Source organism: Oncorhynchus keta, unplaced genomic scaffold, assembly GCF_023373465.1.
Source record: "Oncorhynchus keta strain PuntledgeMale-10-30-2019 unplaced genomic scaffold, Oket_V2 Un_contig_24147_pilon_pilon, whole genome shotgun sequence".
Classification (NCBI taxonomy): Eukaryota; Metazoa; Chordata; class Actinopteri; order Salmoniformes; family Salmonidae; genus Oncorhynchus; species Oncorhynchus keta.
This window is the reverse complement of record NW_026283748.1, coordinates 1-53746: the sequence shown is the minus strand read 5'-3', so window position 1 is coordinate 53746 and position 53746 is coordinate 1. Positions and strand designations below refer to the sequence as shown.

The 53746-nt window shown below is 42.1% G+C and overlaps 1 long non-coding RNA gene and 1 pseudogene across 3 annotated transcripts; both read right to left on the bottom strand.

The window, feature by feature from the left end:
• Positions 1 to 19055: 19055 nt before the first annotated feature.
• On the bottom strand, positions 19056 to 52728 carry LOC127921958 (GPI transamidase component PIG-S-like; annotated as a pseudogene).
• LOC127921959 (uncharacterized) lies at positions 49204 to 50403 on the bottom strand. Of its 3 annotated transcripts, XR_008110083.1 has the most exons (4): positions 50136 to 50403; positions 50004 to 50102; positions 49770 to 49970; positions 49204 to 49680 (listed from the first exon to the last, which is right to left on the bottom strand). It is a non-coding gene; the product is annotated as an uncharacterized LOC127921959 (long non-coding RNA). The 3 variants fall into 3 exon arrangements; XR_008110081.1 differs by having other exon boundaries at positions 49204 to 49970; XR_008110082.1 differs by having other exon boundaries at positions 49204 to 49970; positions 50169 to 50403.
• Positions 52729 to 53746: the final 1018 nt, after the last annotated feature.

The following is a 53746-nucleotide window of genomic DNA, read 5'->3' as shown; positions in this document are numbered from 1 at the left end:
GAGGCTGCCTGGTAGAGGGGCAACACAGTAAAGACAGGAGGAGACCTGGAGAGGGAGGAGGAGGTGGTAGAGGGCAACACAGTAAAGACAGGAGGAGACCTGGAGAGGGAGGAGGAGGGGGTAGAGGGCAACACAGTAAAGACAGGAGGAGACCTGGAGAGAGAGGAGGTGGTGGTAGAGGGGCAACACAGTAAAGACAGGAGGAGACCTGGAGAGGGGGAGGGAGGAGGTGGTAGAGGGGCAACACAGTAAAGACAGGAGGAGACCTGGAGAGGGAAGAGGGGGTAGAGGGCAACACAGTAAAGACAGGAGGAGACCTGGAGAGAGAGGAGGTGGTGGTAGAGGGGCAACACAGTAAAGACAGGAGGAGACCTGGAGAGGGAGGAGGAGGTGGTAGAGGGGCAACACAGTAAAGACAGGAGGAGACCTGGAGAGGAAGAGGGGTAGAGGGGCAACACAGTAAAGACAGGAGGAGACCTGGAGAGAGAGGAGGTGGTGGTAGAGGGGCAACACAGTAAAGACAGGAGGAGACCTGGAGAGGGAAGAGGGGTAGAGGGGCAACACAGTAAAGACAGGAGGAGACCTGGAGAGAGAGGAGGTGGTGGTAGAGGGGCAACACAGTAAAGACAGGAGGAGACCTGGAGAGGGAGGAGGAGGTGGTAGAGGGGCAACACAGTAAAGACAGGAGGAGACCTGGAGAGGGAGGAGGAGGTGGTAGAGGGGCAACACAGTAAAGACAGGAGGAGACCTGGAGAGGGAAGAGGGGGTAGAGGGGCAACACAGTAAAGACAGGAGGAGACCTGGAGAGAGAGGAGGTGGTGGTAGAGGGGCAACACAGTAAAGACAGGAGGAGACCTGGAGAGGACAGAAGAGGTGGTAGAGGGGCAACACAGTAAAGACAGGAGGAGACCTGGAGAGGGAGGAGGAGGTGGTAGAGGGCAACACAGTAAAGACAGGAGGAGACCTGGAGAGGGAAGAGGTGGTAGAGGGCAACACAGTAAAGACAGGAGGAGACCTGGAGAGGGAGGAGGAGGTGGTAGAGGGGCAACACAGTAAAGACAGGAGGAGACCTGGAGAGGGAGGAGGAGGAGGTAGAGGGGCAACACAGTAAAGACAGGAGGAGACCTGGAGAGAGAGAGGAGGTGGTGGTAGAGGGGCAACACAGTAAAGACAGGAGGAGACCTGGAGAGGAAGAGGGTGGTAGAGGGGCAACACAGTAAAGACAGGAGGAGACCTGGAGAGAGAGGAGGTGGTGGTAGAGGGGGCAACACAGTAAAGACAGGAGGAGACCTGGAGAGGGAGGAGGAGGAGGTAGAGGGGCAACACAGTAAAGACAGGAGGAGACCTGGAGAGGGAGGAGGAGGTAGAGGGCAACACAGTAAAGACAGGAGGAGACCTGGAGAGGGGAGGAGGTGGTAGAGGGGCAACACAGTAAAGACAGGAGGAGACCTGGAGAGGGAGGAGGAGGTGGGTAGAGGGGCAACACAGTAAAGACAGGAGGAGACCTGGAGAGGGAGGAGGAGGTAGAGGGGGCAACACAGTAAAGACAGGAGGAGACCTGGAGAGGGAGGAGGAGGGGAGGTGGTAGAGGGGCAACACAGTAAAGACAGGAGGAGACCTGGAGAGAGAGGAGGTGGTGGTAGAGGGGCAACACAGTAAAGACAGGAGGAGACCTGGAGAGAGGGAGGTGGTGGTAGAGGGCAACACAGTAAAGACAGGAGGAGACCTGGAGAGGGAGGAGGAGGTGGTAGAGGGGCAACACAGTAAAGACAGGAGGAGACCTGGAGAGGGAGGAGGGGAGGAGGTGGTAGAGGGGCAACACAGTAAAGACAGGAGGAGACCTGGAGAGGGAAGAGGGAGTAGAGGGGGCAACACAGTAAAGACAGGAGGAGACCTGGAGAGGGAGGAGAAGGTGGTAGAGGGGCAACACAGTAAAGACAGGAGGAGACCTGGAGAGGAGGGAGGGAGGTGGTAGAGGGCAACACAGTAAAGACAGGAGGAGACCTGGAGAGGGAGGAGGAGGAGCAACAGTGTAAAGACAGGAGGAGACTTGGAGAGGGAGGAGGAGGTGGTAGAGGGGCAACACAGTAAAGACAGGAGGAGACTGGAGAGGGAGGAGGAGGTGGTAGAGGGGCAACACAGTAAAGACAGGAGGAGACCTGGAGAGGGAGGAGGAGGTAGAGGGGCAACACAGTAAAGACAGGAGGAGACCTGGAGAGGGAGGAGGAGGTGGTAGAGGGGCAACACAGTAAAGACAGGAGGAGACCTGGAGAGGGAGGAGGAGGTGGTAGAGGGGCAACACAGTAAAGACAGGAGGAGACCTGGAGAGGGAGGAGGAGGTAGAGGGGCAACACAGTAAAGACAGGAGGAGACCTGGAGAGGGAGGAGGAGGTAGAGGGGCAACACAGTAAAGACAGGAGGAGACCTGGAGAGGGAGGAGGAGGTGGTAGAGGGGCAACACAGTAAAGACAGGAGGAGACCTGGAGAGGGAGGAGGAGGGGGGTGGTAGAGGGGCAACACAGTAAAGACAGGAGGAGACCTGGAGAGAGAGGAGGTGGTGGTAGAGGGGCAACACAGTAAAGACAGGAGGAGACCTGGAGAGAGAGGAGGTGGTGGTAGAGGGGCAACACAGTAAAGACAGGAGGAGACCTGGAGAGGGAGGAGGAGGTGGTAGAGGGGCAACACAGTAAAGACAGGAGGAGACCTGGAGAGAGAGGAGGTGGTGGTAGAGGGGCAACACAGTAAAGACAGGAGGAGACCTGGAGAGGGAGGAGGAGGTGGTAGAGGGGCAACACAGTAAAGACAGGAGGAGACCTGGAGAGGGAAGAGGGGGGTAGAGGGGCAACACAGTAAAGACAGGAGGAGACCTGGAGAGGGAGGAGAAGGTGGTAGAGGGGCAACACAGTAAAGACAGGAGGAGACCTGGAGAGGAGGGAGGAGGTGGTAGAGGGGCAACACAGTAAAGACAGGAGGAGACCTGGAGAGGGAGGAGGAGGAGCAACAGTGTAAAGACAGGAGGAGACTTGGAGAGGGAGGAGGAGGTGGTAGAGGGCAACACAGTAAAGACAGGAGGAGACCCGGAGAGGGAGGAGGAGGGGGTAGAGGGGCAACACAGTAAAGACAGGAGGAGACCTGGAGAGGGAGGAGGAGGTGGTAGAGGGGCAACACAGTAAAGACAGGAGGAGACCTGGAGAGGGAGGAGGAGGTGGAGACCTGGAGAGGGAGGAGGAGGTGGTAGAGGGCACACAGTAAAGACAGGAGGAGACCTGGAGAGGGAGGAGGAGGTGGTAGAGGGCAACACAGTAAAGACAGGAGGAGACCTGGAGAGGGAGGAGGTGGTAGTAGAGGGCAACACAGTAAAGACAGGAGGAGACCTGGAGAGGGAGGAGGTGGTAGAGGGGCAACACAGTAAAGACAGGAGGAGACCTGGAGAGGGAGGAGGAGGTGGTAGAGGGGCAACACAGTAAAGACAGGAGGAGACCTGGAGAGGGAGGAGGTGGTAGTAGAGGGCAACACAGTAAAGACAGGAGGAGACCTGGAGAGGGAGGAGGAGCAACAGTGTAAAGACAGGAGGGGAGGGGTAAAGACAGACCTGAGACGATGACTCTGTACTCTGAGCGCCGTGAGGGGAGGTCCGTATCGACCTCTTGGGGCTCCTCCTCCATCGCCGCCACCCCTGCCGCCGCCACCACCCCCTCTCCCTCCCCCACGCCCACTACGGGGGAACTCCACCCGGAGACGGTAACCATCATAGTCGTAACCATCACGACCGTGCACCGCATCATCAGCATCCCTGGGAGACAGACACCAAGAGAGCGAGAGAGAAAGATGTAACACAGACAGAGTTTGAGAGGGTCAATTGCTAATTAGCTAGCTACTTCACTCTGCTGCCTATGCATCAGTTTGTGAAAAGCACATTCTGCAGCCTACCTGTTTTCACTGAGTTGTTTCATGTCTGCACAGTTGCCATGAAACCAACCAGACCAAGTACATAAAATGTAACAGTCTGATTGGCTGTTCCGTGAAAAATGTGTGAAAAGACCCCCCAGTGAACCCGAGCAGCACATTTTATTTAACCTTCATTTAACTAGGCAACTCAGTTATAATGACGGCCTAGGAACAGTGGGTTAACTGCCTTGTTCAGGGGCAGAACGACAGATGTTTACCTTGTCAGCTCTGGGATTCGATCTTACAACCTTTCGGTCACAAGATGGCGGCGCAGTAGGACATGTATATCGGTGTCAATAGCCGGTCTTTTTTCATTACATCTTAATCTCACTTCGATCTTCGAACTAAATATACTTTCCTGCAACTGTGGTACAGATATTTTTTGCCATTTTATTACTTATAACTGGAACGTCCATCAGGAGCTAGCCAGCTAACTAGCTACTAGTCTTTGTTAGCCACGGCTAGCGGTCCTCTAGCCAGCTAACTAGCTACTAGTCTTTGTTAGCCACGGCTAGCGGTCCTCTAGCCAGCTAACTAGCTCCATCCAAATCGCTGCCTCCAACCGTCTACTCAGCAAATTAGATGCAGTCTATCACAGTGCAATCTGTTTTGTAACCAAAGCCCCATATATTACCCACCACTACAACCTGTACGCTCTCGTTGGCTGGCCCTCACTTCATAATCGTCACCAAACCAACTGGCTCCAAGTCATCTATAAGTCTTTGCTAGGTAAAGCACCACCTTATCTCAGCTCACTGGTCACCATAGCAGCAGCCACCCGTAGCCGAGCTCAAGCAGGTATATTTCGCTGGTCACCATAGCAGCAGCCACCCGTAGCACGAGCTCAAGCAGGTATATTTCACTGGTCACCATAGCAGCAGCCACCCATAGCACGAGCTCAAGCAGGTATATTTCACTGGTCACCATAGCAGCAGCCACCCATAGCACGAGCTCAAGCAGGTATATTTCGCTGGTCACCATAGCAGCAGCCACCCATAGCACACGCTCAAGCAGGTATATTTCGCTGGTCACCATAGCAGCAGCCACCCATAGCACACGCTCAAGCAGGTATATTTCACTGGTCACCATAGCAGCAGCCACCCATAGCACACGCTCAAGCAGGTATATTTCACTGGTCACCAAAGCAGCCACCCATAGCACACGCTCAAGCAGGTATATTTCGGGTCACCATCAGCAGCCACCCATCAAGCAGGTATATTTCTGGTCACCATAGCAGCAGCCACCCGTCACACGCTCAAGCAGGTATATTTCGCTGGTCACCATAGCAGCAGCCACCCATAGCACAGCTCAAGCAGGTATATTTCACTGGTCACCATAGCAGCACCCACCCGTAGCACACGCTCAAGCAGGTATATTTCACTGGTCACCATAGCAGCATAGCACACGCTCAAGCAGGTATATTTCACTGGTCACCATAGCAGCATAGCACACGCTCAAGCAGGTATATTTCACTGGTCACCATAGCAGCATAGCACACGCTCAAGCAGGTATATTTCGCGGTCACCACCAAAGCCAATGCCTCCTTTGGTCGTCTTTCCTTCCAGTTCTCTGCTGCCAATGACTAACAAATGGCAAAAATCACTTTAGATCGGGACTCATATCGCCCTCACTAACTTTAAGCATCAGCTGTCAGAGCAGCTCACAGATCACTGCACCTGTACATTACCCATCTGTAAACAGCCCATCCAACTACCTCATCCCCATATTGTTCTTTTTTTTCTCCTTTGCACCCCAGTACCTCTACTTCCACCCAATGGTGGAACAAACTCCCTCACGACGCCAGGACAGCGGAGTCAATCACCACCTTCCGGAGACACCTGAAACCCCACCTCTTTAAGGAATACCTAGGATAGGATAAGTAATCCTTCACCCCCCCTTTAAGATTTAGATGCACTATTGTAAAGTGGCTGTTCCACTGGATGTCATAAGGTGAATGCACCAATTTGTAAGTCGCTCTGGATAAGAGCATCTGCTAAATGACTTAGATGTAAAATGTAAATGTATATATCACTCCAGTGTTTATTTGCTATATTGTCATTATTTTGCCACTATGGCCTATTTATTGCCTTACCTCCCTGATCTCACCTCATTTGCACACACTGTATATAGACTTTTCTATTGACTGTACTTTTGTTTATTCTTTGTAACTGTTGTTTTTGTCACACTGAATTATCTTGGCCAGGTCGCAGTTGTAAATGAGAACTTGTTCTCAACTGACCTACCTGGTTAAATAAAGGAGAAAAAGAAAGAAAAAAACAGGTCCAACACTAACCACTAGGCTGCCCACTAACAGATAGCCATGATTGCTTCGTCCTCATGTTGGCGCTACCAATCAGGCCAGGTGGTGATAGGTATTAACAGCCAATCCAGTAGGGGCTGGAAACTACAGTGAGCTTGGATTGGTAAATAACAATGCTATGTCTCGGATTATTTGCATGAAGTTCAGCTTTACCCAACTTTGGTCCCGCCCCTCGCCCACTTTGCTTCCTTCATTCAAAATGAATGGGCTTCCATTTTAAATCTCCCCAACATGTTCAAATGTGTCTCTCGTGTTACAGATGTTAACGCAAATAAAATTACCCCGTAGCCAGTTAGAAACAATGATTCCTTATAAAAATGTAAAATAAAATAAAACGTTTTTCCTCAAATAAAAAAAAAGTGCTTTAAAATTAGCCACATCTTGAAAAAGACTGGGACAATTGTTAGTTCTTACACCCTGAATGATTGTTAACCACGAGAAGAATATAATGTTTCACTTTTGATTTACACACGCCAGCAACCTGTCACCGTAGGCCATCAAGGTGGACCCATGCGAACAGCGGACGCTCTCACATAGTAGTAACCTTATTAATATCTTCGGTAAACAAACGGTTTTTGGGTTAACAGGCAGAATAATGGGACTGAGCATAGAAAGTTAAAAGGCGAGTTGGTGCATCGGTGCTCAATAAAACAAGTAGAAGCTGGCAGGGTGAAGAAAGAATAATATATAATAATATATGCCATTTAGCAGACGCTTTTATCCAAAGCGACTTACAGTCATGTGTGCATACATTCTACGTATGGGTGGTCCCGGGGATCGAACCCACTACCCTGGCGTTACAAGCGCCATGCTCTACCAACTGAGCTACAGAAAAAAAAAACCCAGTTAAATATGTTTCCGCGATTACTTCTAAAAGTACGGCAAGCAGTTGGGCCAAACTAATGGCCTCCATGACAGATGCGTTTAACTCATTTAAAAAGGGAAGCGTTAAATAAAGTCACGTGGCCCATCGCCATCTTGCGCAGCTCTCCGTTTAGCCAGAATTATGGACTGTGGAAACGAGTGACAACCACCTCAATAACTTGGCTCTTAACCATAGTAGAAAAAGCAAAATAACCTATATATATATAGTATATATTTTTAAACTCTGATTTAAAAAAAAAACTGTCTGGCAACAAAACACCAACCAATATCTCCGCCTCAACACGAGGTAGCTAAGGGGTTGCTAGTCGCTCCCTTTCCGCGGTTTAGCGACTTTAGCTATCGGTTTTGTTCTGAAAGCGGATTATTAATTGTGTTTTTAGTCAACTTACCTGGGATCCTCGAATTCCACAAAAGCGAACGGAGGTCCTCCTCTCCGGTTCTTCAGATCGATATCTCGGATCGCCCCGTACTTATAAAACACATCCTCCACGTCTTTAGTGCGAATATCAGGCGGCAGGTTACCGACGTAGATCCGACAGTCGTTGTTCCCCGCTGGGCCACGAACCACGCTCCCGCCGCCCGACATATTATCTCCAGACATCCGTAGACTGATAACTCACTTTCGTGTTTTAAAAGTTAGGAGACCACTTTTAACGTTAATTTAGCTAATTGCTATTGGAAAAATATATATATAAAAAAATAGCAAGCTATGTTTGGTCAGTCGTTAACAGTTCACACCAAGTTTTGCTAGCTCACTAGCAACAAAATACAAATATTCCCACCACAACTCTCGCAGGCTTGAGTGGCTTCACAAAATGGTGCCGAGATCTCGACACAGAGTTTTTAAACCCAGAGGCGCAACATCGCAAGACTTCCGGGAACAACTTGCGAAGCAGGCCGTGGTTTGGTGTTAAGAGAAGCGAAACGTTCTTCCTTTGTTTTTTTTTATCTAAAAGGCACAAGCTAGATACTAAACAATGTTTTAAGTATTTTAACATGTTATTACTCCAACCTCGAGAAGGTGACACGTTTTCATTTGACAAAAACGACTATATCGAAGGCATGCGTTTTGATTTTTGACGGACTGCACCTGCGCAGTTCGGCGCGAGACGACTGTTAGAGCCGATGACGTGTTTCTACGCAAGCGCTTAGCCAGCCAACGTCGCCATGACACCTACACGCATGATCGGGGATCTGCGTATCTTCATACTGCAATGTCTTTGGTCTCGCGTTCATTTGGTCGTCACCAGCTACCACAGCCACAAATTCAGAAGGCCCGCCTACTTAACCAATCAGAGGGAGTGTGAAGTCGCATAGGGTTAGGCTCGTGCGAAACGACCAATCAGACGAGGGAGATGTAAGACGCGAATGCCAGTGGTCCTGTTCAGTGCAGAGGAGAAACAAGCACTTACCTAGATTTGAGTTATAGAAAGGAATTAGGCAAGGTTGTCCTCTCACCGTATCCATTTTTTTTAATCACTCAACTTCTTACAAATTCTTTAAATAATAGTCCTGTACAAGGTCTTTCCATAGCTGGTAAATAAATTATTATATGCCAACTGGCTGACAATACTACACTTTTTCTGAAAGACGCTGGTCAGATTCCCGTATCGATCAATGTGATATAGAATCCATTTTCAAAGCATCGGGTCTATATCTTAACATTAATAAATGTGAAATCATGGCTGTCAAAGATTGTGTGACACCTTCATATTATGGTATTCCAGTATCAAATCAAATCAAAAAAAATTGTCACATACACATGGTTAGCAGATGTTAAATGCGAGTGTAGCGAAATACTTGTGCTTCTAGTTCCGACAATGCAGTGATAACCAACAAGTAATCTAACTAACAATTCCAAAACTACTGTCTTATACACAGTGTAAGGGGATAAAGAATATGTACATAAGGATATATGAATGAGTGATGGTACAGAGCAGCATACAGTAGATGGTATCGAGTACAGTATATACATATGAGATGAGTGTGTAGACAAAGTAAACAAAGTGGCATAGTTAAAGTGGCTAGTGATACATGTGTTACATAAGGATGCAGTCGATGATGTAGAGTACAGTATATACATATGCATATGAGATGAATAATGTAGGGTAAGTAACATTATATAAGGTAGCATTGTTTAAAGTGGCTAGTGATATATTTACATAATTCCCATCAATTCCCATTATTAAAATGGCTGGAGTTGGGTCAGTGTCAATGACAGTGTGTTGGCAGCAGCCACTCACTGTTAGTGGTGGCTGTTTAACAGTCTGATGGCCTTGAGATAGAAGCTGTTTTTCAGTCTCTCGGTCCCAGCTTTGATGCACCTGTACTGACCTCGCCTTCTGGATGATAGCGGGGTGAACAGGCAGTGGTTCGGGTGGTTGATGTCCTTGATGATCTTTATGGCCTTCCTGTAACAACGGGTGGTGTAGGTGTCCTGGAGGGCAGGTAGTTTGCCCCCGGTGATGCGTTGTGCAGTCCTCACTACCCTCTGGAGAGCCTTACGGTTGAGGGCGGAGCAGTTGCCGTACCAGGCGGTGATACAGCCCGCCAGGATGCTCTCGATTGTGCATCTGTAGAAGTTTGTGAGTGCTTTTGAATAGGCGCTGCTGCGCCTTCTTCACGACGCTGTCAGTGTGAGTGGACCAATTCAGTTTGTCTGTGATGTGTATGCCGAGGAACTTAAAACTTACTACCCTCTCCACTACTGTTCCATCGATGTGGATAGGGGGTGTTCCCTCTGCTGTTTCCTGAAGTCCACAATCATCTCCTTAGTTTTGTTGACGTTGAGTGTGAGGTTATTTTCCTGACACCACACTCCGAGGGCCCTCACCTCCTCCCTGTAGGCCGTCTCGTCGTTGTTGGTAATCAAGCCTACCACTGTTGTGTCGTCCGCAAACTTGATGATTGAGTAAGAAGAACTTACATATTTAGGCATAACCATGACAAAGGATCAGAAGTCTATAGGCTTACTACATTTTAACCCTCTTATTAAAACAAAAACAGAAGACACTAAATCAATGGCTGCAGAGGATGTATCTGTAAAAGGAAGAGTCCTAATTACCAAGGCTAAAGGTATCTCTAGACTAACATATGGCGCTCTGTTTATATCTTGACAGTAAAATAAGCAAGGAGATAGACCAGATGCTTTTCAACTTTCTGTGGAGAAACAGTACCCATTACATTATAGGAAAACTGTTGTAATGAACACTTGTGAGAATGGTGGGCTGAATTTTTTAGACTTTACTACCATAAAATACGATTTAAGATCAATTGGATAAAACAATTCCTAAGAAGACCCACTTCTATGTGGAACTTTATTCCTCGGTCCTCTCTACTTTCGGTTAACTTAACTTCATGTTGGTTTGCAATTTTAATATTGACAGTTCAAGTGAAACTTTCTTGTCATGGTCCTAAATTTATAATAATTTTTCTCCACACAGATATTATATATGGAATAATCAGGACATGTTGAATAAAAATACTCATTTGTTTTTAAAATATTGGTTCCGAAGTAATATCCTATTGGTGAGACAACTGGTAAGTAATATCCTATTGGTGAGACAACTGGTAAGTAATATCCTATTGGTGAGACAACTGGTAAGTAATATCCTATTGGTGAGACAACTGGTAAGTAATATCCTATTGGTGAGACAACTGGTAAGTAATATCCTATTGGTGAGACAACTGGTAAGTAATATCCTATTGGTGAGACAACTGGTAAGTAATATCCTATTGGTGAGACAACTGGTAAGTAATATCCTATTGGTGAGACAACTGGTAAGTAATATCCTATTGGTGAGACAACTGGTAAGTAATATCCTATTGGTGAGACAACTGGTAAGTAATATCCTATTGGTGAGACAACTAGTAAGTAATATCCTATTGGTGAGACAACTGGTAAGTAATATCCTATTGGTGAGACAACTGGTAAGTAATATCCTATTGGTGAGACAACTGGTAAGTAATATCCTATTGGTGAGACAACTGGTAAGTAATATCCTATTTGTGAGACAACTGGTACATGCAGAGGGTTATAAGGATCATTTTACAAGGTCCCAGTAACACTTAAACATGTTGAAATTGTTTTAGACGCCATTGTTACAGACCCTCAGAGCCGACCTTCTGTTGACCCTGTTGACTCATCAGTAGGGAAGACCTGACCCTCAGAGCCGACCTCCGATTGACCCTGTTGACTCATCAGTAGGAAAGACCTGACCCTCAGAGCCGACCTTCTATTGACCCTGTTGACTCATCAGTAGGGAAGACCTGACCCTCAGAGCCGACCTCCGATTGACCCTGTTGACTCATCAGTAGGAAAGACCTGACCCTCAGAGCCGACCTTCTTCTGTTGACCCTGTTGACTCATCAGTAGGAAAGACCTGACCCTCAGAGCCTACCTTCTATTGACCCATCACTAGGAAAGACCTGACCCTCAGAGCTGACCTTCTATTGACCCATCACTAGGAAAGACCTGACCCTCAGAGCCTACCTTCTATTGACCCTGTTGACTCATCAGTAGGGAAGACCTGACCCTCAGAGCCGACCTTCCATTAACCCTGTTGACTCATCAGTAGGGAAGACCTGACCCTCAGAGCCTACCTTCCATTAACCCTGTTGACTCATCAGTAGGGAAGACCTGACCCTCAGACCTACGCTTAACCCTGTTGACTCATCAGTAGGAAAGACCTGACCCTCAGACCTACGATTAACCCTTGTTTCAACAGGATGTTGTATCTATTCCTCATGTTGGTCCATTCAACAACAATAGAACTATAGGAACCTTGTTTCAACAGGATGTTGATTCTATACCTCATGTTGGTCCATTCAACAACAATAGAACTATAGGAACCTTGTTTCAACAGGATGTTGATTCTATACCTCATGTTGGTCCATTCAACAACAATAGAACTATAGGAACCTTGTTTCAACAGGATGTTGATTCTATACCTCATGTTGGTCCATTCAACAACAATAGAACTATAGGAACCTTGTTTCAACAGGATGTTGATTCTATACCTCATGTTGGTCCATTCAACAACAATAGAACTATAGGAACCTTGTTTCAACAGGATGTTGATTCTATACCTCATGTTGGTCCATTCAACAACAATAGAACTATAGGAACCTTGTTTCAACAGGATGTTGATTCTATTCCTCATGTTGGTCCATTCAACAACAATAGAACTATAGGAACCTTGTTTCAACAGGATGTTGATTCTATACCTCATGTTGGTCTGTTCAACAACAATAGAACTATAGGAACCTTGTTTCAACAGGATGTTGATTCTATACCTCATGTTGGTCCATTCAACAACAATAGAACTATAGGAACCTTGTTTCAACAGGATGTTGATTCTATACCTCATGTTGGTCCATTCAACAACAATAGAACTATAGGAACCTTGTTTCAACAGGATGTTGATTCTATACCTCATGTTGGTCCATTCAACAACAATAGAACTATAGGAACCTTGTTTCAACAGGATGTTGATTCTATACCTCATGTTGGTCCATTCAACAACAATAGAACTATAGGAACCTTGTTTCAACAGGATGTTGATTCTATACCTCATGTCATGTTGGTTCATTCAACAACAATAGAACTATAGGAACCTTGTTTCAACAGGATGTTGATTCTATACCTCATGTTGGTCCATTCAACAACAATAGAACTATAGGAACCTTGTTTCAACAGGATGTTGATTCTATACCTCATGTTGGTCCATTCAACAACAATAGAACTATAGGAGCCTTGTTTCAACAGGATGTTGATTCTATACCTCATGTCATGTTGGTCCATTCAACAACAATAGAACTATAGGAACCTTGTTTCAACAGGATGTTGATTCTATACCTCATGTTGGTCCATTCAACAACAATAGAACTATAGGAACCTTGTTTCAACAGGATGTTGATTCTATACCTCATGTTGGTCTGTTCAACAACAATAGAACTATAGGAACCTTGTTTCAACAGGATGTTGATTCTATACCTCATGTTGGTCTGTTCAACAACAATAGAACTATAGGAACCTTGTTTCAACAGGATGTTGATTCTATACCTCATGTTGGTCCATTCAACGACAATAGAACTATAGGAACCTTGTTTCAACAGGATGTTGATTCTATACCTCATGTTGGTTCATTCAACAACAATAGAACTATAGGAACCTTGTTTCAACAGGATGTTGATTCTATACCTCATGTTGGTCCATTCAACAACAATAGAACTATAGGAACCTTGTTTCAACAGGATGTTGATTCTATTCCTCATGTCATGTTGGTCCATTCAACAACAATAGAACTATATGAACCTTGTTTCAACAGGATGTTGATTCTATACCTCATGTCATGTTGGTTCATTCAACAACAATAGAACTATAGGAACCTTGTTTCAACAGGATGTTGATTCTATACCTCATGTTGGTTCATTCAACAACAATAGAACTATAGGAACCTTGTTTCAACAGGATGTTGATTCTATACCTCATGTCATGTTGGTTCATTCAACAACAATAGAACTATAGGAACCTTGTTTCAACAGGATGTTGATTCTATACCTCATGTTGGTTCATTCAACAACAAGTCTAGGGGTCTGAATACTTTCCTAAGGCACTGTATACAAAAGTATATTTAACGGACTAATCTGGGTTTGGCGGATGCCATGAGAACGCTACCTGCCCCAATGCATAGTGCCAACTGTAAAGTTTGGTGGAGGAGGAATAATGGTCTGGGGCTGTTTTTCATGGTTCGGGCCCCTTAGTTCCAGTGAAGGGAAATCTTAACGCTACAGCATACAATGACATTCTAGACGATTCTGTGCTTCCAACTTTGTTGCAACAGTTTGGCTTAGGCCCTTTCCTGTTTCATCATGACAATGCCCCCATGCACAAAGCGAGGTACATGCAGAAATGGTTTGTCAAGATCTGTGTGGAAGAACTTGACTGGTCTGCACAGAACCCTGACCTCAACCCCATCAAACACCTTTGGAATGAATTGGAACACGACTACGAGCCAGGCCTTATCACCCAGCATCAGTGCCCGACCTCACTAATGCTCTTGTGGCTGAATGGAATCAAGTCCCTGCAGCAATGTTCCAACATCTAGTGGAAAGCCTTCCCAGAAGAGTGGAGGCTGTTACAGCAGCAATGTTCCAACATCTAGTGGAAAGCCTTCCCAGAAGAGTGGAGGCTGTTACAGCAGCAATGTTCCAACATCTAGTGGAAAGCCTTCCCAGAAGAGTGGAGGCTGTTACAGCAGCAATGTTCCAACATCTAGTGGAAAGCCTTCCCAGAAGAGTGGAGGCTGTTATAGCAGCAATGTTCCAACATCTAGTGGAAAGCCTTCCCAGAAGAGTGGAGGCTGTTATAGCAGCAATGTTCCAACATCTACTGGAAAGCCTTCCCAGAAGAGTGGAGGCTGTTATAGCAGCAATGTTCCAACATCCAGTGGAAAGCCTTCCCAGAAGAGTGGAGGCTGTTATAGCAGCAATGTTCCAACATCTAGTGGAAAGCCTTCCCAGAAGAGTGGAGGCTGTTATAGCAGCAATGTTCCAACATCTAGTGGAAGCCTTCCCAGAAGAGTGGAGGCTGTTATAGCAGCAATGTTCCAACATCTAGTGGAAAGCCTTCCCAGAAGAGTGGAGGCTGTTATAGCAGCAATGTTCCAACATCTAGTGGAAAGCCTTCCCAGAAGACTGGAGGCTGTTATAGCAGCAATGTTCCAACATCTAGTGGAAAGCCTTCCCAGAAGAGTGGAGGCTGTTATAGCAGCAATGTTCCAACATCTAGTGGAAAGCCTTCCCAGAAGAGTGGAGGCTGTTACAGCAGCAATGTTCCAACATCTAGTGGAAAGCCTTCCCAGAAGAGTGGAGGCTGTTACAGCAGCAATGTTCCAACATCTAGTGGAAAGCCTTCCCAGAAGAGTGGAGGCTGTTATAGCAGCAATGTTCCAACATCTAGTGGAAAGCCTTCCCAGAAGAGTGGAGGCTGTTACAGCAGCAATGTTCCAACATCTAGTGGAAAGCCTTCCCAGAAGAGTGGAGGCTGTTACAGCAGCAATGTTCCAACATCTAGTGGAAAGCCTTCCCAGAAGAGTGGAGGCTGTTATAGCAGCAATGTTCCAACATCTAGTGGAAAGCCTTCCCAGAAGAGTGGAGGCTGTTATAGCAGCAATGTTCCAACATCTACTGGAAAGCCTTCCCAGAAGAGTGGAGGCTGTTATAGCAGCAATGTTCCAACATCTAGTGGAAAGCCTTCCCAGAAGAGTGGAGGCTGTTATAGCAGCAATGTTCCAACATCTAGTGGAAAACCTTCCCAGAAGAGTGGAGGCTGTTATAGCAGCAATGTTCCAACATCTAGTGGAAAGCCTTCCCAGAAGAGTGGAGGCTGTTATAGCAGCAATGTTCCAACATCTAGTGGAAAGCCTTCCCAGAAGAGTGGAGGCTGTTATAGCAGCAATGTTCCAACATCTAGTGGAAAGCCTTCCCAGAAGACTGGAGGCTGTTATAGCAGCAATGTTCCAACATCTAGTGGAAAGCCTTCCCAGAAGAGTGGAGGCTGTTATAGCAGCAATGTTCCAACATCTAGTGGAAAGCCTTTCCAGAAGAGTGGAGGCTGTTATAGCAGCAATGTTCCTACATCTAGTGGAAAGCCTTCCCAGAAGAGTGGAGGATGTTATAGCAGCAATGTTCCAACATCTAGTGGAAAGCCTTTCCAGAAGAGTGGAGGCTGTTATTGCAGCAATGTTCCTACATCTAGTGGAAAGCCTTCCCAGAAGAGTGGAGGATGTTATAGCAGCAATGTTCCAACATCTAGTGGAAAGCCTTCCCAGAAGAGTGGAGGCTGTTATAGCAGCAATGTTCCAACATCTAGTGGAAAGCCTTCCCAGAAGAGTGGAGGCTGTTATAGCAGCAATGTTCCAACATCTAGTGGAAAGCCTTCCCAGAAGAGTGGAGGCTGTTATAGCAGCAATGTTCCAACATCTAGTGGAAAGCCTTCCCAGAAGAGTGGAGGCTGTTATAGCAGCAATGTTCCAACATCTAGTGGAAAGCCTTCCCAGAAGAGTGGAGGCTGTTATAGCAGCAATGTTCCAACATCTAGTGGAAAGCCTTCCCAGAAGAGTGGAGGCTGTTATAGCAGCAATGTTCCAACATCTAGTGGAAAGCCTTCCCAGAAGAGTGGAGGCTGTTATAGCAGCAATGTTCCAACATCTAGTGGAAAGCCTTCCCAGAAGAGTGGAGGCTGTTATAGCAGCAATGTTCCAACATCTAGTGGAAAGCCTTCCCAGAAGAGTGGAGGCTGTTATAGCAGCAATGTTCCAACATCTAGTGGAAAGCCTTCCCACAAATTGCCACGAATGTCTCAAGTTGAGGGAGCGTGCAATTGGCACACTGACTGCAGGAATGTCGACCAGAGCTGTTGCCAAATCATTTCATGTTCATTTCTCTACCATAAGCCGCCTTCAATATCGTTCTAGAGCATTTGCCAGAACGTCCAGCTGGGATCACAACCGCAGACGACGTGCAACCACCCCAGGACCTCCAAATCCAGCTCCTTCACTTTTTTGGAAGCGTCTGATACCAGCCACCCGGACAGTTGATGAAACAGGAGTATTTCTGTCTGTAATTAAGTCCTTTTGTGGGGAAGAACTCACTCTGATTGGCTGAGCCTGGCTCCCCATTGGGTGGGCCTATGACCTCCAAAGCCCACCCATGGCTGCGCCCTGCCCAGTCATGTGAAATCCATAGATTAGGGCCTAATATATTTATTAAAATTGTAACTCAGAAAACTCATTTAAATTGTTGCATTTATATCTTTGTTTAGTATATTTATCAACAAACATAAGACCGGCTTTAGATTTTTTTTATATTGTCATAAACATGCACAAAGCATAAAACAAACAAAAAGATAGACAAAGTCCTTCCCCAAATCAATGAATTCCCAGTTGATCGCATACGAGTCCCTCTCGTACAATAATCGACAGAGCGTAAGTAAAGCATCATTCCCAACATAAATAAAACAAACAAACTGAACTTTGTTGCTACAGTGAAAGACAGACCTGTTGCTTCCAGATCAGACATCAGGCAAATAAAAGACAACTAAAAACATTTCCACATCGCCACGGTGATGGCATCAACCCCCTGCCACCAGTGGTTTCAGACTACAGCAAACGCCTGGTTTTCAGGGGCCGCATATGTATCAAGTATCTCAGTCAGAGGTTGGAACCGGTTCAGGGAACAGAACTCAAAAACATTTTCCGAGGAACGAAATCAGAACCGGGAACGAAAGGGATCTCTAGTGTTCCGGGAACAGAACCGTTATTTTCAAATCTTGATTACCGGTTAATAACTTTTTTCCCCCAAAATATCCCTTATGTCTAGTATACAATTCTGTAATTAGGTGAAGTTATAATGCTAGTAATAGCCTAAACACATTGGTGCTAATTGGGGGAATACATTTATTTAACTCTAAATGTTAAAACGATATTGATTTCAGTTTTTTAAATAACGAAAAGCCACTATATAAAACAGTAACTTTCTTCTGCTCGGAACACCGGAATGGGTTCTGCTCGGAACGGAACGATTGGAAAATAATTCAGGTCCCCCTGTCTATATAATCAGAGGAGTGTTGATCTAGGATCAGGTCCCCCTGTCTATATAATCAGAGGAGTGTTGATCTAGGATCAGGTCCCCCTGTCCATGTAATCAGAGGAGTGTTGATCTAGGATCAGGTCCCCCTGTCTATATAATCAGAGGAGTGTTGATCTAGGATCAGGTCCCCCTGTCTATATAATCAGAGGAGTGTTGATCTAGGATCAGGTCCCCCTGTCTATATAATCAGAAGAGCGTTGATCTTGGATCAGGTCCCCCTGTCCATGTAATTTTTTATTTATTTTACCTTTATTTAACTAGGCAAATCAGTTAAGAACAAATTCTTATTTTCAATGACGGCCTAGGAACAGTGGGTTAACTGCCTGTTCAGGGGCAGAACGACAGATTTGTACCTTGTCAGCTCAAGGGTTTGAACTTGCAACCTTCCGGTTGCTAGTCCAATGCTCGAACCATTAGGCTACCCTGCCGCCCCGTAATCAGAGGAGTGTTGATCTAGGATCAGGTCCCCCTGTCTATATAGTCAGAAGAGTGTTGATCTTGGATCAGGTCCCCCTGTCCATGTAATCAGAGGAGTGTTGATCTAGGATCAGGTCCCCCTGTCTATATAATCAGAAGATTGTTGATCTAGGATCAGGTCCCCCTGTCTATGTAATCAGAGGAGTGTTGATCTAGGATCAGGTTCCCCTGTCCATGTAATCAGAGGAGTGTTGATCTAGGATCAGGTCCCCCTGTCTATATAATCAGAAGATTGTTGATCTTGGATCAGGTCCCCCTGTCCATGTAATCAGAGGAGTGTTGATCTAGGATCAGGTCCCCTGTCTATATAGTCAGAAGAGTGTTGATCTTGGATCAGGTCCCCCTGTCCATGTAATCAGAGGAGTGTTGATCTAGGATCAGGTCCCCTGTCTATATAATCAGAAGAGTGTTGATCTAGGATCAGGTCCCCTGTCCATGTAATCAGAGGAGTGTTGATCTAGGATCAGGTCCCCCTGTCTATATAATCAGAAGAGTGTTGATCTAGGATCAGGTCCCCCTGTCCATGTAATCAGAGGAGTGTTGATCTAGGATCAGGTCCCCTGTCTATATAATCAGAAGATTGTTGATCTAGGATCAGGTCCCCCTGTCCATGTAATCAGAGGAGTGTTGATCTAGGATCAGGTCCCCTGTCTATATAATCAGAAGATTGTTGATCTAGGATCAGGTCCCCCTGTCTATGTAATCAGAGGAGTGTTGATCTAGGATCAGGTCCCCTGTCTATATAATCAGAAGAGTGTTGATCTAGGATCAGGTCCCCCTGTCCATGTAATCTTATTCATTGTGTTCTGAAAGGCAAAACTGATCCTAAATAAACACTCCTATTGTGAGAAGTTTGATCAATACGGCCCCATGTATTTCTAATGGTCTTAACATAATTTCTGAGTCCAGACAGTTTCCTTTAAACACTTTGTTGATCAGTGAACCAACTGTGCGTGTGCCCGTTCATCGGTCGATCTCTCCATCTTAATAACTTCCATCTCACTCCTTCTTGTCCTGTCTCTCCCTTCGCCTCTGGCGAGCCTCGCGGCCATCTTGAGCAGTGAGAGCAGGATGGGGACACACATGGGCAGGAAGAGAGGGATGTAGATGGCAAACTTCTGATCGTCAGGGAAATAGAGGAGGTGGAGGAGGGAGGGGTCAAGAAGGCTCGTTCTGAATGGAGGATAGCTTCCTTACTGTACTGCAGGGCCAGGCCCAGGTTCCCCGCCTCCAACTGACCCACAGCCAACTGGAGAGAGGCAACTGCTGCTGACACCTGACGGACAGGAACAACAGCCAATCACCAGTTAGAGACCATGACGATAGCACGACAAGACTACTATTTCACACACACACACACACACACACACACACACACACACACACACACACACACACACACACCTGTTCTGCGATGTTGTCGTTGATGACGATGTTTCCTATCTGGTCCAGCAGCTGGGCCAATGAGGTGATAGTTGTCGTTGCCGTGGCAACGTTCTCGACACTGCGACTCCACAGGAGGCGATCCAACTCCCAGTCAGCCAATCCCGCTGGGCCACACGGGCCAACCAGGAAGCCAGGGGGAGGGGTTGACGACTGGACACTCAGCATCAGCCTGAGGGAGAGACAGAGGGGACAATGGACACCAAGTTGGAACGGATTCATTTTGGTCCATCTGAACGTGTCGTCAGTGGATGGAAACTGTATGGGTGCGTCATCTCCACTGACCGCCAACGTCCGTCTCCCAATGAAGACTGGAAAACACGGATCAAAATCAACACGCCACTTGGACGTGGCCTTACTCAAACACGCCAGTACTGACCGTAGCTGTGCCAGGAAGACTCCCATCACTCTGGTCATGTCTATGTTGATGTGAACAGGAAGCTCTGTCCCATTGACATTATACACCTAGAGAGAGGGAGAATGACACACCTTCACAGGACATTGTGTGTTGAGTACATGATGTACACTCCCTTCACAAAGTATTCACACCCTTCCACATGTTGTTGTGTTACAGCCTGAATGTAACATGGATTAAATACCCCATAATGAATTGAACATGGATTAAATACCCCATAATGAATGTAACACGGATTACATACCCCATAATGAATGTAACATGGATTACATACCCCATAATGAATGTAACATGGATTAAATACCCCATAATGAATGTAACATGGATTAAATACCCCATAATGAATGTAACATGGATTAAATACCCCATAATGAATGTAACATGGATTAAATACCCCATAATGAATGTAACATGGATTACATACCCCCATAATGAATGTAACATGGATTAAATACCCCATAATGAATGTAACATGGATTAAATACCCCATAATGAATGTAACATGGATTAAATACCCCATAATGAATGTAACATGGATTACATACCCCATAATGAATGTAACATGGATTAAATACCCCATAATGAATGTAACATGGATTAAATACCCCATAATGAATGTAACATGGATTAAATACCCCATAATGAATGTAACATGGATTAAATACCCCATAATGAATGTAACATGGATTAAATACCCCATAATGAATGTAACATGGATTAAATACCCCATAATGAATGTAACATGGATTACATACCCCATAATGAATGTAACACGGATTACATACCCCATAATGAATGTAACATGGATTAAATACCCCATAATGAATGTAACATGGATTAAATACCCCATAATGAATGTAACATGGATTAAATACCCCATAATGAATGTAACATGGATTAAATACCCCATAATGAATGTAACATGGATTAAATACCCCATAATGAATGTAACATGGATTACATACCCCATAATGAATGTAACATGGATTAAATACCCCATAATGAATGTAACATGGATTAAATACCCCATAATGAATGTAACATGGATTAAATACCCCCATAATGAATGTAACATGGATTACATACCCCATAATGAATGTAACATGGATTAAATACCCATAATGAATGTAACATGGATTAAATACCCCATAATGAATGTAACATGGATTAAATACCCCATAATGAATGTAACATGGATTAAATACCCCATAATGAATGTAACATGGATTAAATACCCCATAATGAATGTAACATGGATTAAATACCCCATAATGAATGTAACATGGATTACATACCCCATAATGAATGTAACACGGATTACATACCCCATAATGAATGTAACATGGATTAAATACCCCATAATGAATGTAACATGGATTAAATACCCCATAATGAATGTAACATGGATTAAATACCCCATAATGAATGTAACATGGATTAAATACCCCATAATGAATGTAACATGGATTAAATACCCCATAATGAATGTAACACTTGATTAAATACCCCATAATGAATGTAACACGGATTAAATACCCCATAATGAATGTAACACGGATTACATACCCCATAATGAATTGAACATGGATTAAATACCCCATAATGAATGTAACACGGATTACATACCCCATAATGAATGTAACACGGATTAAATACCCCATAATGAATTTAACATGGATTAAATACCCCATAATGCATTTAACATGGATTAAATACCCCATAATGCATTTAACATGGATTAAATACCCCATAATGAATGTAACATGGATTAACTACCCCATAATGAATGTAACATGGATTACATACCCCATAATGAATGTAACATGTATTAAATACCCCATAATGAATGTAACATGGATTACATACCCCATAATGAATGTAACATGTATTAAATACCCCATAATGAATGTAACACGGATTAAATACCCCATAATGAATGTAACACGGATTAAATACCCCATAATGAATGTAACATGGATTACATACCCCATAATGAATGTAACATGGATTACATACCCCATAATGAATGTAACACGGATTACATACCCCATAATGAATGTAACACGTTAAATACCCCATAATGAATTTAACATGGATTAAATACCCCATAATGCATTTAACATGGATTAAATACCCCATAATGCATTTAACATGGATTAAATACCCCATAATGAATTTAACATGGATTAAATACCCCATAATGCATTTAACATGGATTAAATACCCCATAATGCATTTAACATGGATTAAATACCCCATAATGAATGTAACATGGATTAACTACCCCATAATGAATGTAACATGGATTACATACCCCATAATGAATGTAACACGGATTACATACCCCATAATGAATGTAACACGGATTAAATACCCCATAATGAATGTAACATGGATTACATACCCCATAATGAATGTAACATGGATTACATACCCCATAATGAATGTAACATGGATTACATACCCCATAATGAATGTAACACGGATTAAATACCCCATAATGAATTGAACACGGATTAAATACCCCATAATGAATGTAACATGGATTACATACCCCATAATGAATGTAACATGGATTACATACCCCATAATGAATGTAACATGGATTACATACCCCATAATGAATGTAACATGGATTACATACCCCATAATGAATGTAACATGGATTACATACCCCATAATGAATGTAACATGGATTACATACCCCATAATGAATGTAACATGGATTACATACCCCATAATGAATGTAACATGGATTACATACCCCATAATGAATGTAACATGGATTACATACCCCATAATGAATGTAACATGGATTACATACCCCATAATGAATGTAACATGGATTAAATACCCCATAATGAATGTAACATGGATTAAATACCCCATAATGAATTTAACATGGATTAAATACCCCATAATGAATGTAACATGGATTACATACCCCATAATGAATGTAACATGGATTACATACCCCATAATGAATGTAACATGGATTACATACCCCATAATGAATGTAACATGGATTAAATACCCCATAATGAATGTAACATGGATTACATACCCCATAATGAATTGAACATGGATTAAATACCCCATAATGAATGTAACATGTATTAAATACCCCATAATGAATTGAACATGGATTAAATACCCCATAATGAATGTAACATGTATTAAATACCCCATAATGAATGTAACACGGATTACATACCCCATAATGAATGTAACATGGATTACATACCCCATAATGAATGTAACATGGATTAAATACCCCATAATGAATGTAACATGGATTAAATACCCCATAATGAATGTAACATGGATTAAATACCCCATAATGAATGTAACATGGATTAAATACCCCATAATGAATTTAACATGGATTAAATACCCCATAATGAATGTAACATGGATTACATACCCCATAATGAATGTAACATGGATTACATACCCATAATGAATGTAACATGGATTACATACCCCATAATGAATGTAACATGGATTAAATACCCCATAATGAATGTAACATGGATTACATACCCATAATGAATGTAACATGGATTAAATACCCCATAATGAATGTAACATGGATTAAATACCCCATAATGAATGTAACATGGATTAAATACCCCATAATGAATGTAACATGGATTAAATACCCCATAATGAATGTAACATGGATTACATACCCCATAATGAATGTAACATGGATTACATACCCCATAATGAATGTAACATGGATTACATACCCCATAATGAATGTAACATGGATTACATACCCCCATAATGAATGTAACATGGATTACATACCCCATAATGAATGTAACATGGATTAAATACCCCATAATGAATGTAACATGGATTAAATACCCCATAATGAATGTAACATGGATTAAATACCCCATAATGAATGTAACATGGATTAAATACCCCATAATGAATGTAACATGGATTAAATACCCCATAATTAATGTAACATGGATTAAATACCCCATAATGAATGTAACATGGATTACATACCCCATAATGAATGTAACATGGATTACATACCCCATAATGAATGTAACATGGATTAAATACCCCATAATGAATGTAACATGGATTACATACCCCATAATGAATTTAACATGGATTACATACCCCATAATGAATGTAACATGGATTACATACCCCATAATGAATTTAACATGGATTACATACCCCATAATGAATGTAACATGGATTAAATACCCCATAATGAATGTAACATGGATTACATACCCCATAATGAATTTAACATGGATTACATACCCCATAATGAATGTAACATGGATTACATACCCCATAATGAATTTAACATGGATTACATACCCCATAATGAATGTAACATGGATTAAATACCCCATAATGAATGTAACATGGATTACATACCCCATAATGAATTTAACATGGATTACATACCCCATAATGAATGTAACATGGATTACATACCCCATAATGAATTTAACATGGATTACATACCCCATAATGAATGTAACATGGATTAAATACCCCATAATGAATGTAACATGGATTACATACCCCATAATGAATTTAACATGGATTACATACCCCATAATGAATGTAACATGGATTAAATACCCCATAATGAATGTAACATGGATTACATACCCCATAATGAATTTAACATGGATTACATACCCCATAATGAATGTAACATGGATTACATACCCCATAATGAATTTAACATGGATTACATACCCCATAATGAATGTAACATGGATTAAATACCCCATAATGAATGTAACATGGATTACATACCCCATAATGAATGTAACATGGATTAAATACCCCATAATGAATGTAACATGGATTAAATACCCCATAATGAATGTAACATGGATTAAATACCCCATAATGAATGTAACATGGATTAAATACCCCATAATGAATGTAACATGGGATTAAATACCCCATAATGAATGTAACATGGATTAAATACCCCATAATGAATGTAACATGGATTACATACCCCATAATGAATGTAACATGGATTACATACCCCATAATGAATTTAACATGGATTACATACCCCATAATGAATGTAACATGGATTAAATACCCCATAATGAATGTAACATGGATTACATACCCCATAATGAATTTAACATGGATTACATACCCCATAATGAATGTAACATGGATTAAATACCCCATAATGAATGTAACATGGATTACATACCCCATAATGAATGTAACATGGATTACATACCCCATAATGAATGTAACATGGATTACATACCCCATAATGAATGTAACATGGATTACATACCCCATAATGAATTTAACATGGATTACATACCCCATAATGAATGTAACATGGATTAAATACCCCATAATGAATGTAACATGGATTACATACCCCATAATGAATTTAACATGGATTACATACCCCATAATGAATGTAACATGGATTACATACCCCATAATGAATGTAACATGGATTACATACCCCATAATGAATGTAACATGGATTACATACCCCATAATGAATGTAACATGGATTACATACCCCATAATGAATGTAACATGGATTACATACCCCATAATGAATTTAACATGGATTAAATACCCCATAATGAATGTAACATGGATTAAATACCCCATAATGAATTGAACATGGATTAAATACCCCATAATGAATGTAACACGGATTACATACCCCATAATGAATGTAACATGGATTACATACCCCATAATGAATTTAACATGGATTAAATACCCCATAATGAATGTAACATGGATTAAATACCCCATAATGAATTGAACATGGATTAAATACCCCATAATGAATGTAACATGGATTAAATACCCCATAATGAATGTAACATGGATTACATACCCCATAATGAATTTAACATGGATTAAATACCCCATAATGAATGTAACATGTATTAAATACCCCATAATGAATTGAACATGGATTAAATACCCCATAATGAATGTAACACGGATTACATACCCCATAATGAATGTAACATGGATTAAATACCCCATAATGAATGTAACATGGATTAAATACCCCATAATGAATGTAACATGGATTAAATACCCCATAATTAATGTAACATGGATTACATACCCCATAATGAATGTAACATGGATTAAATACCCCATAATGAATGTAACATGGATTAAATACCCCATAATGAATGTAACATGGATTACATACCCCATAATGAATGTAACACGGATTACATACCCCATAATGAATGTAACATGGATTAAATACCCCATAATGAATGTAACATGGATTAAATACCCCATAATGAATGTAACATGGATTAAATACCCCATAATGAATGTAACATGGATTAAATACCCCATAATGAATGTAACATGGATTAAATACCCCATAATGAATGTAACATGGATTACATACCCCATAATGAATGTAACATGGATTAAATACCCCATAATGAATGTAACATGGATTAAATACCCCATAATGAATGTAACATGGATTAAATACCCCATAATGAATGTAACATGGATTACATACCCCATAATGAATGTAACATGGATTAAATACCCCATAATGAATGTAACATGGATTAAATACCCCATAATGAATGTAACATGGATTAAATACCCCATAATGAATGTAACATGGATTAAATACCCCATAATGAATGTAACATGGATTAAATACCCCATAATGAATGTAACATGGATTAAATACCCCATAATGAATGTAACATGGATTACATACCCCATAATGAATGTAACACGGATTACATACCCCATAATGAATGTAACATGGATTAAATACCCCATAATGAATGTAACATGGATTAAATACCCCATAATGAATGTAACATGGATTAAATACCCCATAATGAATGTAACATGGATTAAATACCCCATAATGAATGTAACATGGATTAAATACCCCATAATGAATGTAACACGGATTAAATACCCCATAATGAATGTAACACGGATTAAATACCCCATAATGAATGTAACACGGATTACATACCCCCATAATGAATTGAACATGGATTAAATACCCCATAATGAATGTAACACGGATTACATACCCCATAATGAATGTAACACGGATTAAATACCCCATAATGAATTTAACATGGATTAAATACCCCATAATGCATTTAACATGGATTAAATACCCCATAATGCATTTAACATGGATTAAATACCCCATAATGAATGTAACATGGATTAACTACCCCATAATGAATGTAACATGGATTACATACCCCATAATGAATGTAACATGTATTAAATACCCCATAATGAATGTAACATGGATTACATACCCCATAATGAATGTAACATGTATTAAATACCCCATAATGAATGTAACACGGATTAAATACCCCATAATGAATGTAACACGGATTAAATACCCCATAATGAATGTAACATGGATTACATACCCCATAATGAATGTAACATGGATTACATACCCCATAATGAATGTAACACGGATTACATACCCCATAATGAATGTAACACGGATTAAATACCCCATAATGAATTTAACATGGATTAAATACCCCATAATGCATTTAACATGGATTAAATACCCCATAATGCATTTAACATGGATTAAATACCCCATAATGAATTTAACATGGATTAAATACCCCATAATGCATTTAACATGGATTAAATACCCCATAATGCATTTAACATGGATTAAATACCCCATAATGAATGTAACATGGATTAACTACCCCATAATGAATGTAACATGGATTACATACCCCATAATGAATGTAACACGGATTACATACCCCATAATGAATGTAACACGGATTAAATACCCCATAATGAATGTAACATGGATTACATACCCCATAATGAATGTAACATGGATTACATACCCCATAATGAATGTAACATGGATTACATACCCCATAATGAATGTAACACGGATTAAATACCCCATAATGAATTGAACACGGATTAAATACCCCATAATGAATGTAACATGGATTACATACCCCATAATGAATGTAACATGGATTACATACCCCATAATGAATGTAACATGGATTACATACCCATAATGAATGTAACATGGATTACATACCCCATAATGAATGTAACATGGATTACATACCCCATAATGAATGTAACATGGATTACATACCCCATAATGAATGTAACATGGATTACATACCCCATAATGAATGTAAAATGGATTACATACCCCATAATGAATGTAACATGGATTACATACCCCATAATGAATGTAACATGGATTACATACCCCATAATGAATGTAACATGGATTAAATACCCCATAATGAATGTAACATGGATTAAATACCCCATAATGAATTTAACATGGATTAAATACCCCATAATGAATGTAACATGGATTACATACCCCATAATGAATGTAACATGGATTACATACCCCATAATGAATGTAACATGGATTACATACCCCATAATGAATGTAACATGGATTAAATACCCCATAATGAATGTAACATGGATTACATACCCCATAATGAATTGAACATGGATTAAATACCCCATAATGAATGTAACATGTATTAAATACCCCATAATGAATTGAACATGGATTAAATACCCCATAATGAATGTAACATGTATTAAATACCCCATAATGAATGTAACACGGATTACATACCCCATAATGAATGTAACATGGATTACATACCCCATAATGAATGTAACATGGATTAAATACCCCATAATGAATGTAACATGGATTAAATACCCCATAATGAATGTAACATGGATTAAATACCCCATAATGAATGTAACATGGATTAAATACCCCATAATGAATTTAACATGGATTAAATACCCCATAATGAATGTAACATGGATTACATACCCCATAATGAATGTAACATGGATTACATACCCCATAATGAATGTAACATGGATTACATACCCCATAATGAATGTAACATGGATTAAATACCCCATAATGAATGTAACATGGATTACATACCCCATAATGAATGTAACATGGATTAAATACCCCATAATGAATGTAACATGGATTAAATACCCCATAATGAATGTAACATGGATTAAATACCCCATAATGAATGTAACATGGATTAAATACCCCATAATGAATGTAACATGGATTACATACCCCATAATGAATGTAACATGGATTACATACCCCATAATGAATGTAACATGGATTACATACCCCATAATGAATGTAACATGGATTACATACCCCATAATGAATGTAACATGGATTACATACCCCATAATGAATGTAACATGGATTAAATACCCCATAATGAATGTAACATGGATTACATACCCCATAATGAATGTAACATGGATTAAATACCCCATAATGAATGTAACATGGATTAAATACCCCATAATGAATGTAACATGGATTAAATACCCCATAATTAATGTAACATGGATTAAATACCCCATAATGAATGTAACATGGATTACATACCCCATAATGAATGTAACATGGATTACATACCCCATAATGAATGTAACATGGATTAAATACCCCATAATGAATGTAACATGGATTACATACCCCATAATGAATTTAACATGGATTACATACCCCATAATGAATGTAACATGGATTACATACCCCATAATGAATTTAACATGGATTACATACCCCATAATGAATGTAACATGGATTAAATACCCCATAATGAATGTAACATGGATTACATACCCCATAATGAATTTAACATGGATTACATACCCCATAATGAATGTAACATGGATTACATACCCCATAATGAATTTAACATGGATTACATACCCCATAATGAATGTAACATGGATTAAATACCCCATAATGAATGTAACATGGATTACATACCCCATAATGAATTTAACATGGATTACATACCCCATAATGAATGTAACATGGATTACATACCCCATAATGAATTTAACATGGATTACATACCCCATAATGAATGTAACATGGATTAAATACCCCATAATGAATGTAACATGGATTACATACCCCATAATGAATTTAACATGGATTACATACCCCATAATGAATGTAACATGGATTAAATACCCCATAATGAATGTAACATGGATTACATACCCCATAATGAATTTAACATGGATTACATACCCCATAATGAATGTAACATGGATTACATACCCCATAATGAATTTAACATGGATTACATACCCCATAATGAATGTAACATGGATTAAATACCCCATAATGAATGTAACATGGATTACATACCCCATAATGAATGTAACATGGATTAAATACCCCATAATGAATGTAACATGGATTAAATACCCCATAATGAATGTAACATGGATTAAATACCCCATAATGAATGTAACATGGATTAAATACCCCATAATGAATGTAACATGGGATTAAATACCCCATAATGAATGTAACATGGATTAAATACCCCATAATGAATGTAACATGGATTACATACCCCATAATGAATGTAACATGGATTACATACCCCATAATGAATTTAACATGGATTACATACCCCATAATGAATGTAACATGGATTAAATACCCCATAATGAATGTAACATGGATTACATACCCCATAATGAATTTAACATGGATTACATACCCCATAATGAATGTAACATGGATTAAATACCCCATAATGAATGTAACATGGATTACATACCCCATAATGAATGTAACATGGATTACATACCCCATAATGAATGTAACATGGATTACATACCCCATAATGAATGTAACATGGATTACATACCCCATAATGAATTTAACATGGATTACATACCCCATAATGAATGTAACATGGATTAAATACCCCATAATGAATGTAACATGGATTACATACCCCATAATGAATTTAACATGGATTACATACCCCATAATGAATGTAACATGGATTAAATACCCCATAATGAATGTAACATGGATTACATACCCCATAATGAATGTAACATGGATTACATACCCCATAATGAATGTAACATGGATTACATACCCCATAATGAATGTAACATGGATTACATACCCCATAATGAATTTAACATGGATTACATACCCCATAATGAATGTAACATGGATTACATACCCCATAATGAATTTAACATGGATTACATACCCCATAATGAATGTAACATGGATTAAATACCCCATAATGAATGTAACATGGATTACATACCCCATAATGAATGTAACATGGATTACATACCCCATAATGAATGTAACATGGATTACATACCCCATAATGAATGTAACATGGATTACATACCCCATAATGAATTTAACATGGATTACATACCCCATAATGAATGTAACATGGATTAAATACCCCATAATGAATGTAACATGGATTACATACCCCATAATGAATTTAACATGGATTACATACCCCATAATGAATGTAACATGGATTAAATACCCCATAATGAATGTAACATGGATTACATACCCCATAATGAATGTAACATGGATTACATACCCCATAATGAATGTAACATGGATTACATACCCCATAATGAATGTAACATGGATTACATACCCCATAATGAATTTAACATGGATTACATACCCCATAATGAATGTAACATGGATTAAATACCCCATAATGAATGTAACATGGATTACATACCCCATAATGAATTTAACATGGATTACATACCCCATAATGAATGTAACATGGATTAAATACCCCATAATGAATGTAACATGGATTACATACCCCATAATGAATTTAACATGGATTACATACCCCATAATGAATGTAACATGGATTACATACCCCATAATGAATTTAACATGGATTACATACCCCATAATGAATGTAACATGGATTAAATACCCCATAATGAATGTAACATGGATTACATACCCCATAATGAATGTAACATGGATTAAATACCCCATAATGAATGTAACATGGATTAAATACCCCATAATGAATGTAACATGGATTACATACCCCATAATGAATGTAACATGGATTAAATACCCCATAATGAATATAACATGGATTACATACCCCATAATGAATGTAACATGGATTAAATACCCCATAATGAATGTAACATGGATTACATACCCCATAATGAATGTAACATGGATTACATACCCCATAATGAATGTAACATGGATTACATACCCCATAATGAATTTAACATGGATTAAATACCCCATAATGAATGTAACATGGATTAAATACCCCATAATGAATGTAACATGGATTACATACCCCATAATGAATATAACATGGATTACATACCCCATAATGAATGTAACATGGATTACATACCCCATAATGAATTTAACATGGATTACATACCCCATAATGAATGTAACATGGATTACATACCCCATAATGAATTTAACATGGATTACATACCCCATAATGAATGTAACATGGATTACATACCCCATAATGAATTTAACATGGATTACATACCCCATAATGAATGTAACATGGATTACATACCCCATAATGAATTTAACATGGATTACATACCCCATAATGAATGTAACATGGATTAAATACCCCATAATGAATGTAACATGGATTACATACCCCATAATGAATGTAACATGGATTAAATACCCCATAATGAATGTAACATGGATTAAATACCCCATAATGAATGTAACATGGATTACATACCCCATAATGAATGTAACATGGATTAAATACCCCATAATGAATGTAACATGGATTACATACCCCATAATGAATTTAACATGGATTACATACCCCATAATGAATGTAACATGGATTACATACCCCATAATGAATATAACATGGATTACATACCCCATAATGAATGTAACATGGATTAAATACCCCATAATGAATGTAACATGGATTACATACCCCATAATGAATGTAACATGGATTAAATACCCCATAATGAATGTAACATGGATTAAATACCCCATAATGAATGTAACATGGATTAAATACCCCATAATGAATGTAACATGGATTACATACCCCATAATGAATGTAACATGGATTACATACCCCATAATGAATGTAACATGGATTACATACCCCATAATGAATGTAACATGGATTACATACCCCATAATGAATGTAACATGGATTACATACCCCATAATGAATGTAACATGGATTAAATACCCCATAATGAATGTAACATGGATTACATACCCCATAATGAATGTAACATGGATTAAATACCCCATAATGAATGTAACATGGATTAAATACCCCTTAATGAATATAACATGGATTAAATACCCCATAATGAATATAACATGGATTACATACCCCATAATGAATGTAACATGGATTATATTGAGATGTTGTGTCACTGGCCTCTATACACACACACAATACCCCAGAATGACAAAGTGGAAATGAAAAGCTGAAATGTGCCGAGCCAATAAGTATTCAACCCCTTGGTTATGACATGCATAAATGAGTTATGGAGTGAATTGGACTAAATCGTGTTTAACATGATGTTTGAATGACTACAGATCATTTCTAGGTAGGGCTCAGTTGAGCTATGAATTTCAAGCACGGATTCGACCACAAAGACCAGGGAGGTTTTCCAACACCAACTGGTAGACATTGAACATCCCTTTGAGCATGGTGAAGTCATTCATTACACTTTGGATAATGTATCACTACACCCAGTCACTATAAAGATACAGGAGTCCTTCCCAACTCAGTTGCCGGAAAGGAAGGAAATCACTCAGGGATTTCACCATGAGGCCAACGGTGACTTTAAAACTGAGTTTATTGGCTGTGAGGATGGATCAACAGCATTGTAGTTACTCCACAATACTAACTGAGGATGGATCAACAACACTGTAGTTACTCCACAATACTAACCTAAATGACAGAGTGAAAAGAAGGAAGCCTGTACAGAATAAATATCTTCCAAAATATGCCAAATATTACAATAAGGAACTAAAGTAATACTGCAGAAAATGTGGCAAAGCACTTCACTTTTTAATCCTGAACACCGAGTGTTATGTCTGGGGACAATCCAACACATTACTGAGTACCACTCTCCATATTTTGAAGCATAGTGGTGGCTGCATCATGTTATGGGTATGCTCGTCATCAATAAGGACTGGGGAGTTTTTCCATGACAAATTTTTTTTTATGGAATGGAGGTAAGCACAGGCATAGAGGAAAACCTGGTTGAGTCTGCTTTCCATCAGACACTGGGAGATTAATCCACATTTCAACAGGACAATAACCTAAAACACAAGGACAAATATACACTGGAGTTGCTTACCAAGATGAAAAATACATGGAGTGGCTGAGTTACAGTTTTGACTTAAATCTGCTTGAAAATCTATGGGAAGACTTGAAAATGGTTGTCTAGCCATGACCAACAACCAATTTGACAGAGCTGGAATCATTATTTAAAGAATAAATGGGCAAATGTTATACAATCCAGGAGTGGAACGCTCTTAGGGCCTTACCCACAAAGACTCGCAGCTCTTAGGGCCTTACCCATAAAGACTCGCAGCTCTTAGGGCCTTACCCACAAAGACTCGCAGCTCTTAGGGCCTTACCCAAAGACTCGCAGCTCTTAGGGCCTTACCCACAAAGACTCGCAGCTCTTAGGGCCTTACCCAAAGACTCGCAGCTCTTAGGGCCTTACCCACAAAGACTCGCAGCTCTTAGGGCCTTACCCAAAGACTCGCAGCTCTTAGGGCCTTACCCACAAAGACTCGCAGCTCTTAGGGCCTTACCCAGAAAGACTCTCAGCTCTTAGGGCCTTACCCAGAAAGACTCTCAGCTCTTAGGGCCTTACCCAGAAAGACTCTCAGCTCTTAGGGACTGACCCAGAAAGACTCACAGCTCTTAGGGACTGACCCAGAAAGACTCACAGCTCTTAGAGACTGACCCAGAAAGACTCACAGCTGTAATCGCTGCCAAAGGTGATTCTAACATGTATTCACTCAGAGTATGTGTGTGTGTATGAGAGAGTATGTGTGTTACCATGATGCCTCCCCAGCGCGGGGAGCTGAAGGCGTTGGAGACAACAGTGTATTTGCGGTGGTCGGTGATGTAGAGGGGGGAGTGACGTGCGTCTGGAACGTACAGCAGGAAGTTCAGGACAGGGTTGGATGATGCAGCGCTAGAGCCTGGACACACACACACACACACACACACACACACACACACACACACACACACACACACACACACACACACACACACACACACACACACACGTGAAATTACTGTAACCGTTCTCGATATTGGGACCTCGGTTCAGTCTGCACTGTGAACCCCAATTAATTATATATACCATTTATAAAATGCTAGGCCTATAGGCTATGCCTACACTGCGTTGTGTGCCTCGAGTAAAACTGAGGCTGTAAATATAACAACATGTGGAATAAGTCAAGGGGTCTGAACACGTTCTGGATGCACCGTACATAGGATTAGCTGAATGTGAGCGTATATACAATGGGTGTTCTCACCCAGCCTGGCCTCTACGGGGTTAATGACGTGAGACAGGCTGTCAGCGTTGAGTGTGTAGGCGTTGAGTGAGGGATCAAAACGTGGGTTGACCCCAAGGACAGCGTAGTAGAGGATCTGTGAGTCCAGACTGAAGTCGGCCACCGGGGCCAGCTTCGACAGGAGAGGCTGGATATAACTCTGGACTGCTGCCTCTATGTCCCAGTGCAGATGGTGAGACTTAGGGTCAGGGTTCAACAGGCTGAAGGTTATTTCATAACCTGCAGGGGGGGAGAAGAGAAAGAGAGAGAAAATGGAGAATCATTGTACCATCTACACCCCTGAGAATCATTGTTCCATCTAAACCACTGAGAATCATTGTTCCATCTAAACCACTGAGAATCATTGTTCCATCTACACCCCTGAGAATCATTGTGCCATCTAAACCACTGAGGATCATTGTTCCATCTACACCCCTGAGAATCATTGTTCCATCTACACCCCTGAGGATCATTGTTCCATCTAAACCACTGATGATCATTGTTCCATCTACACCCCTGAGAATCATTGTTCCATCTACACCCCTGAGAATCATTGTTCCATCTAAACCACTGAGAATCATTGTTCCATCTAAACCACTGAGAATCATTGTTCCATCTACACCCCTGACAATCATTGTTCCATCTAAACCACTGAGGATCATTGTTCCATCTAAACCAATGAATCATTGTTCCATCTAAACCACTGAGAATCATTGTTCCATCTACACCCCTGAGAATCATTGTTCCATCTAAACCCTTGAGAATCATTGTTCCATCTACACCCCTGAGAATCATTGTTCCATCTAAACCCTTGAGAATCATTGTTCCATCTAAACCCCTGAGAATCATTGTTCCATCTAAACCACTGAATCATTGTTCCATCTAAACCAATGAATCATTGTTCCATCTAAACCACTGAGAATCATTGTTCCATCTACACCCCTGAGAATCATTGTTCCATCTAAACCACTGAGAATCATTGGTCCATCTAAACCACTGAGAATCATTGTTCCATCTAAACCACTGAGAATCATTGGTCCATCTAAACCACTGAGAATCATTGTTCCATCTACACCACTGAGAATCATTGTTCCATCTAAACCACTGAGAATCATTGTTCCATCTAAACCACTGAGAATCATTGTTCCATCTAAACCACTGAGAATCATTGTTCCATCTAAACCACTGAGAATCATTGTTCCATCTACACCACTGAGAATCATTGTTCCATCTAAACCACTGAGAATCATTGTTCCATCTAAACCACTGAGAATCATTGTTCCATCTACACCCCTGAGAATCATTGTTCCATCTACACCCCTGAGAATCATTGTTCCATCTAAACCACTGAGAATCATTGTTCCATCTAAACCACTGAGAATCATTGTTCCATCTACACCACTGAGAATCATTGTTCCATCTACACCACTGAGAATCATTGTTCCATCTAAACCACTGAGAATCATTGTTCCATCTACACCACTGAGAATCATTGTTCCATCTACACCCCTGACAATCATTGTTCCATCTAAACCAATGAATCATTGTTCCATCTAAACCAATGAGAATCATTGTTCCATCTACACCCCTGAGAATCATTGTTCCATCTACACCACTGAGAATCATTGTTCCATCTACACCACTGAGAATCATTGTTCCATCTAAACCAATGAGAATCATTGTTCCATCTACACCCCTGAGAATTATTGTTCCATCTACACCACTGAGAATCATTGTTCCATCTACACCCCTGAGAATCATTGTTCCATCTACACCACTGAGAATCATTGTTCCATCTAAACCACTGAGAATCATTGTTCCATCTAAACCACTGAGAATCATTGTTCCATCTACACCACTGAGAATCATTGTTCCATCTACACCACTGAATCATTGTTCCATCTACACCACTGAGAATCATTGTTCCATCTACACCACTGAGAATCATTGTTCCATCTAAACCAATGAATCATTGTTCCATCTACACCACTGAGAATCATTGTTCCATCTAAACCACTGAGAATCATTGTTCCATCTACACCACTGAGATTCATTGTTCCATCTAAACCACTGAGAATCATTGTTCCATCTAAACCACTGAGAATCATTATACCATCTACACCACTGAGAATCATTGTTCCATCTAAACCACTGAGAATCATTGTTCCATCTAAACCACTGAGAATCATTGTTCCATCTAAACCACTGAGAATCATTGTTCCATCTACACCCCTGAGAATCATTGTTCCATCTAAACCACTGAGAATCATTGTTCCATCTAAACCACTGAGAATCATTGTTCCATCTAAACCACTGAGAATCATTGTTCCATCTAAACCACTGAGAATCATTGTTTCATCTAAACCACTGAGAATCATTGTTCCATCTACACCACTGAGAATCATTGTTCCATCTACACCACTGAGAATCATTGTTCCATCTACACCACTGAGAATCATTGTTCCATCTACACCCCTGACAATCATTGTTCCATCTAAACCAATGAATCATTGTTCCATCTAAACCAATGAGAATCATTGTTCCATCTACACCCCTGAGAATCATTGTTCCATCTACACCACTGAGAATCATTGTTCCATCTACACCACTGAGAATCATTGTTCCATCTAAACCAATGAGAATCATTGTTCCATCTACACCCCTGAGAATTATTGTTCCATCTACACCACTGAGAATCATTGTTCCATCTACACCCCTGAGAATCATTGTTCCATCTACACCACTGAGAATCATTGTTCCATCTAAACCACTGAGAATCATTGTTCCATCTAAACCACTGAGAATCATTGTTCCATCTACACCCCTGAGAATCATTGTGCCATCTAAACCACTGAGGATCATTGTTCCATCTACACCCCTGAGAATCATTGTTCCATCTACACCCCTGAGGATCATTGTTCCATCTAAACCACTGAGGATCATTGTTCCATCTACACCCCTGAGAATCATTGTTCCATCTACACCCCTGAGAATCATTGTTCCATCTAAACCACTGAGAATCATTGTTCCATCTAAACCACTGAGAATCATTGTTCCATCTACACCCCTGACAATCATTGTTCCATCTAAACCACTGAGGATCATTGTTCCATCTAAACCAATGAATCATTGTTCCATCTAAACCACTGAGAATCATTGTTCCATCTACACCCCTGAGAATCATTGTTCCATCTAAACCCTTGAGAATCATTGTTCCATCTACACCCCTGAGAATCATTGTTCCATCTAAACCCTTGAGAATCATTGTTCCATCTAAACCCCTGAGAATCATTGTTCCATCTAAACCACTGAATCATTGTTCCATCTAAACCAATGAATCATTGTTCCATCTAAACCACTGAGAATCATTGTTCCATCTACACCCCTGAGAATCATTGTTCCATCTAAACCACTGAGAATCATTGGTCCATCTAAACCACTGAGAATCATTGTTCCATCTAAACCACTGAGAATCATTGTTCCATCTAAACCACTGAGAATCATTGTTCCATCTACACCACTGAGAATCATTGTTCCATCTAAACCACTGAGAATCATTGTTCCATCTAAACCACTGAGAATCATTGTTCCATCTAAACCACTGAGAATCATTGTTCCATCTAAACCACTGAGAATCATTGTTCCATCTACACCACTGAGAATCATTGTTCCATCTAAACCACTGAGAATCATTGTTCCATCTAAACCACTGAGAATCATTGGTCCATCTAAACCACTGAGAATCATTGTTCCATCTACACCCCTGACAATCATTGTTCCATCTAAACCACTGAGGATCATTGTTCCATCTAAACCAATGAATCATTGTTCCATCTAAACCACTGAGAATCATTGTTCCATCTACACCCCTGAGAATCATTGTTCCATCTAAACCCTTGAGAATCATTGTTCCATCTACACCCCTGAGAATCATTGTTCCATCTAAACCCTTGAGAATCATTGTTCCATCTAAACCCCTGAGAATCATTGTTCCATCTAAACCACTGAATCATTGTTCCATCTAAACCAATGAATCATTGTTCCATCTAAACCACTGAGAATCATTGTTCCATCTACACCCCTGAGAATCATTGTTCCATCTAAACCACTGAGAATCATTGGTCCATCTAAACCACTGAGAATCATTGTTCCATCTAAACCACTGAGAATCATTGGTCCATCTAAACCACTGAGAATCATTGTTCCATCTACACCACTGAGAATCATTGTTCCATCTAAACCACTGAGAATCATTGTTCCATCTAAACCACTGAGAATCATTGTTCCATCTAAACCACTGAGAATCATTGTTCCATCTAAACCACTGAGAATCATTGTTCCATCTACACCACTGAGAATCATTGTTCCATCTAAACCACTGAGAATCATTGTTCCATCTAAACCACTGAGAATCATTGTTCCATCTACACCCTGAGAATCATTGTTCCATCTACACCCCTGAGAATCATTGTTCCATCTAAACCACTGAGAATCATTGTTCCATCTAAACCACTGAGAATCATTGTTCCATCTACACCACTGAGAATCATTGTTCCATCTACACCACTGAGAATCATTGTTCCATCTAAACCACTGAGAATCATTGTTCCATCTACACCACTGAGAATCATTGTTCCATCTACACCCCTGACAATCATTGTTCCATCTAAACCAATGAATCATTGTTCCATCTAAACCAATGAGAATCATTGTTCCATCTACACCCCTGAGAATCATTGTTCCATCTACACCACTGAGAATCATTGTTCCATCTACACCACTGAGAATCATTGTTCCATCTAAACCAATGAGAATCATTGTTCCATCTACACCCCTGAGAATTATTGTTCCATCTACACCACTGAGAATCATTGTTCCATCTACACCCCTGAGAATCTTTGTTCCATCTACACCACTGAGAATCATTGTTCCATCTAAACCACTGAGAATCATTGTTCCATCTATCACCACTGAGAATCATTGTTCCATCTAAACCACTGAGAATCATTGTTCCATCTACACCACTGAGAATCATTGTTCCATCTACACCACTGAATCATTGTTCCATCTACACCACTGAGAATCATTGTTCCATCTACACCACTGAGAATCATTGTTCCATCTAAACCAATGAATCATTGTTCCATCTACACCACTGAGAATCATTGTTCCATCTAAACCACTGAGAATCATTGTTCCATCTACACCACTGAGATTCATTGTTCCATCTAAACCACTGAGAATCATTGTTCCATCTAAACCACTGAGAATCATTATACCATCTACACCACTGAGAATCATTGTTCCATCTAAACCACTGAGAATCATTGTTCCATCTAAACCACTGAGAATCATTGTTCCATCTAAACCACTGAGAATCATTGTTCCATCTACACCCCTGAGAATCATTGTTCCATCTAAACCACTGAGAATCATTGTTCCATCTAAACCACTGAGAATCATTGTTCCATCTAAACCACTGAGAATCATTGTTCCATCTAAACCACTGAGAATCATTGTTTCATCTAAACCACTGAGAATCATTGTTCCATCTACACCACTGAGAATCATTGTTCCATCTACACCACTGAGAATCATTGTTCCATCTACACCACTGAGAATCATTGTTCCATCTACACCCCTGACAATCATTGTTCCATCTAAACCAATGAATCATTGTTCCATCTAAACCAATGAGAATCATTGTTCCATCTACACCCCTGAGAATCATTGTTCCATCTACACCACTGAGAATCATTGTTCCATCTACACCACTGAGAATCATTGTTCCATCTAAACCAATGAGAATCATTGTTCCATCTACACCCCTGAGAATTATTGTTCCATCTACACCACTGAGAATCATTGTTCCATCTACACCCCTGAGAATCATTGTTCCATCTACACCACTGAGAATCATTGTTCCATCTAAACCACTGAGAATCATTGTTCCATCTAAACCACTGAGAATCATTGTTCCATCTAAACCACTGAGAATCATTGTTCCATCTAAACCACTGAGAATCATTGTTCCATCTACACCCCTGAGAATCATTGTTCCATCTAAACCACTGAGAATCATTGTTCCATCTAAACCACTGAGAATCATTGTTCCATCTACACCACTGAGGATCATTGTTCCATCTAAACCACTGAGAATCATTGTTCCATCTAAACCACTGAGAATCATTGTTCCATCTACACCCCTGAGAATCATTGTTCCATCTAAACCACTGAGAATCATTGTTCCATCTAAACCACTAAGAATCATTGTTCCATCTACACCACTGAGGATCATTGTTCCATCTAAACCACTGAGAATCATTGTTCCATCTACACCACTGAGAATCATTGTTCCATCTACACCCCTGAGAATCATTGTTCCATCTAAACCACTGAGAATCATTGTTCCATCTACACCACTGAGAATCATTGTTCCATCTAAACCACTGAGAATCATTGTTCCATCTACACCACTGAATCATTGTTCCATCTAAACCACTGAGAATCATTGTTCCATCTAAACCACTGAGAATCATTGTTCCATCTAAACCACTGAATCATTGTTCCATCTAAACCACTGAGAATCATTGTTCCATCTACACCACTGAGAATCATTGTTCCATCTAAACCACTGAGAATCATTGTTCCATCTAAACCACTGAGAATCATTGTTCCATCTACACCCCTGAGAATCATTGTTCCATCTAAACCACTGAGAATCATTGTTCCATCTACACCACTGAGGATCATTGTTCCATCTAAACCACTGAGGATCATTGTTCCATCTAAACCACTGAGGATCATTGTACCATCTAAACCACTGAGAATCATTGTTCCATCTACACCACTGAGGATCATTGTTCCATCTAAACCACTGAGAATCATTGTTCCATCTACACCACTGAGGATCATTGTTCCATCTAAACCACTGAGAATCATTGTTCCATCTACACCCCTGACAATCATTGTTCCATCTAAACCAATGAATCATTGTTCCATCTAAACCAATGAGAATCATTGTTCCATCTACACCCCTGAGAATCATTGTTCCATCTACACCACTGAGAATCATTGTTCCATCTACACCACTGAGAATCATTGTTCCATCTAAACCAATGAGAATCATTGTTCCATCTACACCCCTGAGAATTATTGTTCCATCTACACCACTGAGAATCATTGTTCCATCTACACCCCTGAGAATCATTGTTCCATCTACACCACTGAGAATCATTGTTCCATCTAAACCACTGAGAATCATTGTTCCATCTAAACCACTGAGAATCATTGTTCCATCTAAACCACTGAGAATCATTGTTCCATCTAAACCACTGAGAATCATTGTTCCATCTAAACCACTGAGAATCATTGTTCCATCTACACCCCTGAGAATCATTGTTCCATCTAAACCACTGAGAATCATTGTTCCATCTAAACCACTGAGAATCATTGTTCCATCTACACCACTGAGGATCATTGTTCCATCTAAACCACTGAGAATCATTGTTCCATCTAAACCACTGAGAATCATTGTTCCATCTACACCCCTGAGAATCATTGTTCCATCTAAACCACTGAGAATCATTGTTCCATCTAAACCACTAAGAATCATTGTTCCATCTACACCACTGAGGATCATTGTTCCATCTAAACCACTGAGAATCATTGTTCCATCTAAACCACTGAGAATCATTGTTCCATCTACACCACTGAGAATCATTGTTCCATCTACACCCCTGAGAATCATTGTTCCATCTAAACCACTGAGAATCATTGTTCCATCTACACCACTGAGAATCATTGTTCCATCTAAACCACTGAGAATCATTGTTCCATCTACACCACTGAATCATTGTTCCATCTAAACCACTGAGAATCATTGTTCCATCTAAACCACTGAGAATCATTGTTCCATCTAAACCACTGAATCATTGTTCCATCTAAACCACTGAGAATCATTGTTCCATCTACACCACTGAGAATCATTGTTCCATCTAAACCACTGAGAATCATTGTTCCATCTAAACCACTGAGAATCATTGTTCCATCTACACCCCTGAGAATCATTGTTCCATCTAAACCACTGAGAATCATTGTTCCATCTACACCACTGAGGATCATTGTTCCATCTAAACCACTGAGGATCATTGTTCCATCTAAACCACTGAGGATCATTGTACCATCTAAACCACTGAGAATCATTGTTCCATCTACACCACTGAGGATCATTGTTCCATCTAAACCACTGAGAATCATTGTTCCATCTACACCACTGAGGATCATTGTTCCATCTAAACCACTGAGAATCATTGTACCATCTACACCACTGAGAATCATTGTTCCATCTACACAAGCTCCTCCTTCAACCCTTTGTTTCCACAGGACTGAGATGTGGGCTTGGACTCGGCCATTCCACAACCCTCCACTTCTTTTGAGACATTCTGTTGTGGATTTGCTCCTGTGTTTTAGACAATTCTCCTGTTGCAAGATCCATTTTGGGTTCAGCTTTTTGACAGATGGCCTCACATTCTCTTCCTGTATTCTCTGGTACAATGTGGATTGACGATTGACTCAATGGTGGCAAGCTGGCCAGGCCCTGAGGCAGCATGCTCTATTGTTGGTGTGAGGTTCTTCTGTTTAAAGGCAGTGTTTTGTTTTAAGCAAACATGACTTCTGGCATTGTGGCCAAACAACTCCACCTTTGACTCATCTGTCCAGAGCACATTTTTCTTCACTCAGTTGTTGTCTGGCAAACTACAGTCGTGAATTTATATTATTTTTTTGAGAGCAGAAGCTTCTTCCTTCCTGACCATTGTTGACTCATGCAGTTCAACATCGATTGTGGCCAGAGAGATGCCTGTAGATCCCTTGATGTTGCCCTGGGGTTCTTGGAGATTTCCTTTGCATCTTTCGGTCAGCTCTCGGGCTGAATTTGGTGGGACTTCCAGACTGCCAGTGGTGTGGAATTTTATCCATCTATAAATTATCACTCAGACACTGGAATGATTGACCTCAAATTGCTTGGAGATGTCTCTGAAACTCCTCCCAGACTCAACCACCTTCCTTCTGAGGACCTCAGAGAGCTCTTTTGATCTTGGCATAACGTGTTACCACACCTGTATGTTTAAGACCAAACCAGACCCAGTTACTGATCTTCATGGAAGGCTGGACCCTACCAAACCAGACACAGTTACTGATCTTCATGGAAGGCTGGACCCTACCAAACCAGACCCAGTTTCTGATCTTCATGGAAGGCTGGACCCTACCAAACCAGACACAGTTACTGATCTTCATGGAAGGCTGGACCCTACCAAACCAGACCCAGTTACTGATCTTCATGGAAGGCTGGACCCTACCAAACCAGACCCAGTTTCTGATCTTCATGGAAGGCTGGACCCTACCAAACCAGACCCAGTTACTGATCTTCATGGAAGGCTGGACCCTACCAAATCACACCCAGTTTCTGATCTTCATGGAAGGCTGGACCCTACCAAACCAAACACAGTTTCTGATCTTCATGGAAGGCTGGACCCTACCAAAACCAGACCCAGTTACTGATCTTAATGGAAGGCTGGACCCTACCAAACCAAACCCAGTTTCTGATCTTCATGGAAGGCTGGACCCTACCAAAACCAGACCCAGTTTCTGATCTTCATGGAAGGCTGGACCCTACCAAACCCAGTTACTGATCTTCATGGAAGGCTGGACCCTACCAAACCAAACCCAGTTTCTGATCTTCATGGAAGGCTGGACCCTACCAAATCACACCCAGTTACTGATCTTCATGGAAGGCTGGACCCTACCAAACCAGACCCAGTTTCTGATCTTCATGGAAGGCTGGACCCTACCAAACCAGACCCAGTTTCTGATCTTCATGGAAGGCTGGACCCTACCAAACCAGACCCAGTTTCTGATCTTCATGGAAGGCTGGACCCTACCAAACCAGACCCAGTTACTGATCTTCATGGAAGGCTGGACCCTACCAAATCACACCCAGTTTCTGATCTTCATGGAAGGCTGGACCCTACCAAACCAAACGCAGTTTCTGATCTTCATGGAAGGCTGGACCCTACCAAAACCAGACCCAGTTACTGATCTTAATGGAAGGCTGGACCCTACCAAACCAAACCCAGTTTCTGATCTTCATGGAAGGCTGGACCCTACCAAACCAGACCCAGTTACTGATCTTCATGGAAGGCTGGACCCTACCAAATCACACCCAGTTTCTGATCTTCATGGAAGGCTGGACCCTACCAAACCAAACACAGTTTCTGATCTTCATGGAAGGCTGGACCCTACCAAAACCAGACCCAGTTACTGATCTTAATGGAAGGCTGGACCCTACCAAACCAAACCCAGTTTCTGATCTTCATGGAAGGCTGGACCCTACCAAAACCAGACCCAGTTTCTGATCTTCATGGAAGGCTGGACCCTACCAAACCCAGTTACTGATCTTCATGGAAGGCTGGACCCTACCAAACCAAACCCAGTTTCTGATCTTCATGGAAGGCTGGACCCTACCAAATCACACCCAGTTACTGATCTTCATGGAAGGCTGGACCCTACCAAACCAGACCCAGTTTCTGATCTTCATGGAAGGCTGGACCCTACCAAACCAGACCCAGTTTCTGATCTTCATGGAAGGCTGGACCCTACCAAACCAGACCCAGTTTCTGATCTTCATGGAAGGCTGGACCCTACCAAACCAGACCCAGTTACTGATCTTCATGGAAGGCTGGACCCTACCAAATCACACCCAGTTTCTGATCTTCATGGAAGGCTGGACCCTACCAAACCAAACGCAGTTTCTGATCTTCATGGAAGGCTGGACCCTACCAAACCAGACCCAGTTACTGATCTTAATGGAAGGCTGGACCCTACCAAACCAAACCCAGTTTCTGATCTTCATGGAAGGCTGGACCCTACCAAAACCAGACCCAGTTTCTGATCTTCATGGAAGGCTGGACCCTACCAAACCCAGTTACTGATCTTCATGGAAGGCTGGACCCTACCAAACCAAACCCAGTTTCTGATCTTCATGGAAGGCTGGACCCTACCAAATCACACCCAGTTACTGATCTTCATGGAAGGCTGGACCCTACCAAACCAGACCCAGTTTCTGATCTTCATGGAAGGCTGGACCCTACCAAATCACACCCAGTTACTGATCTTCATGGAAGGCTGGACCCTACCAAACCAGACCCAGTTACTGATCTTCATGGAAGGCTGGACCCTACCAAACCAAACCCAGTTTCTGATCTTCATGGAAGGCTGGACCCTACCAAACCAGACCCAGTTACTGATCTTCATGGAAGGCTGGACCCTACCAAACCAAACCCAGTTTCTGATCTTCATGGAAGGCTGGACCCTACCAAACCAGACCCAGTTACTGATCTTCATGGAAGGCTGGACCCTACCAAACCAGACCCAGTTTCTGATCTTCATGGAAGGCTGGACCCTACCAAACCAAACACAGTTACTGATCTTCATGGAAGGCTGGACCCTACCAAACCAAACACAGTTACTGATCTTCATGGAAGGCTGGACCCTACCAAACCAGACCCAGTTACTGATCTTCATGGAAGGCTGGACCCTACCAAACCAGACCCAGTTACTGATCTTCATGGAAGGCTGGACCCTACCAAACCAAACACAGTTTCTGATCTTAATGGAAGGCTGGACCCTACCAAACCAGACCCAGTTACTGATCTTAATGGAAGGCTGGACCCTACCAAACCAGACCCAGTTTCTGATCTTCATGGAAGGCTGGACCCTACCAAACCAAACACAGTTACTGATCTTCATGGAAGGCTGGACCCTACCAAACCAAACACAGTTACTGATCTTCATGGAAGGCTGGACCCTACCAAACCAGACCCAGTTACTGATCTTCATGGAAGGCTGGACCCTACCAAACCAGACCCAGTTACTGATCTTCATGGAAGGCTGGACCCTACCAAACCAAACACAGTTTCTGATCTTAATGGAAGGCTGGACCCTACCAAACCAGACCCAGTTACTGATCTTAATGGAAGGCTGGACCCTACCAAACCAAACCCAGTTTCTGATCTTAATGGAAGGCTGGACCCTACCAAACCAGACCCAGTTACTGATCTTAATGGAAGGCTGGACCCTACCAAACCAAACCCAGTTTCTGATCTTCATGGAAGGCTGGACCCTACCAAACCAGACCCAGTTACTGATCTTCATGGAAGGCTGGACCCTACCAAACCAGACCCAGTTACTGATCTTCATGGAAGGCTGGACCCTACCAAACCAAACACAGTTTCTGATCTTAATGGAAGGCTGGACCCTACCAAACCAAACCCAGTTTCTGATCTTCATGGAAGGCTGGACCCTACCAAACCAGACCCAGTTACTGATCTTCAGGAAGGCCGGACCCTACCAAACCAAACCCAGTTTCTGATCTTCATGGAAGGCTGGACCCTACCAAACCAGACCCAGTTACTGATCTTCATGGAAGGCTGGACCCTACCAAACCAGACCCAGTTACTGATCTTCATGGAAGGCTGGACCCTACCAAACCAGACCCAGTTACTGATCTTCATGGAAGGCTGGACCCTACCAAACCAGACCCAGTTACTGATCTTCATGGAAGGCTGGACCCTACCAAACCAGACCCAGTTACTGATCTTCATGGAAGGCTGGACCCTACCAAACCAGACCCAGTTACTGATCTTCATGGAAGGCTGGACCCTACCAAACCAGACCCAGTTACTGATCTTCATGGAAGGCTGAACCCTACCAAGTTCCAAGTTGCTCTCTAATGATTTCTAAGCATCACCTGATTCTTTAGTCATGTGCTGGGATGATAAAGGTGGGGGTTGGGCCGCCCGATTCTATGATAAAGGTGGGGGTTGGGCCGCCCGATTCTATGATAAAGGTGGGGTTGGGCCGCCCGATTCTATGATAAAGGTGGGGTTGGGCCGCCGATTCTATGATAAAGGTGGGGGTTGGGCCGCCCGATTCTATGATAAAGGTGGGGGTTGGGCCGCCTGATTCTATGATAAAGGTGGGGGTTGGGCCGCCCGATTCTATGATAAAGGTGGGGGTTGGGCCGCCCGATTCTATGATAAAGGTGGGGGTTGGGCCGCCCGATTCTATGATAAAGGTGGGGGTTGGGCCGCCCGATTCTATGATAAAGGTGGGGGTTGGGCCGCCCGATTCTATGATAAAGGTGGGGGTTGGGCCGCCCGATTCTATGACAAAGGTGGGGTTGGGCCGCCCGATTCTATGACAAAGGTGGGGGTTGGGCCGCCCGATTCTATGATAAAGGTGGGGGGTTGGGCCACCCGATTCTATGATAAAGGTGGGGGTTGGGCCGCCCGATTCTATGATAAAGGTGGGGGTTGGGCCGCCCGATTCTATGATAAAGGTGGGGTTGGGCCGCCCGATTCTATGATAAAGGTGGGGGTTGGGCCGCCCGATTCTATGATAAAGGTGGGGGTTGGGCCGCCCGATTCTATGACAAAGGTGGGGGTTGGGCCGCCCGATTCTATGATAAAGGTGGGGGTTGGGCCACCCGATTCTATGATAAAGGTGGGGGTTGGGCCGCCCGATTCTATGATAAAGGTGGGGGTTGGGCCACCCGATTCTATGATAAAGGTGGGGATTGGGCGATAAAATAAATGAAGTCTATTGCTACACAATCATTTGCATTTGGGCGGACCGGTTTTGGAGAAAGAATCCCCTCTCCACGGGCACACTGGAAACAGATAATCAGTTCTGCCCAGTCGGACAAGTCCCATAGGAGGACCTCCTCTCTTCTGTGGGAGTTAGAATAGAAACACACCTGACACTAATGTCCCAGCAGCTAGAGGATTTATTATCCTATGAAGTTGGAGCACACCGACTAACCTGGACTAGGGTCAACTAGGGGTTGGGACTAACCTGGACTAGGGTCAACTAGGGGTTGGGACTAACCTGGACTAGGGTCAACTAGGGGTTGGGACTAACCTGGACTAGGGTCAACTAGGGGTTGGGACTAACCTGGACTAGGGTCAACTAGGGGTTGGGACTAACCTGGACTAGGGGTTGGGACTAACCTGGACTAGGGTTAACTAGGGGTTGGGACTAACCTGGACTAGGGTTAACTAGGGGTTGGGACTAACCTGGACTAGGGTCAACTAGGGGTTGGGACTAACCTGGACTAGGGGTTGGGACTAACCTGGACTAGGGGTTGGGACTAACCTGGACTAGGGGTTGGGACTAACCTGGACTAGGGTTAACTAGGGGTTGGGACTAACCTGGACTAGGGTTAACTAGGGGTTGGGACTAACCTGGACTAGGGTTAACTAGGGGTTGGGACTAACCTGAACTAGGGTTAACTAGGGGTTGGGACTAACCTGGACTAGGGTTAACTAGGGGTTGGGACTAACCTGGACTAGGGTTAACTAGGGGTTGGGACTAACCTGGACTAGGGTTAACTAGGGGTTGGGACTAACCTGAACTAGGGTTAACTAGGGGTTGGGACTAACCTGGACTAGGGTTAACTAGGGGTTGGGACTAACCTGGACTAGGGTTAACTAGGGGTTAGGACTAACCTGGGCTAGAGTTAACTAGGGGTTAGGACTAACCTGGGCTAGGGTTAACTAGGGGTTAGAGTAGGACTAACCTGGACTAGGGTTAACTAGGGGTTAGGACTAACCTGGGCTAGAGTTAACTAGGGGTTAGGACTAACCTGGGCTAGGGTTAACTAGGGGTTAGAGTAGGACTAACCTGGACTAGGGTTAACTAGGGGTTAGGACTAACCTGGGCTGGACTTGAAGGCTCTCATGCTGTCGGCCAGACCCTCCCTGCTACTGTAGTCGAGGCGGACGCGGGTCGCTAAGGGCAGCGGTGATGTCACTGTGGCTGAATGACATGACCTTGAGAACCTGTTGTACCTGGGTCTCCAGGTGGGCTAGCACCTCCTTCAGGCCGACGCCCACTCTCATTGGCCTCCCGGCACGCAACAGCGCCGTCCGCCTCTGACCCACGTACACACTCACACCCTGGAACAAGAATGATAGGAATGAGTTCTTAACTGACTTGCCTAGTTAAAGGTAAAACACGTATTTTAACTTAATATAATGCATCAATAAAATCAATTTAGCCTCAAATAAATAATGAAACATGTTCAATTTGGTTTAAATAATGCAAAAACAAAGTGTTGGAGAAGAAAGTAAAAGTGCAATATGTGCCATGTAAGAAAGCTAACGTTTCAGTTCCTTGCTCAGAACATGAGAACATATGAAAGCTGGTGGTTCCTTTTAACATGAGTCTTCAATATTCCCAGGTAAGAAGTTTTAGGTTGTAGTTATTATAGGAATTATAGGACTATTTCCCTCTATACCATTTGTATTTCATTAACCTTAAGGCACTTTCGTATTGCCAGTGTAACAGTATAGCTTCCGTCCTCTCCTCGCTCCTACCTGGGCTTGAATCAGCAACACAACGACAATTAGCGCGCGCTAACTAGCCAGCCATTTCACATCGGTTACACCAGCCTCATCTCGGGAGTTGATAAGCTTGAAGTCATAAACAGCACAATGCTTGACGCACAACGAAGCGCTGCTGGCAAAACACACGAAAGTGCTGTTTGAATGAATGTTTACGCGCCTGCTTCTGCCTACCACCGCTCAGTCAGATACTTAGATACTTATATGCTCAGTCAGATTATATGCAACGCAGGACACGCTAGATAATATCATCAACCATGTGTAGTTAACTAGTGATTATGATTGATTGTTTTTTATAAGATAAGTTTAATGCTAGCTAGCAACTTACCTTGGCTTACTGCATTTGCGTAACTCCCTGTGGAGTGCATCGAGAGAAAGGCAGATCGTTATTGCGTTGGACTAGTTAAGGTTGCAAGAACGAATCCCCTGAGCTGACAAGGTGAAAATCTGTCGTTTTGCCCCTGAACAAGGCAGTTAACCCACTGTTCCATTCCGATTAATCGGTCGAACTCTAGTTGAGATGTGTCTGTTACTTGAATTCTGTGAAGCATTTATTTGGGCTGTTAACTCTAATGAACGTATCCTCTGCAGCAGAGGTAATTCTTGGTCTTCCTTTCCTGTGGCGGTCCTCATGAGAGACAGTTAACTCTAATGAACGTATCCTCTGCAGCAGAGGTAACTCTGGGTCTTCCTTTCCTGTGACGGTCCTCATGAGAGACAGTTTCATCACAGCGCTTGATGGTTTTTGCAACTGCACCTGAAGAACTGTTCAAAGTTATTGAAATGTTCTATATTGATTGGCCTTCATGTCTTAAAGTAATGATGGACTGTCGTTTCTCTTTGCTTATTTGAGCTGTTCTTGCCATAATATGGACTGGGTCTTTTACCAAATAATGCTGTATTCATTATACCACCCCAAATTCATTAACGAAAGAAATTCCACAAATTCACTTTTAACAAGGCACACCTGTTTACTGAAATGCATTCCAGGTGACTACCTCATGAAGCTGGTTGAGAGAATGCCAAGAGTGTGGAAAGCTGTCATCAAGGCAAAGGGTGGCTACTTTGAAGAATCTCACATATAAAATATATTTATTTGTTTAACATTTTTTTGGTTACTACATGATTCCATATGTGTTATTTCATAGTTTTGATGTCTTCACTATTATTCTACAATGTAGAAAATAATATAAAAATAAAGAAAAACCCTGGAATAAGTAGGTAACTTTTGACTGGTAGTGTATATAAAACACACATACACACGCAATATTATAGACAAACACACATTCAAGATAATCAAATATTACGTGTATTTGTGTTCTCACCTCAGGTAGCAGTGTGGAGGATTCTGGGACCACATAGATGACCACGGAGCCACAGGGGCTCTCACTGAGCAGATGAAGAGACTGATCAGTCTCTGCGGGGGTGGGGGACCGAGAGAGCGAGATGAGTGTGAGGAGGGAGAGAGAGATGATAAATAATGACAGTTTTTATTCTTGATCTGATGAAATGCAGCTGATTGGCTGAGGCAGCCACTGACCTGCTGCAGTGGGCTGGTTCAGAGCATCTTCCTCCATGATGGTAGCTGTCCTGTATCTAGTCTCATACCTGTAACTCAACACTGTGGTCTCTGGAAGGGCGGATATGGGAAAGAGGGGAGGCAAGGGAGAGAGAGGGAGGGACAGAGGGAGGGACAGAGGGAGGGACAGAGGGGTGGGACAGAGGGAGGGACAGAGAGCGGGGAGAGACGGAGAGATGTTAATATTTAGTAGGGCTGACCCCATATTGATTGTTTGGTTGAGCGGCTGTTGGTTGACAGATTTCTTTAGTCAGGCAGTAGCAAAACAAATAATGGTGTACAAGACACCTGTCTGATTGGCTCCTGTCTGAGTGGACTGATCCATTCTGGAGGCCGTGGGGATGGCACAGTCCATCAGTCTAAGACACCTGTCTGATTGGCTCCTGTCTGAGTGGACTGATCCATTGTGGAGGCCGTGGGGATGGCACAGTCCATCAGTCTAAGACACCTGTCTGACTGGCTCCTGTCTGAGTGGACTGATCCATTCTGGGAGGCCGTGGGGATGGCACAGTCCATCAGTCTAAGACACCTGTCTGATTGGCTCCTGTCTGAGTGGACTGATGTCCATTCTGGAGGCCGTGGGGATGGCACAGTCCATCAGTCTAAGACACCATTGGCTCCTGTCTGAGTGGACTGGCTCCTGTCTGAGTGGACTGATCCATTCTGGAGGCCGTGGGGATGGCACAGTCCATCAGTCTAAGACACCTGTCTGATTGGCTCCTGTCTGAGTGGACTGATCCATTCTGGAGGCCGTGGGGATGGCACAGTCCATCAGTCTAAGACACCTGTCTGATTGGCTCCTGTCTGAGTGGACTGATCCATTCTGGAGGCCGTGGGGATGGCACAGTCCATCAGTCTAAGACACCTGTCTGATTGGCTCCTGTCTGAGTGGACTGATCCATTCTGGAGGCCGTGGGGATGGCACAGTCCATCAGTCTAAGACACCTGTCTGATTGGCTCCTGTCTGAGTGGACTGATCCATTCTGGAGGCCGTGGGGATGGCACAGTCCATCAGTCTAAGACACCTGTCTGACTGGCTCCTGTCTGAGTGGACTGATCCATTCTGGAG